Source organism: Megalobrama amblycephala, linkage group LG15 (assembly GCF_018812025.1).
Source record: "Megalobrama amblycephala isolate DHTTF-2021 linkage group LG15, ASM1881202v1, whole genome shotgun sequence".
Classification (NCBI taxonomy): Eukaryota; Metazoa; Chordata; class Actinopteri; order Cypriniformes; family Xenocyprididae; genus Megalobrama; species Megalobrama amblycephala.
In genome coordinates this window covers 4170262-4242350 of record NC_063058.1, presented here as the reverse complement: position 1 = coordinate 4242350, position 72089 = coordinate 4170262, and the positions used below count along the sequence as shown (strand labels likewise).

General features: G+C 36.6%; 1 protein-coding gene, 1 pseudogene and 4 gene segments (V, D, J or C); 4 read left to right on the top strand and 2 right to left on the bottom strand.

Moving 5' to 3' along the window:
- The first annotated feature begins 65 nt into the window (after window positions 1–65).
- On the top strand, window positions 66–2307 carry LOC125247992. The segment is given in 3 exon segments: window positions 66–181; window positions 1843–1913; window positions 1997–2307. Coding segments are annotated over 3 exon segments (498 nt in total).
- Window positions 2308–11981: 9674 nt separating this feature from the next.
- LOC125247991 lies at window positions 11982–30214 on the top strand. The segment is given in 4 exon segments: window positions 11982–12045; window positions 12129–12255; window positions 29938–30096; window positions 30175–30214. Coding segments are annotated over 4 exon segments (375 nt in total).
- On the top strand, window positions 22755–23292 carry LOC125246639. The segment is given in 2 exon segments: window positions 22755–22839; window positions 22928–23292. Coding segments are annotated over 2 exon segments (363 nt in total).
- A 983-nt stretch (window positions 30215–31197) lies between the features above and the next one.
- On the top strand, window positions 31198–31717 carry LOC125246621. The segment is given in 2 exon segments: window positions 31198–31299; window positions 31378–31717. Coding segments are annotated over 2 exon segments (375 nt in total).
- A 1124-nt stretch (window positions 31718–32841) lies between these two features.
- On the bottom strand, window positions 32842–40537 carry LOC125246649 (GTP-binding protein Rheb-like). Its single transcript, XM_048157627.1, has 4 exons — window positions 40243–40537; window positions 34520–34591; window positions 33309–33376; window positions 32842–32973 (listed from the first exon to the last, which is right to left on the bottom strand). Exons 1-4 carry the CDS (start codon window positions 40292–40294, stop codon window positions 32887–32889), a joined length of 279 nt encoding a protein of 92 aa, XP_048013584.1. The 5' UTR covers window positions 40295–40537; the 3' UTR covers window positions 32842–32886.
- Window positions 40538–48198: 7661 nt separating this feature from the next.
- Window positions 48199–50776, bottom strand: LOC125247990 (annotated as a pseudogene).
- Window positions 50777–72089: the final 21313 nt, after the last annotated feature.

The window sequence follows — 72089 nt, the reverse complement described above, 5'->3', positions numbered from 1 at the left end:
TTACCCACATGGAAACACTAAGAGTCAAAATTTATCACACACCAATCAGAACCTTCAATAGAGAGATGAAAGAGCCAGAGTCAGTTCATTCAGTTTTGGAACAATGGATCCAGAGAGACCTGATTGAAAGGGTTGAGGACACCAGAGAGGAGGAGGAGGAAGAAGAGGATGAGCAAGAGCAGTAAGGAGTGGAGGAAGAGGTGAAGGAAGAGGAAGAGGAGGAGGAGGAGGACGAGGATGAGGATGAGGTGCACTAGTTGACCTGTAACTTTTGAGTGCTGTACTTTGTTACAGCATGCATCAAATTGCCTTACATACAGATAGAGTTTCTGTCTGCTTCCATTTTGTAAAAAGGATGTGTTACAATTACAGTAATCTGTACTTCTATTTTTGTAGGACACAGAGACGATGGAATGGAAGAAGCCTGACTAGACATTTCAGTTGATGCGTGCCAGGCGTGGATTAGGCATCCCCCTGCTGCCTGGAAAGGGCCAGTGCAGCCTGTCATGAGATATTGATGAGATTCTCTGGTCTGTCCCAGACCAAAGATGTGATGCTGGGGCAGAATATTTTTTGTTGTTGTTTGGTGTAATGTACTGCACAGTACATTAAGGAATAAAAAATATGCAAATGTATACATGTGTTCATCATTGTGAAAAGTTCCGTGAGGGGGAGAACCACAAGCAACACAACTTATTACTGGTTTTTGTTTTTGTAGTATTGTTTTGAATTTATCTCACCGGTGTGTAAGACTATGTTGTAGTGTGTGTGTTTTTGAGGGCTTGTGTGTGATGTCTGAGGGCAAAGTTTGTTTTTTCAGCAAGAGTGAATGGTTTTTAGTGTAGAGCTTCATTTTTACCTGAAAATAGGATGTTTGGGGAATTGGGTGAGATGTTATGGATTTGTGTTTACTGTTTTGAGAATATGAGGCATAGCTTTGAGAAATGTGTTTAAGCAATCGAGAAAAACTGTAATATTCACCCTGTACGCATGCGGTGGAACTGTACCAATACTCAATGCAAATTCTCCAGTATTTATATACCCAGCCCATCCTTGGCTGTGTATATTTCTTGTGTTCCCATGAAGCAGAGAAGAAGAACCACTCATAAAATCATGTTTTATCCGTCTGTAAAAAAAATAATTTCAAAATTAACCTATTTTTGTGCTTAATTTGCAGATGTGCAGCACTGTAGAACACAACCAACTAAGCTCACTTTCAGTAAAACCTGGAGAATCTTTGACCATTTCCTGTAAAGTATCAGGTTGTGATCTCAGTGATAGTTCCAAGGCACCTTCCTGGATTAGACAAGTTCAGGGGAAGATCCTTGAGTTCATTGGCATGATCCATGCTGGTGGTAGAACAGACTACAAGGATTCACTGAAAAATAAGTTCACCATCTCCAGAGACACATCTACAACACAGTATATATTAAAAGAAAAAAATCTGCAATTTGAGGACACGGCTGTGTATTATTGTGTTCGGTATACGGGCACTGTGATAAATACAAGTTTAAAGCTTGTGCAAAATACATGTGCACAAACACTGAACATGCATGATTAAATAATTATTAAGTAAAATCATTTATTTATAATTATAAATTATATATTTAAAAAAATACACATCAGATACACATCAAACAACTAACTAACTAAATATCAGAGTTCAAAATACAAAGATTTGAATTCATTACTTTCTATGCCTTATGTGGATCCATACATACATCTGATTCAGTAATATGATGCCCATATTTAAATACAATACTACCCTAACTGAATATTTAAGTGGATTATGCAAATTCATCTTCCTCTTGAACCTTCATAATCAGTTCTCTATCTGTGCAGCTCAATAATTCAGTACAACAATATGGAGCGTAAAGTTTTGGGATTTACAGTACTGTTACTGGCTTCTCAATGTATGATTCCAGTCTTTACTGCTCAGAATATAATGGTTTGTTTTATCTGAATTTACACATATTTATCATGTTTTATTTTGCAGATTGTTGGTGTCAGACACTGACTGAGTCTGAAGCTGTAGTCATCAAACCTGGAGAATCCCATAAACTGACATGTACTGCCTCTGGTTTTGACTTTGATGACTACTGGATGGCTTGGATCAGACAGAAGTCTGGAAAAGAGCTGGAATGGCTGGCCTCGATATATGATAGCGAGAATATTTATTACTCCCAGTCTGTCCAAGGACGGTTCACCATCTCCCGAGACAACAGTAGGAAGCAGGTGTATCTGCAGATGAACAGCCTGAAGAATGAAGACACTGCTGTATATTATTGTGCCCGAGAGACACAGTGATTGAAATGACTGCAGTGCTGTGCACAAAAACTGCCATTTCAATAAAGCTTATGAACATTTCAATAAAGCTTGTTATTCTGTTGCTTGATGTTTTTAACATTAAAAAACGAGTAGGTCTCTAGAGTCTGTCTTAACAAAATAACATTGCAGAGGTTAAAGACACAGCTGTAGTAATAGGACTCTGTCATTACTAAAACACAGTCCTGTACCCACTCTCACCAGAACACATCACTGTTGATCTGTTTGAAGAAACTCAGAAGTGACACGCATCTGCCAAATGTAACAAAATAAAAACTGTTACATCAAGAGGTGGTACTATTGTCCCTGAAATGAATCTCAATGGCCTCCCCTTACGGAACAAAAATATATGGAAATATACTGCAAAATATAATGCGATGTATTACATAATACATTTCCATATATGGGAAACTAGTGCTTATATTTTTCAATATACTGCAATATATGCATTGACCATGTATGGCTATATATTGATATAAAATATGTATAAATGAAGACAAAAATAGCATTACATTCATCAAGTTTTATCCTTTATTGTGTATATATATTGCACACACATGTTCCCATATAAATGTGAATGTATTGTACACACATATATATCCACACATTCATGGAATGAGTAACAATCAGTGGTTACAACAGACTTCTAATTCCCAGCATGCTTTGCTTCTGACTGTTAAAGGAAAGTACATGTTAAAATTAAGTGCTATTTCATGTGTTTTGCTCAATATTGATATAGGAGGAGATCTGTTAGTGTTTAAAGTTGTATTATTTTGGAATTTAAAAGGTTTTCTGGTATGTGTGAGTTTTTGGGGTTAACATTGTGCTGAAGAGTAGAGTCTGTGATTAGGTTTATGATTGGCTGAACACCATTCAGACTGTAATAACTTTATTTAAAAAGTAATGGCTGTGCACGCTTTAGCATAGTGATAGTCTCTTTGGTAGAAACGTTAGTACATGCAGGTGTGCTTTTGTTAACTAACTTGAAAAAATATAAAACATTTAAAATGTAAATTATTAAAAAATATAATAAATGTGTTACATAATATATTTTAACATATGTGTTTATACTGCATGAGTAAATCTATCTGCAATATATTATGCATGCAGTACCATATCTGATCACATATAAATCTATATATTATGAAGTATGTTACTGAATATAAAATTACATACATTATGATATATTAGTAAATATATTATCACATATTTTTCAATATATGAAAAGCAATTCATTATGTATTATTCAATATATTGCAATATATGCATAGACCATATATGTATATATAATGATACATATAAAAATATATTGCAATCAAAACCAAAAAAGGCACTGTATTTTTACATATATTAGCAAAACATTTTCCCATATAAATCTAAACACATTATGGTGGATATTTATAAATATATTATTGCATATATTTTGGGATATATAAACACATATATTATATATTCATGTTCAATATATTGTAATGTATTGAGAGCGGCAATCATTTGTATATTTTGCAATATATTGCAATATATTACATGAATATATAATATAGTGTATAATATATGTATCATCAATATATTATTCAATGTATTCAAATATATAATATATTTGAAAATAGAAAGGGAAAATAATATGTTACAATATATCACAATATATTTTAAGAAATATACTGGTAAATATATTTTCCTTTTCGTAAGGGGATCAAGCTCCACAGACTCCACAGTTTTTGCTAATTCAGGGTTTCAATGCAAATGATCTGATGTCCGTTCCATATTTAAACAACTACACTGTTGAGTGGAGGACTCATCACCAGTTCAGCCTTGACATAAATCATGTTCACTTCATATCTCTTGCTGTTGCTGGCTGCAGTGTCTGGTAAATATATGTATAGGACAAACTATACACTTTTCTTAGTGTAAATAAATACATGATCCTGATTATTTGTACATTTTATGTTTATCCACAGGTATTGACTCTCAGGTTGTGCTCACACAGTCTGAACAGTCAGTGGTTGTGACTCCAGGTGGTTCCCACAAACTGACCTGTGCCTGCAGTGGGTTTTCTGTTAGTGGTACTAGCATGTATTGGATCCGTCAGGCACCTGGAAAAGGACTCGAATGGATTATTTATTATTATTCAGATTCTAATAAGAGCTCAGCTCAGTCAGTTCAGGGCAGGTTCACAGCATCTAAGGACAGCTCTAATTTCTATCTGCACATGAATCAGCTGAAGACTGAAGACACTGCGGTGTATTACTGTGCAAGTGAGATACTGTGGAAACATTAATACAGACAGCTGTTCAAAAACTCATCATGAGAAATGTGGAAATGTGGCATGGTTGAGTTACACAAACTGAAAATGGGGAAGAGCCTCTGAAATGACATAAGGACAGTCTACAGTGTTTTGAATGCACATACATTAAATACAAAAACCTGTTAATATTAAAATGATTCCTTTTTTCGAATCATACATGCTGTCTGTTCAATCTAAAACTTAACTTCTGAACTCGGATCAGTCTACAAACACGGTGAGTCATGTCATCCTCTCCCAGCATTGTTACCTGTTCCATTTGCCACATGTTCAGCATAGCTCTCTCTGTCAGCGACGAGGGATTTACATGTCATAAATCCAGGGAAATAGTCAGGCTGACAGAGAGAATCTCAGAATTACAGACACGCATCCAAACTTTAATCGTGGATAGTAGGAATGCAAGGGCTTCAGATACTGTTTTGTATGCGACTAGCTTAGTGAACTCTGTACATTGTTCGGCAGGGCACTTGAGTAACGGTGAGTCGGCCTAGCCGCGGAAAACACCACTCTTCCATTCCAATAAGAACATCACACAGGTTCTCCCCACTCAGTGACGCACCCACTGAGAATCCTGTTGAAAGTGCCCTAGATATTGGCGATTCTATTACATGGAACATGAAAATAGAGACTTTAAAAGTGCTGGCTAATGTTAATCGTAAATACTCTAAAATTATTATTCACGTTGGCACTAATGATGTTCGACTTTGCCAGTCGGAGATCACTAAAATTAACATTAAAGAGGTGTGAGAACTCGCAAGTACAATGTCAGGAGAAGTAATTTGCTCTGGTCCCCTTCCTGTTTGTCGGAGTGATGAGATAGTTAGCAGATTATCACTCAATGGCTGGCTGTCTAAGTAGTGTCCGCAAAATAACATAGGTTTCATAGACAATTGGAAAAGTTTTTGGGGCAGACCTGACCTGTTGAAAAGAGATGGTATTCATCCCTCTTGGGATGGTGCTGCTCTTCTCTCTAGTAATATGGCACATAGTCTTAGAGCTGAAACATGACAAACTGGGGCCCAGGTCAGGAAGCAGCAGACAGACTGGCTACACCGACCGTCTGCTAGCTGCTTCACGTTACAGAAGTCAGATAATTCCCAACACATAGAAACTCTTACACCTAGATATTATCACATAGAGACTGTGTCTGTACCCCGAATTAGTAAAAACAAAAAAACTTCCAAACCCATTTAATGGTAAAAATTTAATTGATGTTCAACAAATAAAAAATAGAGATAATAATGATAAACAAATTATAAAACTTGGGTTGTTAAATATTAGATCCCTTTCTTCAAAATCACTTATTGTAAATTATATTATCCCAGACAATAATCTAGATGTGCTGTGTTTGACAGAAACTTGGCTAAAACCGGACGATTACATTACTTTAAATGAGTCTAGTCCTCAAGGTTATGATTATCGACACAATCCTCGTCAGAAAGGCAAAGGGGGAGGTGTTGCTGTAATTAATAGTAATATTTACAGTATTAGTCAAAAGTCTTTCAAATATAATTCCTTCGAAGTGATGGTACTTTACATAACATTATGTAAGTTGACATTTGTGCTGGCTACTGTATACAGGCCACCAGGACACCATACAGACTTTATCAAATAATTAGCTGATTTTCTATCGGAGTTAGTACTAGCTGCAGATAAAGTCCTTGTTGTTGGTGATTTTAATATCCATGTAGATAATAAAAAAGAGTCATTGGGATTGACATTCTAAATTCTATTGGTGTTAGACAACACATGTCAGGACCCACTCATTGTTATAATCATACTTTAGATCTAATATTGTCACATGGAATCGATATTGATGCTGTTGAAATTCAGCAGAGTGACGACATCTCAGATCATTATCTAGTCTTGTGTATACTACATTTAGTCAAGGCGGCTAAACTGCCTCCCCTGCCATAAATATGGTAGAACCATCACTTCTACCACTAAACATCGCTTTATAAATAATCTTCCTGATCAGTTTCATTGCCTTAGCATACCAGACAGCTTAGAAGACCTTGATGTTGCATCAGAAACTATTGCCTCTGTCTTTTCCAGCACATTAGACTCAGTTGCTCCTTTGCGTTTAAAAAAGATTGAGGAAATTAATCCAACGCCATGGTACAATGAGCACACTCGGGCCCTAAAGGGAGCTGCCAGAAAATGAAGCGCAGCTGGAAGAAAACAAAACTAGAAGTATTTCGTATTTCGTGGAGAGAGAGAATGATTGAGTACAGAAAGGCCTTAAAATCTGCTAGATCTGCCTATTTTTCAAAACTTTTAGAAGAAAATAAACACAACCCTAGGTATTTATTTGATACAGTGGCTAAATTAACAAGAAATAAAGCTTCAACTTCTGATGTTTCCAAAGAGTACAGCAGTAATGACTTTATGAACTTCTTTACTTGCAAGATTGATAATATTAGAGAAAAAATTATAACCATGCATCTACTACAGTATCGCATCAGACAGTGCATTGTAGTGTCACTGAGGAAAAATTCAATTCATTTACTGCTTTAGGAGAGGAAGAATTGTCTAAACTTGTTAAATCATCAAAATCAACAACATGTTGTCATGATCACTAGTGTGAGTGCCCTATCAGCCACTAGAGGGCACTCCATCCTGGACTCTTGTTTTCACCCCTTGGACTTCATTACCCATAACGCACTGCCGGACTCATTATCTCATGATCACTTCATTACACACAGCTGTCTTGTATTATGTTATCAGTGTCTGTCTATTTATACCCTGTTGGTTTCTGTTCTAGTCATGGAGTTTTCAGTTCACATTTCCCGGTCCGTGTTGTTTCTTGTTCCCTGTTTTTGAGCCTGTTTTTGTATGGACTGCTATTCTGGATTTTGACCCTGGCCTGTTTATGGATTCACGATATTGGATTACCCATTAAACTTACCTGCATTTGGATCTGTCTCTTGTCTCCCTGTTTGCAAACGTGACACATGTATGTTAGACCCTATACCGACTAAGCTATTGAAAGAGATGCTTCCAGAGGTCATAGATCCTCTTCTTAATATCGTCAATTCATTTTTATCACCAGGATACGTACCAAAAACTTTTAAGCTGGCTATTATTAAACCTCTTATTAAAAAAAACACAACTTGATCCTAGAGAATTAGTCAATTACAGGCCGATCTCAAATCTTACTTTTCTGTCAAAAATACTAGAAAAGGCAGTTTCATCACAACTATGTTCTTTTTTAGAAAGAAATAGTATATGTGAGGATTTCCAGTCAGGAATTACACCGTACCATAGTACTGAGACCGCTCTCTTTAGAATTAATAATGATTTGCTCGTATCATCAGATCATAGTGCTGCATTTGACACTTTTGATCACAATATTCTTTTAAATGGTCCCACTTTATATTAAGTGGCCTTAACTACTATGTACTTGCATTTAAATTAATCATTTGATACAATGCACTTACTGTGTACATACATGTTTTTACATTGTACTTATATTTTAAAAATACCTGCATGTAATTACATCTGTAATTAATTTCTGTTATTACATTTATAATTACACTGTTGACCCAACCCTTACACCTTACCTCTACCCTTAAACCTTCCCATACCACCAAACCTGTCCCTAACCTTACCCATATCCACCTCAATAGCAGCAAAAGTGTTTTGCAATTCAATATGAATCCAGTAAGTACATTATACTTATTTTTTGATTTAAGTACATAGTTGTTAAGGCCACTTAATATAAAGTGGGACCTTTTAAATAGACTGGAAATTTATGTTGGCATTAGTGGAACTGCATTGTCATGGTTCAAATCATACTTATCTGACCGTTATCAGTTTGTAGTTGTACATGAAGAGATGTCATATCAATGTTATATCATTCAATATGGAGTACCGCAAGGCTCAGTACCAGGACCGTTGCTTTTCACTCTGTACATGCTACCCTTGGGAGATATCATTAGGAAGCATGGCGTTAGTTTTCATTGTTACGCTGATGATACTAAACTCTATATTTCTTCGCGCCCTGACGAAACTTACCAAATCACAAAATTAACGGAATGTATAGCTGATATAAAAAAACTGGATGACCAGTAATTTCCTACTACTAAATTCAGAAAAAACAGAGATTCTAATTTTTGGACCGAAAACTTCTTCACGTAATAACCTAGAATACTGTATAACACTTGATGGCTGCTCTGTTAAGTCTTCGTCGTCAGCTAGGAACCTGGGTGTGCTCTTTGATACCAATCTTTCATTTGAAGGCCATGTTAGTAGCATCTGTAAAAACGCATTCTTCCATCTTAAAAATATATCTAAACTACGACATATGCTCTCAATGAAAAATGTATATTATTAGCCCAGTTCTGTCAACACTGCATTGGCTTCCTGTTAAACATCGTATAGATTTTAAAATCTTGCTACTTACTTACAAAGTACTAAATGGTTTAGCTCTCCAGTACCTGAGCGAGCTCTTAAAGCATTATAGTCCTTCACGTCTATTGCGATCTCAGAATTCAGGCCAGCTGATAATACCTAGAATATCAAAATCAACCGCAGGTGGTAGATCCTTCTCCTATTTGGCACCTAAACTCTGGAACACTCTTCCTAGCATTGTTCGGGAAGCAGACACACTCTGTCAGTTTAAATCTAGACTAAAAACGCATCTCTTTAACCTGGCATACACATAACACATAACACATTATCAATTTATATTTTCAAATCCATTAAAGGATTATTAGGCAGCATAAATTAGGTCAGCCGGAACCGGGAACACTTCCTATAACACCAGATGTACTCGTTACATCAGAAGAAGAATGGCATCTACGCTAATATTAGTCTTTCTGTTTATCCCAAGTTTTACAGTAGTCAACCGGATCTGGGCCGTATCCAGGTGAGACCAAGGACCTACGCCTTGACACGACCACAACGTAGCCCTGAAGTATCAGCAGAGATTGAGTCAACTAGATCATCCACTGTGAAGGCCTCATCGACACGACAACCAGTGGCGCAGCTCCTCAACAACCATCCATACCGGCGTGATGAATACGATCCTCAACTGGATGGAACTGAAATAAATATTTTGAATGTTGCAATCCTATTGTACTTATGATAGCTACCTGAATCCTAACAAAGCACTGTTTGCCAGAGGAGAACTGCCCCCCCGACTAAGCCTAGTTTCTCCCAAGGTTTTTTTCTCCATTTTAACACCTATTTGCCACTTGTTTGCCATCTGATGTCACCTGTTGGAGTTTGGGTTCCTTGCCGCTGTCGCCTTTGTCTTGCTTAGTTGGGGACACTTGACATTTGACTTGACATTTGATATTCAACAGTGCTTTGATCTGCCTGCATTGACACTATTCTTTAAGAGCTGCTGTGCAGCCAAAATAATGTACCAGTTATCACTGTAAAGCTGCTTTGACACAATCTACATTGTAAAAAGCGCTATATAAATAAAGGTGACTTGACTTGACTTGATATTTTCTTATATTAATTGTGGACTGGATTATTTTTTCTAATAATCCTTCTGCCACAAAATTTCATTACCTCTACTAATGCATGGATATTGTCAAGATGAGGCTTATTTTAACAAAATAAACAAACAAACAAACAAACCAAAAACAGAAGAAATGACTAAAATAATTAAAATATTAAACTTAATATGTACCATGATGCAGCAAGTGCACCTGTAACTCCAGCAACCTTTATCCTGATAAGCTGTGAATCCTATAAGGCAGATACATGTGGAACCACAACCAGCTAAATATACTAAAAACAAATATTCACTCTAAACTGGAAATTAGTTTAGAAATCAGACATCTCAAAAAATGAACCATCAATGAGGTGCTGGTGAATTTCCAAAAACAACTGATCTTTCCACCGTAGATTGTTACCACCAACCACAAGCTAGACTCTGTGATCTGGATGCATCTCAGAATAAATTACAGAACAAAGGTGTACACTAATAAAGTAATATATCTTTTATCACTCTATCGTATCCTAAAACATGTTTTGAAGTCAGGCTAAAAACAGCAGTCTCTAAATTTCAGCAGTTGTCTGGAATTCGTCTGATGGAGCTCTCAAGAGATGAACACTAATAACCCCCATAAGTCACATTAAAATCAGATTGTTTCACATTAAAGAAATAATTCACCAAAAATATAACTGTCATGATCACCGTCTGTTCCTGTCAGTTCCCGGACTACATTTCCCACAATCCTCCCTGCCAGTCACATGTTCACTCCACACCAATCACCTGTTGCCACATACAGCTTAGCACACTACCTGGACTATAAATGACTCACACACACACCACCTGATTGCGAAGTCTTGTTTTCCCAGTGATACAATTCTGAGCGTTCTAATATCCTGTCTGCCAGTCTGTTACCGTTCCTGCCTGTTACCTGTTTATGATCCTGTGCTGCCTACCCCTGACCTGTGCTTTGTATACCGACCTGTGAGTGATATCTGCCTGTCCTGATCTTAGCCTGTATCCTGACTATGACTCTGCCTGTCCTTTGCTGTTCCTGTCTGTTCCTGTTTTGACCCTGCCGCTTACTTTTAATAAAGCTTGCAAATGGATCTTACCTTGAGTCCCGCTTCATTACAATAACCAAAAAGCAAAACATTGTATCATTAGTTTTAACCTAATGAAAAAAATAAATGCAGTCTCTTTCCAAACCTATTTCATTTTTTTTTTTTTTTTTTTTTTTTGTAATGACTACATTAATGATAAATTTAATGCTATTTATTTCATCATTTTGGAGACATTTTTATTTTCTTTGTATGGAAAAAGCAGCCACCTTTTCTGTTCCACAGAAGACAGTAAGTCATACAGGTCAACATGAGAGTGAGTAAATGATGACACAATGCTCATTTTTTGGTGAACTATTCCTTTAATATTCACCCTGTACACATTTGCTGGAACTTTTTTGCTTGTGCAAAAAAAAAAAAAAAAAAAAAAAAAAAATTAAAAGCACAAACACTGAACATGCATGACTAGTTTGGATGTTGAATGCCAGGATACGACCTTGATCATTAAACACTCTAATGAATCTCTATATTTACTGTTGAAAACAAACTGTGGAAAGAATTGTTTTAATTATTTAAGTAAAATCATTTATTTACAATTATAAATAATACACATCAGATACACATCAAACAACTAAATAATTAAATATTAGAGTTCAGTATACAAAGATTTGAGTTCATTATTTAAATGCCTTGTATGAATCCATAAAATGCATACATTTGATTCATTAATATGATGCCCGTATTTAAATACAATACTACCCTAACTGAATATTTAAGTGGATTATGCAAATTCATCTTCCTCTTGAACCTTCATAATCAGTTCTCTATCAGTGTGCAGCTCAATAATTCATACAACAATATGGAGCGTAAAGTTTTGGGATTTACAGTACTGTTTCTGGCTTCTCAATGTATGATTCCAGTTTTTACTGCTCAGAATATAATGGTTTGTTTTATCTGAATTTACACATATTTATCATGTTTTATTTTGCAGATTGTTGGTGTCAGACACTGACTGAGTCTGAAGCTGTAGTCATCAAACCTGGAGAATCCCATAAACTGACATGTACTGCCTCTGGTTTGGACTTTGATAACTACTGGATGGCTTGGATCAGACAGAAGTCTGGGTAACACTTCATAATAACTGCACACTATGAAGCATTAGTTAAGCATTAGTTAATAGTTATTTCATCACTTATAAAGCATTAATAGACATTAGTAAGTAGTTTATAAATACAGCTATAATTGCTTTATTCTTGATTTATAAGCATATCTATAATGTGTTTAATAATTGTATTTTCATACTTTATTAATAATCAATTTATCATTTCTAAATTAAGTATTACATTATTTACAAACCAGTTATTTAGGAGTTGTCAGTAGTTCATTTAGTAAGTGTAAGTAAATGATTAATAAACTATTTAAACATTCATTTATACATCTTATTATTTAGACACATAGTAATAGTTACTTAGTGTGTTAGTAAATGTTTTATTAACACATATTCCTACTGCAATTCATGATTAATTCAGGTAGTGTTGTGGCCAGTCTGCAGTGTCCTAAGATGATTCTGTTCTCTTCTCAAAAAAGCTCTCAGAGTCAGAAGTTCCAGGTCTCCAAAAGATATTCTTTATTGCCAGGCAACAAAGTGAGATGTCAGCTTCTCATCAGGCATCACATCTGATCTAAACAGCGTTAATCAGCTCGTTTTATATGTTTCTCTTATCGTTACAGATCCAATTAGTATTCTTCTAGTTATCCTTTTCTTTTAACTCCACCCTGGCGTTTTGCCACTGTTATCTATGAATACTCCTCAGCTTTGATTTTAATGGTGGCGGATCGCCAGCCACTATATTTTTTAAAAACATGTTTTAATGGTTTCTTTGGTGCCTTCCACGGCTTGCTACTATAATTGCTATATTTTTAAAAACATGCTTTAATGGCTTCTTTGGTGCCTTCCACAGCTTGCTACTGTAATTTGCTTTGAATACACTTATATCTCATTTACGCTTGATGCTCTTAGTGCAGAAAACCCGGTACTTTCCAGTGCTTTTCATGCAAGCTATTCTCTACTGGTAATACGTTAATAATCAATAAATTTTCCCAACACATCCCCCCTTTGGGGCTCTCTTTAGCCCCACTTCTATGCCTTTATCCCAGAGCATGTCCTCATAGGTCAGCCCGTTTCCTTCTTCTTTCTTTGTGACCAAGAATAGTCACCCATCTTTTTCTACCAAGTGACTTTCCCATGGGGACACACTCCAGAGGAGAATGAGACCAAACATCTCCCCCCTTTGTTTGTCTAGAGAGGAGTAAAAGATCCCATCTCCCTACCTAAAACCTTCTTTTAGGGGGATACTTCTTCACATTTTAATTGATTCACAAGCTTTGGTTATATCAGTAGATCAATGCACTTCAGTGATTACATCATACAGTAATAGAATAATGGCAGTAGTAAAATGCACATATATGTATATATAGTCCCACGATGCCAGAGGAACTCTCAGGCGCTTCCGGTGGCCTGGAGCGCTATCTGGGCTGCTCCACCGTTGCCAGAGGTACCTGGACCTGCCTAGGGTACTATCTGGAGTTGGGACTGACAGCGGGTTTTTAAACCACCAGTAGAGTCAGCCCTTGCTGCTAAGCACTGAGGTGCTCGTCGATCCTTCCTCCAGTCACCAATAGGATTCTCAATGGATAAGTGAGTGCACATTACATTCAAAAGTGAGCTTTCATTGGTTAAATAAGAATAGTAAAAATAGTAAAAAGGCCTTCATATTCTTTTCCCTGTAATCGGGTTGCATCATCCCTCGGTCAACCAAGCGCCACTTTTTTTTTTTTTTTTTTTTTTTTCTACGCTTGGCTTTGTGCCGGATGATGGCCTGCTTCTGACCCTCATTCGTCCCCTCTCATTCTTAAAGTGATATTTAATAGTGTGCAGGTATTCTATAATAATGGAAAAACAAAAATGAAAATAAAAAAATCGGAAGGGGGTTTATGCCAAAATAACAAACAAAACATCCACTTACTAACTGCCTACTCTACCCATTGCCCCAAAAGAAAATACATGTTCTTGACTACCTCCCTCTCTATCAAAAACAGCATTAAATTCAGGGTCAAAAATAAAAAAGTGGCACCCCTTCCATTTTTCCCAGTTAAGGGTTTCTTTACGGGAATTCGTCCAGCTCATCGAGACCTGGACCTATTGGATACACTCCAGTTGTCGTGGTGCATCCAATGTCAACCCCAGATTGTTTTACAGACACATTCACCATCTGCTTGGCTGCTGCACCCGCCATCATTGATCTGAGAAAAGGTAACACACAACAAAACAACAGCACAAAAATTCCAAGAGCAACTGCTATTATTACTCCCACCTTTACCAGCCATTCTTTCCATGAGCCAAAAAGAGAGTCAAACCACTCTCCAATTTTTCTGTCTCTTCCAGCATTTTCAGTGACTTCTGTCCTCAGATTCTTTAGCTTCTTCATGGCTTTGGTAAAGGATCCATCAGGTGCTGTATTGTTTGGGATAAAGGTACAACAGTCAATTCCAAACATCACGCAAACCCCGCCTTTTTCCGCGAGTAACCAATTTAGCGCTTGCCTGTTCTGCCAGGTCATTTTACTGGTGTATTTCAATTGTTCTCCCAGAGCCATCAGAGCATCATCTGTATAATTAATAAATCTTTGCTGATTATAGTAAATGTAGTTAATCCATTCAGCATTCTTATTTGGGGTTATCCAAACAAATATAGACTCAAATCCTGATTTCACTTCATCTCTTGCCTTGAATTCATGTGGTATGCCTCTAGGCTGGCCTATTGCGTCTATTATCACATTAGGATCTGGTTTGTATGCTCTTTTGGCTCTATGTCCGGGAGTTACATGCTGGCTTGGTGTTTCATCATCTGGGTCCCAATCAATCATTGTTACCTCTTGAGCTAGTCTTACTCTAGCACATATCCCTTTCCACCCCTTTGGTAAGGTGGCTCTTAGTCGTTTGCCTCCACATATCCAAAAATGATCAGCAATTGCTTCATCTATTGCTTCAAATTGATCTATTATTGGGAAAGCTAGTGTGGCATTCTCACAAGCTTCTTTAGTTGTAATAACTGTCATGTTAATATTTACAGTAGCTGTAGCATATATTCTACTAAATGCTTTATGTACATTTGGATTTTCATACATGTCCCCATCTAAGTGCCAAATTATTCCACACTGTCCTTGAAAGTTTCCATAATCTACATCCCCTTTTGACTTGTTGAAGCATTCATATATTAAGGTTCGATCAAAAACATAGTTACTGGGAGTTTCTCTTCGCCTTAGGTCAATTCTTACATCTAATTTTCTGCATTCATCTCCCCAATATTCTTGCTCATAGTACCTGTGATAGTATTTATTTCCCAGTAATGCCAGACACTCTGCAGGGCAATAAGGAGCAACTCGCCCTGATATATTTACACAGTGATTCGAGTAAAATCTGGCACAATGAGCAAAGCTATATTCGTCAGGCACCACTGTTAACTTTTTCAAAGGAGATGGCGAGCACAACAAACAAGTCTCTCTCTTTGATTGTTTGGCAGTATATTCTGCCCACTTGTACCATTCATTGTGATAAGCAATGTCCAACAGTTTTTCTTTATGCATTTCTAAAGCCATATCATACCCTAATCCTTCATAGTCAGTGTCATTCAGGTCAGCAGCTCTTTTCCTTATAGACCTATTTACAACAGTACCTTGAGTTGAATTAGTCATTTTGAGTTGGATCACTTCCGATGATTTCCTCAAGGTCTTGAAGATTGAGGGTGGGAAAGTCTCCTGTGATGTTGAGGCCTGGGAGGTCACTGGCTGGGGATCCGCTGTCTGCAGTGGGTAGGTCAATACCTTGGAGTTCGGTGAGGAATCCATTTGGCTGAGGTTGTTCACTGGTGGAGGGTCCTGCCTCAGGAGATTGGTCACCTGACGGCTCTGGATCAGTGGCAGCTGATTCAGCAGGTACATCAGCAGCAGGGTCAATGTCAAGACCCTCCTCCCCAGTTTCACCTGCTTGTGGGGCGTCATCCTGTCCCCGCATCTCATCTCGTGTCTCAGGTTGCTCAGCTTCCCTAGAAGAAGGTTCAGCAACAACATTACTAGGTCCCTCACCTGGATCCCCTGGCCCCTCCCCTTCTTGGGCATCTTGGTCTGCATCTTCTTCTGCATCCTCTGCCTCTTCTTCTCTCCGTCTCAGCCTTGGCACCCTAGTACAATGATTTAAATGATACCAAGTCGTTCGTCCTTCTACTTGGACTGCAGTTGGGGTTGCTCTTACTACAGTATAAGGTCCTTCTCGCCTTGGCTCATTCCATCTTCTCCTAAAAACTCTCAAATAGACCTGATCTCCAGGAAGCACTGGACAGGGTGCCTCTTCTTCTTTGCTGTTGTTCAGCTGGGTTCCTGTTGCTCTGCTGTTCAGGTAAATAGATCACAATTGGTGCATTTGGTTGTTGCACACCTCCTGCAGGTGCAGGCGTGTTCTGAGGGGCTGGTATTGGCACTGATGCTGGTGCTGCTGCCATTACTGGAGCCTGTGCTGGTGTCACAACTGAAGCTTGCATAGGTGGGCTTGACATGTTCACTGTGGCCATCACTGCAGTTTGGTCTTCACCACTCTTCAGGGTAGCTTGAACTTTTTTCTTTTTGCTGGTCAGGTCTTCTAGCTGTAGTTGAGTCAGTTTTCTTTGAAGTTCTCTGTCTTGGTTCTTCAGTTTTTGTTCATTCCTCCTATATTGTTCCACTGCATGGGCCACATGGTCACAGAATTCCTTTGTTGCCTTTGAGTTCAGGCCGACTACATCTTCCAATCTTGCTTTCACTGCTGAGGGCATGGCTTCCACTATGGCAGTTCTGAAAAGCGTTGTCATCACGATGTCTCCTTCTGGATCCTTTTCCAGTTCTTCTTTCCATCTTCTTAATTGTTTCTGGATATAGGAGGTAGGGTTCTCCATTTCTCCCAGCTGTTCTCCTTTCAGTAGCTTGGGATCCATTTGTGTCGGGTAGTGTTTCCTCAGTACTCTCCATATCATGGATCGGTACTGATCAAAGGTGGTGGCATCCTTCCTTGTTCCCCCTACTGCAGACTTCAAACCTGCATCCTCAAGGATCTCATTGGTCTTGGCTCCTCCCACACTCTTTGCCAGTAAGGCCTTGATGTCTCCAATGGCCAGTATCTTTCCCATTGTTTCTGCTTCCAATAGTCGAATCCATTTTCCAGCTCCTTCATGTATGTCTGGTAGACGAGCCACAAGTCCTTCTAAGTCTTGTCCCGCCCAGGGCACGTATTGCGCCTGTTCCCCCTTAATCAGGATGGGAAGTTGCTTTTTCTTCTTTTGTAGCATAGGTGCTTGGTGTACAGAGGCCAGCAGGTCACCTGTGACTTCTGGGTCCAACATTGAGTTGTGTCCTCCTGGAGAGTATCTCCCTTGTGTTTGAAAGGGGTTTAGATCACCCCACTCTTCTGCCAAGTTTCCTATTGGGTGTGGCGTTAGGATTGGCATGGACTCTGGGGGGGATATGAGTTGCCTCTCTCCCCTGTTTCTCCACATCGGATCTCCTGGAGGTATTTTCTCAAGTCGAAGAGTTCCTGAAACCCTTCTGTATTCCTCCTGTGAGCCATTTCTTCTGTGTCTTCCTAAAGGGCTGGCTGAACGTGCTCTTATTCCTTGGCAACGTTCATCTTCCTCCATGTTCCTTCTTAGGTTTTGAGCTTTTCTCATCAAGCATCTTCGCTGTTTTTCCAGGCTTAGTCTTTCCACAGTTTCTTGCAGCCTGTTCAACTCACGATCCAATGAGTCCACACTGGCTCTTTCTTCCTGTTCTTCTCCTGTGGACTCATCAGCGTCATCTCTTCCTGCCTTGTTCAGCTCCTGTATGGCTTCTCCCATATAGAAATAGGGGTTGTCCAATAATGGATTTCTTTTTCCTCTTCCCTTTCGTTCTTCTTTCTGCCTTTTTTGTTTCACATAAGAGCAGTCCATCAGTGGTTTCCTTTGTTCTTCTTCCCTTTGTTCTTGTTGTTGTTGTTGTGTCTTTGTGCTCGCTGTTAGCCTTCTCTTCATTGGTACAGGCTTATTAGTTTTTTCTGTCCATTGTTCTCTTGATAATCTCCTTGCTCATCATCTCCTTGGTAGGCGTACTCCTCTTCTCTTTTTCTCATTTGTTGTTCTTCATCATCCTCTTCATCAGTTTCAACAACACTTAAATTTCCATCCACCTCTAATGTACCTCTTACCATAGGCATTTGCTTTTTTATTTCCTGGTAGGGAGGTGCATAGGGAGGTGGGCGCTCCACCTTTTCTTCCATTTTCTTTTTCTGTTCCTCCATTTGCTTCTTCTTGTGATCTTTTATTGCTTGCTGTATGAAGAGATCTAAAACCTCCTGCTCTTTTTGTCTCTTTTGTTCTCTTTTCTTAGTTCTGTCATGGGGTTTATGGTTCTTTATTAATGCTTTCATTTCTCTACACATTGTTACATCAAATGTTCCCTCTGCTGGCCATTTTGTTTTTAACTTTTTGGTCCTTTTTTCCCACTTTTTTGATAATTTCTTAATAATATCTCTACATATGGGATATTGTGTTATTATTCGCTCTACTGGTATGTCTGTTTCCGGTGACTTCGAAGCCATTGTGTTTTGTGACCAATCTTTTACCTCTTTAACCCCAGTTAAATCATTTTCCAATTTTATTATAATTCTTCACCGGATTAGTCAGACGAGGACCACTAAAAGTATCCGACCCCTGACCTTCACCGGACTTGTACTGGGTTGAGGACTTTAAAACAATAGTTTGATGGTTTTTCTTTTTCTTATGTATTTTAAAATTGCTCTTATTTGTACCTCAGTCAATGGCTTCGGAGTCACGTCTTCCAGATCCAGCCAACTGTAATTGTTGCGTTTCCAAATAATGTCTTCCCCCAAGCAGATCAATTCAAAACTCCAGAGCTCGTTCTCCTCAACTCTCCGCCCAATTGTTGTTATTCCTCCTGCCCAATATGAATAAGTGAGACATGAGGTTAAATTTGCATTAAATCCTCCTACTACTGTTATTGAAATTTGTAATTGTGTTTTGGGAAAGGTAATAAAATCCAATGGCTCAAACACTTCAATCAAACTTTCTCTCTCTCTAGTATTCAAAATCCTCCTCCCCTTCTTCCCCCTCTTTCGCTTCTGCTTCTCTGGTTGAGGGTCTGTCATCCTCCACAGTCACTGGCTGCTCCTCCACTTCCCTCTTGCCCCTCCTTATCTCCACCCACAAGTGATGTATGTGTTCTGGGTTGTTCCTCAGCACCACTGACACTGCCAGTTTGCCCAGCGTCCAATTAGTGGTTGTGACACTTTTAATACCTTTTTTTCCTAATTTAAAAATCCTGTCACTTTCCCACTGTACTGGCCTTGTGCATGAATTTACAATGATGTAAATATTTTGCAATATAGTTGCTCCTCCTAAATCCTGAGGCCAACGATACCCAACATTTCTTTTCAGGTAGGGAATGAGAATTGGGTCTAATTCTATTTCTGCTGTTGTCAGCAATGCTTCTAGAAGTGTTGTTCTAGGATGGCAAAATTTTGATAAATATGGCCTTAGCTTTTCAAGTGTTATTTGTTTTTTAATTTCTTCACTCCAATCCACTATAGGCCATTCTTTTTTCAATCAATTTTGCATTGGTGACTTTTACTAAATCTTTCAGCAACTGTTCTTTTTTCTGTTCAGTAAGCTCCCTTCTCTGCCCGTCAATGTCTATATATTCAGTTTCAAGCCAAAAATGATTTTGTATCCCTTGGGACTCTTTTAATGCTTGTCTAAATTTGGTTTCTTCTCTATGCAGTCTCATACACTCCCTCATTCTATCTTTCTCATATTCTGAAACAAATAACTCAAACATGGATCCTGGCCAACTGTTGCTTCTTTAGAAAGGAATCTCTCTGTTTCTGCTCCACTACACACTCACACACACATGCACCTCTCTCCCCTCCTCAAGCTCACTGACACTTCAATGCGCACTCACACACCCGGGATTTCACTCACACTTCATATACAATATATTTACAATACATTAACTTTCTTCTGATTTTTGTGACATTGGGAAAACAATTCAGTCTTATTTATTTATTTTATTTATCAATGGCTGTGTTTCTTTATTTGGATCACAGCGTCTGCAATCTGGAAAATGTCCAAATAATCTGCAACACAAAGTCTTTGGAGTATTTTTTGTTCTCACATAAATTTTCTCACATTTTACATTGATGTTTTAATTCTGTGAACATTTTGTCTTAGTTCCAGATGCACATGGTCAATCACTGACCTCTTCTGGCTCTGAAGTAAAGAAACCAGGAGAATCAGTCACATTATCTTGTGTGGTTTCTGGACTCTCCCTTAGCTGGCTGCACTGGATCCGTCAGAAACCAGGGAGAGGACTGGAGTGGATCGGCCGAATTGACAGTGGCACTGGCACTATTTTTGTTCAGTCTCTACAAGGCCAGTTCTCCATCACAAAAGACACCAGCAAAAACATGGTGTACTTGGAAATAAAAAGCCTGAAGACTGAAGACACAGCTGTTTATTACTGTGCAAGAGAGTCACAGTTACACAAAAAACTGCAGAGCCAATCAAAAACAGAAGTGCAGACAGACATGACTAGAACATTTACATCCCTGGGAATTAAAGAGTTGCTCTCTTTGTAGATTATCTTCAGCTTCATTGGCCACTTTCCTATATTTTGTAAGTTTTCTTACAATAGGAAACATGTTCTTAAAAATATGCAAACTAGAAGAACATCCAAAATATAATGCATAATCTGATGAGTTAATGAAGGAGCATGTTGATGAAGTATATTTCAAGTAATGCAAGTATAAAAATGAAACAGGACTTTACAGTCCCAAAATATTATTAGAACATTCCAGTGATCTATGTGCAGTAGTACAGTGGGTTCGTCTTTCTCTTTATATTTGAGCCGGTGGCATGTAATCATTTTCTTATCACAGTCCACAAAAATACCTCCACTTCTCCCATTCTGCACAAATTTAAGACCTCAAGAGATAATAGCAAGAATCAGCTGTATCTTCAGATGTGCAGTCTGAAAATCGAAGACACTACAGTCAAAAAAAAAAAAAAAAAAAAAAGAGCTATAAAAATGAATAAAGTCACTAAAGAAAAATGCCATTAATCATGCTGGGAAATCATAAACACTAAAAAAAATCAACATTATTTAATATAATATTGTTTGCTAAAGACAACTCAGTTAAATTGTTAATATCTAATATAAAGATATTTCATATGTGTGATTTAAAAAAAAATACTCTTAGTTCAAGCTCAAGCATGAACACATAAGCACGCTGCAAAGTGGTTGTTATCTGTTGTCATCTGTATTTCAACTTTGTTTCTTGTAATATAACAACAAATTATGATTACATTTTTTATGTTGTATTTTTTATCACCCTCAGTGCTGTTATGCTGTATTTCGCTCTGTCCACGTATGGCTCTGACTACTCTAAACCCTCAAAAAAATCTCTTAATATGCAAACTATTCTGTAGGGCGGATCGACCTCACTCCCAGAGGATTGTTTTATAAACGGTCCAATGACTAACCATCTCAATCATCTCAAAAATATTGCAAGAATTAGATGCTTTGTCTCCAGTCAAGACTTAGAGAAACTTGTTCATGCTTTCATCACCAGCAGGGTGGATTATTGTAATAGACTCCTGACTGGCCTTCCCAAAAAGACCATAAGACAGCTGCAGCTCGTACAGAACGCTGCTTCCAGGATTCTGAGCAGAACCAGAAAATATGAACATATCACACCAGTCCTCAGGTCCTTGCACTGGCTTCCAGTTGCATTTAGAATTAAGAACTGAGTGTACAACACTGGATAAGGTCAGATCCAATGACACCGTGAACCTGACTCTGTCTCTTCCACATCAGATAGAGGAACCTTGAACTTAGTGATTCAGGCAGTTAGGGTTCATATATTTGTCTCCTGTTCATTCCATTTTTATGTATTTGTTTCCTTTTCATGTAAATCACTATGAATTACCATTGTGTATGAAATGTGCTATTTAAATTAACTTGCCTTGCCTCGCCTTGCCTTACAGTTGTAAATGTTAATGCTGTTCATTTTTCAGTCTGTTGCTGTCACTGACTGAGTCTGAGTCAGTAGGCTATACAAGTGTCTTGTTCATCATATTTATTTTCTTATAAAAGCAACAGAATTAGGAGTCTGAGCCACTATTTGTGCTACGAAATGTGAGAACAATGACCCAATGGTGGAAAAGGGCTGATCTGTGTTTGCCTGTATGCATTCAACTACAGCACACTGAAGCTCTGCAACTTTGCTACAACTTTCACATGAATGTAACACAACGTCACATCTGTTTTTAATGGAACTCAGATGAGGTTGTACTCATGCCTTCTTTGAAAAATAATCGCATTTATTCATGTCACAGAAGGACAATATTATATCCGTATTAAGATGTGGAACTATTGTCCATGAAATGAACCTCAATGACCTCAAGATCTAGTTTTGCTAATTCAGGATTTCAATGCAAATGATCTGATGTTCGTTCCATATTTAAACAACTACACTGTTGAGTGGAGGACTCATCACCAGTTCAGCCTTGACATAAATCATGTTCACTTCATATCTCTTGCTGTTGCTGGCCGCTGTGTCTTGTAAGTATATTAGGACAAAATAAACTATTTTCTTAGTGTAAATAAATACATTATCCTGATTATTTGTACATTTCATGTTTATCCACAGGTGTTGACTCTCAGGTTGTGCTCACACAGTCTGAACAGTCAGTAGTTGTGACTCTAGGTGGTTCCCACAAACTGACCTGTGCCTGCAGTGGATTCACTCTTAGTAGCACTGAAATGCATTGGATCCGTCAGGCACCTGGAAAAGGACTTGAATGGATTATTTATTATCATTCAGATTCTTATAAGAGCTCAGCTCAGTCAGTGCAGGGCAGGTTCACAGCATCTAAGGACAGCTCTAATTTCTATCTGCACATGAATCAGCTGAAGACTGAAGACACTGCGGTGTATTACTGTGCAAGAGAGACACTGTGGAAACACTAATACAGACAGCTGTTCAAAAACTCATCATGAGGTGGACATGGTTGAGCTGATAAAGGGGAAGATATGAAGTGGAATAAGTGATAAAATCTAAAATGTTTTGAATGTACATACATTTACATACAATAAAAAACCCATAAAAAACACGCTGCTATTAAAATGATTCTTTATTCCGAATCATACTGACTCGTCTGTTTCCCACAGTATGTCTCAGTATGAAGTAGATCTGTTCAGTCTAGGCTACATTCTCTTATATTAACAATGGACTGGATTATTTTTATTTTTTTTCTAATAATCCTTCTACCACAAAACTTTATTAACTGTACTAATACATGGGTATTGTCAAGGTGGAGCTTATTTTATTTTTTCTTAGTTTTTTATTTATTCATTTATTTAAAAAAAAAAAAGCTTGTTGAGATATGTTTTTTTTTTTTTTTAATAATTCAAATATTAAACTGATAACACTTTAGAATACTGATCTTTCATTAATGAATAACTACACAGGAACAAATGAGTAACGCATTATTAACACTCTAGTAACTAGTATTAACTAACAAAACTGATTAATGAATTAGTAAGTAATAGTGATCAGCTGAAGGAGGTAGTTCACTATCATCATTAACTATTGTTTTTTTCATAACTCCCAGAGAACTACCAAGAACTACTATATATGGGTAATTAAAATGAATAATGCATAATGTATAGTTAATTCTGAACTGAAGATCATGGTAACACACTAGTAACTACTGAAGTCATTGTAAACTTTTGAGGCTTTTGTACATTTTTGTACATTTTTGTACAGTTATTCCTTCTGATGTATTTGGTAAAACTTAATTACTAGTGGATTACCATGATCTTCACTTTAGAATACTGATCCAAATAAGTAGAAGTTCCTTTAGAAGGATGTAGTAACTCTTGAGTTATTACTATCCAATACTTTACCTCAAAAGTTTACAATGACTTCAGTAGTTACTAGAGAGGTATCATGTTTCTCACTTTAGAATGATCCAAAGCAATTCCTTCTGAAGGATTTGGTAATACTGCAGTCATTACTTGTGCGTTACCATGATCTTCACTTCAGAATTAATTATACATTATGCATCATTCACATTAATTATGAACCCATATATAGTAGTTCATAGTAGTTCTCTGAGAGGTTTAAAAAACAGTAGTTACTGATTAGCTAATAGTGAAATACCACATTCAACTGAGCACTATTACTTACTAATTCATTAATCAGAGTTAGTTAATAGTAGTTACTAGAGTGTTAATAATGCATTACTCGTTTGTTCCTGTGTAGTTATTCATTAATGAATGATCAGTATTCTAAGGTGTTATAATGTGGAACCACAACCAGTTCTTGAAACTAAAAGACACCAACTAACTCCTTGTGCCCAAAAACAAAAACAACTGATCTTTCCACTGTAGTTTGTTACCACTAAACCCATGCCAGACTTGGTGATCTGGTTGCATTTCAGAAACAATGACACAATACCAAATAATACACCATAAATAAATTACAAAACAAAGTCCTACTGTACTACTGCTGTAATAAAGTTCAGATTACTGCATTAAAGTGTCATGAAACCCCAGAACACATTTTTTGAGCTGTGAACAGATGTGAATAGGCTGCACATCACTGAAAACACAAAAGGTACTCATTCATTGAAATTAGTTATTTTTGCATTTTTCAGAGCAATTTATGTCTTCCGGTTTGAAAAGCAAAGTGGGAGCAACGTCACAAAATCTGACGTCATCGTGTACTACCGGCAAGATCCGGAGTGCTGATTGGCTCCAAGTATGGTCTGGTCGAACGTGCTGACATCAACAGTTTCTGCATTTATTCATGACTTAAAGATCATTCAATCCAATCACTGCGCTGTAGTATGTATAAGATTATAATTGCGGTCTTATGCATGAGGAAGTATCACTACTCCCGCCTCAGTCTCTTGTCATTCAGAGACATATCGTTGGTGCTCGTTTCCTCAGTGCTACAACACAATGTGTTTTCCTGCGACGCAACCAGAGCAGAAGTTTAGGTGCATGTAGATTGTTTTGCTGTAATCTACCAGCACAAATGGAAAATATGTTTTCATGAGATCGCATTACAGCAGAGCATTCAAAAAAGTGCTGAACGTTCACCTCTGCCGTATGTAGGCCTATGTTTCCCCCAGCACAGCAAGCACATGAGTGTTGTTGTATTTTGCCCTCGATGCGGTCAGAACTGGAGTTTGAATATGAGCACATCAAAAATACAATTGTTATGATATAGCCTACACACGGAGCACGCATATGATCGGTTTCAGATCGGAGCTTCGCATTGTGTTTAACAACATTAGCCACGTGGATCCTAGCTCATATACAGAATAAAGTATCCGTGTTTAAAGTTTTTATAGACATATTTCACATTCTCCTGCACCAGTCATGAACCAGCACGGTGTATGCACACATTTCATCAAGTCTTCTTCAAATGAATTATATGTGCACACTGGACACTGATACAGTGGTGTATGTTTACGTGATGACACAATTGTTCTGATAGACAAAAGACTGATTTAGATCGAAAATTCAAAGAAAAATGGACTGTGTCTTTATTCTTTCTGTATTAAACTAAGCGTTGTTTATCATAAGACTGCTCGTAAACGTAATCAAAGTAGCCTATTATTAGCCCTTTTAAATATTCTTTCGCATTTCTCCCTTGTGCTTGGGAGTTTGTTGTTATTTTCTCCGTGCTCATATATTAATATTCATTATTCTGTATAATGAATGTGCTCTATGTCTGTGCTTCATTGGTTGTTCTCTCCCCTCTTCCCCCTCTCTGCACTCCCACTTTTCCAGAGCATTACACGGCCATTTTAACAGAGTTTTTGAGCTTTGAGGTATGAACGACCAGGGTAAAACAGGGGGGTTTCATGACCTTTTAAACTACAGTGTAAGTCTACAAACCTCTAAATATGCAAATGATCTTGTGGGAAGAGTCAGCGTCTCCCAGACTCCTGAAAGATTGAGTTATAAGCTGAAATTTCAGTCAGTGCATGTGTCCAGTGACTAAAACAGCTGTAGTGTAACCTATAACTGTTTTACTGCCTTTTAGTTTGAGTTTTGTTGTTGTAATGGAGATGCTGCTGTATGGACTCTTGGGGCCATATTCACAAAACATTTTATCTTAGCACTAAGAGTTCTCCTAAATAGCAGTTCTTAGCTAAGAGTTTTGGACCCACTTTATATTAAGTGGCCTTAACTACTATGTACTTACATTTAAATTAATCATTTGTATACAATGCTTATTGTGTACATACATGTTTTTACATTGTACTTATATTTTAAAAATACCTGCATGTAATTACATCTGTAATTAATTTCTGTAATTACATTTATAATTACACTGTTGACCCATCCCTTACACCTTACCCCCACCCTTAAACCTAACCATACCACCAAAGCTTCCCCTAACCTTACCCGTATCCCACCTCAATAGCAGCAAAAGTGTTTTGCAATTCAATATGAACCCAATAAGTACATTGTACTTATTTTGTGATGTAAGTACATAGTAGTTAAAGGCCACTTAATATAAAGTGGGACCAGAGTTTTCTCTTAAAACTAAGAGTAAGGGCAGAGTTGACCTCGTTGCTATGGAGTATACACACAGTGATTGGCTGATGGGGGAGAAGTCAGCGATTTAATCATAGAAATATTGTAGAATGAGGTGTCCATATTAAAATAAAAGTTTTAAAATACAAACGTTGCCCTATTCATATAAATATTTTTTAATAAAAATGTTGTCATTGTAAGGAACCCCCCATCGGCCCAAAAACGGAATCCGACGGCCTGGGCGAATGTTAACGCGTGTATGTCTTTTCAGTGCCTCTGTGAAGTTCACTTAATTTCACTCGTTTAATCTGACTCCAATTTCAAATGATTATTAGTCTTAGGTTGTGTTTCCAATTAGAAATCATTAGTTATGCATTAATTTAGATTTTTGATGATTCTGGGTATCCCATATTTCAATTATTCCTTCATCAGGGACCCGATGCTGCACACAGAAACTCGCCCTGGGATTTTGCGGTAAACTCATGGACATAAACTCGCCAGTCTGATCTTCGTCAGAGGGTGTAATAAGTTGGCTAATACCTTTCATTTAGCCACTTCCATACAACTTGCTAAATCAGGGGTAAAACAGAAATCAAAAGGTCTTCAGATGAAGTGCCTATTATTGCTCCTTCATTCATGGGCCTTCAGTTTGTTCTACCTTGGACACAGATTTACGATAGCATTAGCCTCCCATAATTTACTGGTAATAATGATATCAGGAGAATCCAGAGTAAATCAAATATAACAATTTATTTGTCAGGTAAAAGTGTATCGTGCCAATTACACAACATTTAAAGCCATTTAAAGCCAATTCAGAAATAATAAATGTGAAATGTGAATAGATGTGAAGGCAAGGCGTTGTCCTATGCTATTCTCTCCAGATAAGTTTTATTGCTTTATTGCAGGATGCTTGATCTCAGTTTTTGTCTGAGCAGGAAAATCAAGTCTTACATTATGTTCAAATAAAGGTTTTAAAATGTAGTCTTTATACAGTTAATTGTGGATCACCTTTTGGAAGTCTGCCTCTCAAGAGAATGCAAAATGCAAGCAACAAATTATGTTTTATGAACAATGTTTGGGAGGAACACATTCAAATGGTCTTTCTAATCAGCTCGAGAGGAGGAATATATACATAGACGAGAGCCGACTAGCCTATTACTTCAACAGTTTTCTGCATCCCTCCGCCACCCCGCTCCTCACTCTCAGCTATTCCCTCAATGGTGTTCAGTGTCTTTGGGTGGATTAGGACTGTTTGTGATTTGGTCTTAGTGATTTGGGAGTCCTTTTGACTATTCCTAACGTTTCACAGATTTAGGAGCTAGTTTTAGGTGCTAAAATGCTTAGTGAAATACTCTCTGTGAAATACTGTAGGACTCCTAAAATTAGGACTGACACGTCCATTATTTTTTAAGAGTTTCTCCTAAATCGGCAAGTTAGGAGCTTTTAGCCTTAAGATGTTTCGTGAATGCAGCCCCTGATGATTAGTGCATGTGAGAAAATCTGATTTGTAGTGGATTATTATTATTATTTCATTTTTCTAATTCATCTAACATTAATTTTCTCTGTTTTTCAGCTGTTAGTGGTCAGTCTTTGACCTCCTCAGATTCTGTGGTGAAAAGACCAGGAGAATCAGTAACTCTGTCCTGCAGTGTGTCTGGATTCTCAATGAGCAGTTACTGGATGCACTGGATCCGTCAGAAACCAGGGAGAGGACTGGAGTGGATTGGGCGTATACATGGCTCAAGTGTATATATTGCTCAGTCTCTACAGGGACAGTTCTCCATCACAAAAGACACCAGCAAAAACATGCTGTATTTAGAGGTGAAAAGCCTGAAGACTGAAGACACAGCTGTTTATTACTGTGCAAGAGAGTCACAGTTACACAACAGACTGCAGGGCTGAACAAAAACTATTTGTGTGATCTCTGACGGCCCAAGAGCATTTTTCAGTACACTTCCCTGAAAGTCAACAAGCTACATTATAAATAGTGATTTAAATCTTTAAAGGTCCCGTTTTCCGTGTTTTTTTGAAGCTTTGATTGTGTTTATAGTGTGCAATATAATGTGTTCATGTTTCGCGTGTAAAAAAACACAGTATTTTTCACATAATTTACTTATCTGTATACCGCTGTTTCCACTGTCATAAAAACAGGCTGATGACTTCCTTGTTCTATGAAGTCCCTCCTTCAGAAATACATAACGAGTTCTGATTGTGCCAGCGGTTCCTGTGTTGTGATTCGACAGCTCTGAGCGCTCCTTGCCCGGAAAGGTCACGCCTCTTACCATAACGTGGAGATGCACGCGCTCAGTGTTATTGTAAACATGTCTTTAATTTTACCCTATCAATTTAAGCCGGAATCAGACCCGGTGATTGGACTGCGGGATGAAAATAACAGCGTTTCGACGACATGGCGACAAACACACTCTACAAACGCAACTCTTGTGTATTCCTGTGGGCGGAGGTTAGTCAAAAAACTGTTTTAGTGACGTCATTAAAGAAGGAAGTAGAGGGATGTAGTCCAAACTGGCCGTTCGATGTAGGCGACTTCTGTTAAATAAAATATCTCGCTTGGCATTGAACTTTGAGCTTTAAAATTTTACAGATTTTATTTATACTCTAACAACAACATTACACACTAACTAAAGTTTGAAACATGGGATCACGAAGAACGGGACCTTTAACACACTTCTTCATGGAGTTCTTTCTAAATGAACGTAAAGCATTATAGGCATACCACAATACTGATCTAATGCAGAAAAAAAGTGATCTTTACGTCTTGTTAACTTTACAATGTATGTTTGTATGTCTCTGTGTTTTAGATGACATATGGATGTAATCTTTTTTTATCAAAACAATGCAAGAATATATAATTTTATCATGTTTGCTCTCACAGAATGTAAGAAGAGCTTTTGAAAACCTGTTGACAATCAGACTTATTCATGTGTACTGTTGTAAATGTTAATGTTGAACTGTTCATTTTTCAGTCTGTTGGTGTCAGACACTGACTGAGTCTGAGTCAGCGGTCATTAAACCTGGAGGATCTCACAGACTTACCTGTACAGCCTCTGGATTTAGCAGTGACCAGAACTTGGCTTGGATCAGACAGGCAGCAGGAGGAGGTCTGGAGTGGCTGGCATACATCTCATCTGGCAGTAGTTATATATACTACTCTCAGTCTGTTCAGGGACGGTTCACCAACTCCAGAGACAACAGCAAGAAACAGATGTATCTGCAGATGAATAAAATGAAGAATGAACTACAGTACAGCACAAAATCTGAAAACAACCATATAAACAGCTCTCTATTAAACGTTATTATTCTATGTGTGGTTGCATCAAGGAGAGTTGAGGCAGGATCTAGATGCAGCAGTAAACTTTAATAATAAATCAAAACAACAAACACTCAGGATAACAGGAGAATATAAAATGCAGGAGAGAAACACACTAACCAAAGACACATTAATAGACATAAGAATGGACACAATAGGTTGCTAGAGTAAATACAGGCACACACTAGGAAACTAGGGCTGTGTCCGAAATAACCCCCTATACCCTTAAATAGGGGACTATTTAAGGGGACATCCATTTGTATGGTGTTCGAAACCATAGTAGAACTCAATCAATCCCATAATGCACCGCAATAATGAGTGTTCAACCAATGTACACTCAACGGCTAGAGAACACCCTAACTGCACTATGAGGGTCGTGCTAAATGAATTACTGCATCTCGCCAAAAGATGGCGCACCGCAGCGGAATCATTCATACATCCATTTTCCAAACCGCTTCTCCAATGTAGCTGCAGCGTATAATATGTCTGGTCTCATTGTTTATACGTAGGTATTAATATGTAACTTTCAAAGACACAAAACGCACATTTTTTGTGCGTTTAGAGAGGTGCTGAAACTGCATTTAATAAATGCAACTAAAACATGTATTGATGACAATTGAATACAACAGATTTAAAACATTAATGTCACGATTTTAATATTAATACATGGGAATTCACATTTACACTTGGATATGTAAATGATTTACATTTTATTGCTGTTAATACGCAAGTATTTTTACGTTTTACGTTTACGACTTTTGTAAATTTAATTTGATGTGGACACCAAAATGGTGTCGTCTTCGTCTTTGGCCCGTATGTCAGCAAGCTTCCTAAAAATGATTCAGATTCAAAGAAAATGAAATAATATTGTATCAAAATCAATCAGACTTCAGTCAAGATTATTTGAATCCATTTTCTCAGTTCAGTTTTACCACAGTTTTGCCTTTGTATGCAAATTACATGATTTAGGGAGGGTCAGTGTAACACAAACTCTAAAAGTACTTGCTATAAAACCAAATTCTCAGTCAGTGTTTGTGTCCTGCAGCTGCAGTGCAACTGAATATCATTAATATTTTACAGTTTTGGGGTGATAATGGAAATGCTACTGTATGGAGTTCTGCTGTTGATTATTTCATGTGAGAAACACTCAAATTCTTCTCAGTTAAAGGTGTACTGTTCTAACTAAACTAATGTTAATTTTCTTTATCTTTCAGCTGTTAGAGGTCAGTCTTTGACCTCCTCAGATTCTGTGGTGAAAAGACCAGGAGAATCAGTCACTCTGTCCTGCAGTGTGTCTGGAATCTCAATGAGCAGCTACTGGATGCACTGGATCCGTCAGAAACCAGGGAGAGGACTGGAGTGGATTGGGTTTATAGACACTGGCACAACTGCATATTATGCTCAGTCTCTTCAAGGCCAGTTCTCCATCACAAAAGACACCAGCAAAAACATGCTGTATTTAGAGGTGAAAAGCCTGAAGACTGAAGACACAGCTGTTTATTACTGTGCAAGAGACTCACAGTTATACAACAGACTGCAGGGCTGAACAAAAACTATTCATGCATGAGATCACTGAAGCAAATTTACTGCAAACATCTTCACGATTCAAAATATTAATTGTTTAATGGTAACATTTCCTGCAACATTTCCTCATAAACAGCTTCAAAAATCAATGTGTATAAAGGTGGCCATGAACGGGATAATTGTCTGTTAAATAAATGTACAAATAAATGAATTTATTGAATTAATCTGAAGAGTTTGCAGCTAGTCATGAAGAGAATTAGAATTTTCAAGATTTCCCTCAGGATTTTCCTATGGGTTTTTAGAATGTATTTAATGCGTTTTATTGACTTGAAGAGACAAACAAAAAAAAAAACAAAAAAAAAAAAAAAAAAAACTGTGACTAATATGTGTTTACATGCTCAACAAATCAGACAACCATTGTATGCTAGTTCATATACTGTAGCAACTTGTTAGCATAAAAGAACAACAGCAGCTTTTCAAAAACTCCGATTTGAAATTCAGTGTGACTGTATTTGGCTTTTAATTATTATTTAATTTAAATGGATTTGATTCAGACTCAATTATTTGATTCAGACTCAATATTTATTTATGATAAATTTCTACTTTACAGGAAAACTTTTATATTACATTTCCCATTAACAAAAGGTTTTATTTCTCTTCACTCAACGAACCATGCAACGCATATATTTAATTGAATTGTAAACTTTGCAAACTGATATTTTTTTTCTTCAGACTAATCATGCAGCACTACTAATAGTGTTAAATCTGGATGGTTGTATTTTATAACTGGTTAAAGGGTGTAACACAGGCTGACATTATAATTTAAGACATCATCAAACATCCGGAGATGAAGATAAAGATGAAAATATTGGCATTACAGTACAGAATGACTCTTTCGGCATTATCCTGAACATTATAAGAATTCATTTCATGTCAATGAACAGAAGAGAGGCTCTTGGGAGTGAGTGTAAAATATCACATCCTTTAGATTTTCCCAGCAAAAATCAGTCTCTACAGGCTTTCATAGACAACCTAGGAATTCGGGGAAGTTTTGATCAAAGCTGTTCACATATTGGCAATAAAAAGTGATTAATACATGAAAATGAAATTACGTATGGTCCCTTTAAGCAAAGACACATCCTTTAGGAATCAGTCCCAAAGATGTTCATCTCAGTGGAGATTAAGAACCATCTGCGCTCTTACCTTTTATTTGATGTGACTGAATACACCAGAATGTAACCGTTGATGTCTATGGAGTAGGTCTGAGGGAAAATTGAGTATTCGTCCTGAAAGATGGAAAATCAAAACACACTTCAGAGATGATGCATTAAAAAAAATAAATGATGATTCATGACATGATGTTGAAGTGTATATTTATATGCTATTATAGTATTTATTAATATTTTGAATAGGCTTTTATTTTTATATTTTCATTTTAATTTGTTTAAATAATATTAGTAATTTAGCATAGTTCTATTTAGCTTTATTGTAGTACTTCAAACGAAACATATTTTATTAATTGCCAAGGCAACATTTTTTAATTTTCGTTTATGTTTTTCTGGTATTGTTGTACTGAACTGGACTGGTTTAGTTAGTCGTGTGTGAGTAAAGCGGCTCTCACCTGTCCAGCTGTGTCGACTAGCTGCAGGTGATACTCCTGACCGTTCACTGTGATCATTTTCGTAAACGCTGCGGAAAGAAATAAAATATCAGATGTTTGCAGACATCAGCAGATACAATCAATACTCCAACATTAATCACACACAAACCTTCTAAACATACATAAACTACTGTTCAAACGTTGGTAAGATTTTTTTAATGTTTTGAAAAAAAGTGTTGCATTTATTTACTCAAAAATGCAGTAAAAATCTAAAATAATTTTACAATTTAAAATAACTGTTTTCTATGTGAATATCTAGTAAAATATAATTTATTTCTGTGATCAAAGCTGAATTTTCAGCATCATTACTCCAGTCTTCAGTGTCAGATGATGCTTCAGAAATCATTCTAATATGATGATTTGCTGCTCAACAAACATTTATGATTATTATCAATGTTGAAATAGTATACAAATATTAATATCTTTAAAAATTTAAGTGTAAAACACTTTTAAATGTGTTACAGACCCTTATAAACATAAGCAAATAATACTGTGGGGGTGGAGTCATCTCTGTGAAAGCCACACCCATACAAATCAAGCCCCGCCTCCGTGAGTACACTCAAACTACTGTTCCACACCTGCATTATGAACCACCCCTTTAAAAATATCTCATCATAATCTAATAAGACGACATCTGGTCTACTTAAAGCGGCTCTTCAAAGTCACGGTGACCGAGAGCAGAAGCAGCTCATGCTGGTCTGTGCTGACCACATCTCCACTGCGTCTGCGATCAGCAGCAAAAACGCTGATGCTGCTGGAGTCACATGCATCTGCATCTATACCGCACAACAAAACATGACACACATACACATGGCTTTCCTCCAGAGTTTACATCTTCCTGCCAACAGCTCTCTGTCATACAGCCAGATGAGGAGAATGAAGAAAAACAGTGTTTACTTACTTACTCACACACACGCGCAGGACAGGAGGTCAACATACGGTCAATACATTCAGTTTACTAACAAGCTCACAGACAAACACCATCTCCAAACTAGACCAGATGCAACAAGTCATAAACAGTAAATCATAGTTTTAGTCCAAATCAATCAACATGTGTGTTTTATATACAGAATACCATCATCTACGGTCATTCATCACTTCACAGATTGAATTTCAATTCCCAACCCTACATTATTATTACTATGCAGTCGTTTGTGATTTGATTGACTTACTGTTTTCAATAGTAGGGTCGTAGGAGTCGACAAACTGGCCTTCCACAAACTGTATTGTCAAGGAAGATTTCCCTGAAACACAGAAACACAAAGTCAGAGAGCGTGAAAGATGATCTGTACATTCGAACTTCACATTAATAACATGCATTAACACATAACATACATGTACAGCGTAGTTTTCTTCAGTTATGTAATGCATGACCAGCTCACAGGACACATGTATAGTAAAATGCATGTTAGATTCATGCTGAAGAGATTTACACAATCATGCAGAAATCATTATCATAATGCCAAATGAAACTATTCATATCTCACAAACACATATCTTAATACAGTAGATCAAGAAAATGTCAAACATCTCAACAAGCTTCTGTTTCTATATGCAAAATATTATTTATGATTTTGGGGTGAAATGTGACGCTATCATGTGATTGTCTCTGTGATTAAACACACTCCCATTCAAAAGAGCGTTTGTGATGAAACTGCCATAGTGGTAGTAACGCAGGACATTCACACACACACACACACAGAATGAGTGTGTGGGCAGATTTGCCCTGCAGCCTGTTGCTATAACAACGCAGAGTTCCTCTCTGCATCCAGCATTTGTTAATGCGAGCTCTCATTCACAGGGAAAAGCCCACAGGAACATCGGGACATTCCGGAATGGAAGTGCAGCTCTTTGAAGGACAGAAGCGTGTTTGATCATTCACACGGAACGCCCAAACATGTTCTGACTAGAGATGCAACAGGAGAATCTTCAATGAAAAGAAAGAAAAAATTATTTTATCCAATGGACTTTAAAAAGCGGGTGTTCCTAAAGTCTTTTTATACAAGTCGGCTAATGGGGAAATACCAAAGGCAAAGCCTCCAAAAATGTAACAAGTTTGTCAATGTTACAGTTAGATAAGATTCCAAATCAGAAATAAAAATGTAACAATTGTAGCAACTGTGTGTCTTCAGCTCACATGATACAAAATAACAGCCTCTAACATTCTAAAGTAACAAACTGACGATTAAGGTGGTTGGCTCTTTAAAAAGAAAGGCGGGGCTACAGCCACCATATTAGGAGTTATGACTTTTATCAATATATTTACGAATGAATTGTTGTATTTAAATTAGGGCTGTCAATGTTAACACATGTGAATAATTCAAAATATTTAATGTGTTAATAATAATTTAAAATAATTAAATTTACTTCACCCAAAAATGAAAATGCAATCTAACAAAATAAGTCCTTCAAGATTTATCCTTATGTCATCCTTAAGCGATGGATGACATCAACAGAAACATTTATTTTCATTATAATATCGTCACTTCTGAATCATTCACAATAAGACCAGGAATATGAATTAACTTTTAAACAAACAGTCTATAAAAGGCAACATCTATTCCATCTGTCACTTTTCAGTTGTTCATTTCAAGCATTTCTCCATGTTAAATCCATTAGAGAGCAGCAGCCCTGAATCCCTCCATTTTAATGGAAGCGCATCGGATTTCAAGCATCCTTCCTCATCAGTTCTATAAATAGACACTGAAACAGGAGCAAACGCATCAGGAACATATAGTTCCGATCGGCCGGCTCGTGACCCCGCAAACAAAGCCCAGATGTGGGCGGACGGCGTTTAGTCAGTGACCAGTGAAGTGGACACGCAGAGATCCTCCACAATCAGGCCTCCGACGCGAAGCGCTTATATCTGTAATGAGAGCAGGAATCCTGTACAATTCCTACATGAGACGGATTTAAAGGCTTTCTACTTGAAAAGAAATTCAATTGTTTTTGGAAATCACAAAAAAAGAGAGCTTATGGCTGGTTTAATCGAACTGCACAGACTTGAGAGCATCTTTAGAATTAAACTTGAAGGTTTTCATTATTATTGACTAGTGAAGGTTACGGCACTGCCATATAGAGAGCTGAAAACCAGAACTGACGAACACAGAACTGACGGCTGAATCGAATTAAAACTGGAGGTCAAAATATACGTCATGTAATCTAAAGTTCACATGCATCTGCCATACTGAGGCCAGAAATGAACCTGATGAGAGCTGACAGCTTCATTACATCATCAGACACGAAACATACATTTATTCGTCCTGCATTCTTTCATTAAACATTTCCAATACAGGACCAATTAAGAGCTACATAATAAGATGTTGTGAAGTTGTCAGAAGTTGTGGAGATGGATGGATGGATGGATAAATGGGTTGGTAAATGGATAATGGGTGGGTGGATGGATGGATGGATGAATGGATAAATGAACAATGGATGGATGGATAGATGGATAATAGATGTATGGATGAATGAATGGATGGGGGGATAATGGGAGGATGGATGAATTGATGGATGGATGAGTGGACGGATGTATGGATGAATTGATGGGTGGGTGGATGAGTGGATGTACGGATGGCTGGATAGATTGATAATGAATGGATGGATAGATGGGTGGATAATGGGTGGATTGATGTGGATGAATTGATGGATGGATGGATGGATGGATGAGTGGACAGATGAGTGGATGGTTGTATGGATGAATGGGTGGGTGGATAGATGGGTGGATAATGAGTGGATGGATGAATTGATGGATGGATGAGTGGATGGATGTATGGTGGATGAATTGATGGGTGGATGGATAAGTGGATGTATGGATGGCTGGATAGATTGATAATGAATGGATGGATAGATGGGTGGATAATGGGTGGATTGATGTGGATGAATTGATGGATGGATGAGTGGACGGATGTACAGGTCCTTCTCAAAAAATTAGCATATTGTGATAAAGTTCATTATTTTCCATAATGTAATGATAAAAATTAAACTTTCATATATTTTAGATTCATTGCACACCAACTGAAATATTTCAGGTCTTTTATTGTTTTAATACTGATGATTTTGGCATACAGCTCATGAAAACCCAAAATTCCTATCTCAAAAAATTAGCATATCATGAAAAGGTTCTCTAAACGAGCTATTAACCTAATCATCTGAATCAACTAATTAACTCTAAACACCTGCAAAAGATTCCTGAGGCTTTTAAAAACTCCCAGCCTGGTTCATTACTCAAAACCGCAATCATGGGTAAGACTGCTGACCTGACTGCTGTCCAGAAGGCCATCATTGACACCCTCAAGCGAGAGGGTAAGACACAGAAAGAAATTTCTGAACGAATAGGCTGTTCCCAGAGTGCTGTATCAAGGCACCTCAGTGGGAAGTCTGTGGGAAGGAAAAAGTGTGGCAAAAAACGCTGCACAACGAGAAGAGGTGACCGGACCCTGAGGAAGATTGTGGAGAAGGACCGATTCCAGACCTTGGGGGACCTGCGGAAGCAGTGGACTGAGTCTGGAGTAGAAACCTCCAGAGCCACCGTGCACAGGCGTGTGCAGGAAATGGGCTACAGGTGCCGCATTCCCCAGGTCAAGCCACTTTTGAACCAGAAACAGCGGCAGAAGCGCCTGACCTGGGCTACAGAGAAGCAGCACTGGACTGTTGCTCAGTGGTCCAAAGTACTTTTTTCGGATAAAAGCAAATTTTGCATGTCATTCGGAAATCAAGGTGCCAGAGTCTGGAGGAAGACTGGGGAGAAGGAAATGCCAAAATGCCTGAAGTCCAGTGTCAAGTACCCACAGTCAGTGATGGTCTGGGGTGCCATGTCAGCTGCTGGTGTTGGTCCACTGTGTTTTATCAAGGGCAGGGTCAATGCAGCTAGCTATCAGGAGATTTTGAAGCACTTCATGCTTCCATCTGCTGAAAAGCTTTGTGGAGATGAAGATTTCGTTTTTCAGCACGACCTGGCACCTGCTCACAGTGCCAAAACCACTGGTAAATGGTTTACTGACCATGGTATTACTGTGCTCAATTGGCCTGCCAACTCTCCTGACCTGAACCCCATAGAGAATCTGTGGGATATTGTGAAGAGAAAGCAAGACCCAACACTCTGGATGAGCTTAAGGCCGCTATCGAAGCATCCTGGGCCTCCATCACACCTCAGCAGTGCCACAGGCTGATTGCCTCCATGCAACGCCGCATTGAAGCAGTCATTTCTGCAAAAGGATTCCCGACCAAGTATTGAGTGCATAACTGAACATAATTATTTGAAGGTTGACTTTTTTTTTGTATTAAAAACACTTTTCTTTTATTGGTCGGATGAAATATGCTAATTTTTTGAGATAGGAATTTGGGGTTTTCATGAGCTGTATGCCAAAATCATCAGTATTAAAACAATAAAAGACCTGAAATATTTCAGTTGGTGTGCAATGAATCTAAAATATATGAAAGTTTAATTTTTATCATTACATTATGGAAAATAATGAACTTTATCACAATATGCTAATTTTTTGAGAAGGACCTGTATGGATGAATGGATGGGTGAATAGATCGGTGGATAGATGGTAGATGGATGAGTGGATGGAGGGATGGATGGAAAGATGGGAGGATGGATAGTGGATGAATTGATGGATGGATGAGTGGATGGATAAGTGGAGGGATGGATGGATAAGTGGACAGATGGATGGATGGATGGATGAATGGATAATGCACCAAAATTCTGGCAACCAAAAATTTTCAGCCAGGAAAAAAAAAAAAAAAAACACAGTTCAATTAGCACTTCTCCAAACAAAAATGATGTTAATTTGTTTCAGTTGAAATATCGGGAACTTTACAACAACTGTAAATTTAACCTGAGAAAATGACATCCTGAACAGCATTAAGAGTTCAATTACCCAAATTTTATTATCAAATTTTAATTTCAGCCTCATCTTTTTGTTTAATCACTAATTTATTAGTAAAAATGAGTGCAGTGAACACAAAGAATTCATGCTAAGATTTGATCATGATTTCATGAAACCAGCATGACTGTATGACAGGAACTGTTCCCAAAGGCTGGAGTCAACTCGAGTGTGTCCTGATGTGATGTTCGCATGTTCTCTCAACTGTGATCTGCAAGGAATCATCACACACATCAGCACACACGTGTTCGGTGTAAACGTTTTACTGCAGAGAGAATAAATCTGCTCTAAATGACCATTGACTCAAAATCGACCAGATCACGATCCAACTCAAGTGGGAAGAATCAGTTTGACATTTGGAGTCACTCACAGCACAGATCCATGAGCATCAGTACATCATCATCAATGTCAAGCTCTAAAATGGACAAAATAAGTCTTCTGAACTCATATAATTACTTACAATTCGATTCAACAATAGAGAGTTCACATTCAATTCAGATCGGATACTGCAAAACATCTCATTTTTAATCTTATCATCAATTCAAATGAGATCTGAGAGATATATTTGGTGTTATTTGGCATGAAGCTACTATAAATGAATACAGGCCTCTGTAATGTGCTGACATATGTATTCATGATATGAAGAATGAAAATGCATGAACTATAATAATGCAGTAGAATCACTTTGACACTGAACTGAGGCCTGCATGCATCTGCAGAACAGCATTCACACTGCGTTAATCATGAAGACAATGCGAATTAAGTTTGGGATTAGATGCACGAGTGTGTAGGGTGTGTAATATTCTGTTACATGTCACAAAGCATGCTTTCTTCAGCTCGTGCTTCAATGCATGCGGATGCAGCACGCGCATGGGGTGACATTCAGCTCACGAGAGCACGCACGAATCTCATGCATGCGGGGAAATATCAAAAGATGATGCAAACGATACACAAAACACAAAGCAGATGTTACGCAGTGCACGCGGGCCGCGCGAGACACTTACCGACGGATCTGTAGCCCAGGACGGCGATCTTGCGCGATTTCGGCTGCGGCATCTTTATTTATTCCCTACCACATCAATATCCACATGTAAGAGGGCTTGTCCTGTCTGGAACAAACGAAATCACATGGATTTGATCCGGCACTGCGTTACAGAGTTGAGAAGCTTGAATGGGAATAAAGTAATTACTCCGTTCCGGCGAATAAAGCGATATTTTTGATAAATTACGAGGAAAGTCTCAGACTCTGCGTCACTGCCCACTGCAAGCCTGCGTTAATTATGCAAGAATGAGCGCGCTGGATTGGTTGAGCCCGCCCTGAGAGGCGGGACGTGTCGGTGTTAATCGCACAATCATTGGCTCAGCGGGACTCAACGGTTCTATATGTGGGAATGTGATTGGATGGCTGCAGTTGTCAATGATGAGACGCCAGATTAAACAAAGACATCATGCGTTTTACAATTTTCAGAATAGAAAAGAAGTGCAGAACTACTTTTACATGACATTACATGAACTTTACGTGCCACTGGTTTTGGATTGTTTTAACTATACTTTATATTTCCATTATTATATATCTGAATGTAATAGGATACATGATCAAACTCAGTTTTTAAAGATGGAAATCATACATAAACCACAATGAACTGAACATAGGGCTGAATAATTTCTCACTTTGAGCTGATAAGTTTTAGCTGCACAAACTTCTAAAATAAAGTATGACTATTTAAATGCTTTTTCTTTCTTAAATAAAAATGTCATTTCAAATATCATTTTAACTGGTAATTAATGCACTTTATTCTTCAATCCATTTTCATCTTCTTTTTTTCGGGGAAACAACAGCACAAACATCAGTAAGGATCAGTGTTATCATTGGGTGGTTTTTTTTTTTTTTTTTTTTTTTTTACATTTTAGTGGTTCTTCAGATTGATGTCCTCATGTAACTGTACTTCACTGAGACTCACTCTCTTTATGAACACCCAGTTTATTAATTATGTGCATTACACGTGCATTAAATAATTAGGTCTAATGAAGTTAGAATGTCTGACCTTAACTATAGCAGATTTGTGTGAAGTCTAATAATGTAAAGACTTAAAACTACAATACAAACTTATTTAATTTTTTCCAAGTTACAGAGATTCAGGAATGAGCAAAAATATAATCTCCATGTTATTTCAAGGATTTTGATCAAATGAATAGAACCATCATTAACAGTAGTTTGACTCTGTGTGAAATACCAGCCTCTGCTGCCCTCTTCTGGTCAGTCAATGTTTTTAATTCGACAGTATTTCTTTTATCTGCATTGCCAATATAAATTTAAAAAGCAATTGTGTAAACATGCACAGTTGCTGCATGCCATATATCTGTATGTAATAGGATATATGATCAAACTCAGTTTTTAAAGATGGAAATCATACATAAACCACAATATCACAATGATATTAACATAGGGCTGAATAATTTCTCACTTTGAGTTGATGTTAATTTTTATTTGCAGAAACTTTAAATCTGCACTTTTTTCTCAAATCAGAATTTAAAACATGTTTTCCTGGGAATATTATTTTAACTGCTAATTAATTTACTTTGCATCTTTCAATCCCTTTAGAAAAATTAAGTTGTGCAATGACTTCATCCTGCAGGAAGTGACATCATTTTTAGCAGGAAAACAACAGCACAAACATCATTAAGGGTCAGTATTATCAATAGAATTTTGTTATTAGTGGTTCTTCAGGTTGATGTCCTCATATAAGAAAACTGTACTTCACTGATACACACTTTAACTCTTTATGAACATGCAGTTAATTTTGTGTCATTAAATATTTTAATTTTTGAAGTTGAAATATTTGATCTTGACCAGAGCAGATTTCTCTTAAGTCTGATATAGCCTACACCAGGGGTAGGCAAGTTCGGTCCTAGAGAGCCGCTGTTCTGCAGAGTTTATCTCCAACCTTAATCAAACACACCTGAACAAGCTAATCAAGCTCTTCAGGATTACTAAGCAGGAAGGTAAGGATTTTTTTAGGGTTGGAGCTAAACTCTACAGGACAGCAGCTCTCTAGGACCGAACTTGCCTACCTCTGGCCTACACTATAATGACTTCCTAAAATTACAACACTTAATTCATTTTTTCCAAGTAACAGAGCAGAAAGGATCCAGGAATCAGCCATTTTATATTATCAAACGTTCATCTCCATGTTATTTGAAAGATTTTGATTAAACAAGCATCATTCACAATAATAAATAAAAACACAAATAAGACTTTGTGTGAAAGTCAGTCTCTGCTGCCCTCTTCTGGTGAGTTAAATCTTTACACAAACTTTTCCATAAAATAAATAAATAAATATCAGATAACAGATTCTTAAAAATGAGAATCAGGATAAATGTTGCAATGAATGATCAACACTAAAAATGGAAATGCAGAAAGTTTATGTACCCGACAATACACAATCCCATTTTCCAAACAGGAATGGGCTTAAATAATGTTTCAAGGGTTATTTTGCATAGATGTTACGTTTCAATCAAATGCCAGTGCAACCCTTATATATGTCCAGAGTCATAGGAGCAATTTGGATGAGCATCAAATATTGTTTTCAAGCAACTTGTTTCTTTCTTGACTAAATCAATATTTTTTTTGGACTAATCAGTTTAATTAATGGTTCAATTGCTCACTCATAAAGACAGTCACTTGTCGCCACCTACTGGCTTAATGATGCAAGTTGCGCAAACACAGACAAGCGGAGTGATATAAACGGTGAAAAACCCAGTGCTGATACTGATTAAATACTCGAACACACTCAAGGACCTGATATTTATTTATTTATTTTATGGAAAAGTTTGTGTAAAGATTTAACTCACCAGAAGAGGGCAGCAGAGACTGACATTTCACACAAAGTCTTATTTGTGTTATTTATTATTGTGAATGATGCTTGTTTAATCAAAATCTTTCAAATAACATGGAGATGAACGTTTGATAATATAAAATGGCTGATTCCTGGATCCTTTCTGCTCTGTTACTTGGAAAAACTGAATTAAGTGTTGTAATTTTAGGAAGTCATTATAGTGTAGGCCAGAGGCAAGTTCGTTCCTAGAGAGCTGCTGTCCTGTAGAGTTTAGCTCCAACCCTAAAAAAATCCTTACCTTTCTATAAACTTAGTAATCCTGAAGAGCTTGATTCGTTTGTTCAGGTGTGTTTGATTAAGGTTGGAGATAAACTCTGCAGAACAGCAGCTCTCTAGGACCGAACTTGCCTACCCCTGGTGTAGGCTATATCAGACTTAAGAGAAATCTGCTCTGGTCAAGATCAAATATTTCAACTTCAAAAATTAAAATATTTAATGACACAAAATTAACTGCATGTTCATAAAGAGTTAAAGTGTGTATCAGTGAAGTACAGTTTTCTTATATGAGGACATCAACCTGAACAACCACTAAAAACAAAATTTTATTGATAATACTGACCCTTACTGATTCTAAATTTCATTCGTTGGACAAAATATAGAACCTTTTCTACACACTGTTGATAAATAAGGGCCCAGATTTACAAATACATAGATATATTTATACAATAATACTATTGTGGCAATATATTTAATACGTCTTTGTGTGGCTAAATTGAGCTTAGTTTCTACTTTAATTAGCAAATAACATATAGTGTTAAAAATATGAATACATTATAATAATGTTAATCTCATCCTGGGCACAGTATGTAATACCTGCTCTTCCTCTCTCATCTCCTTCACCTTCTCTCAGTCTCCTGATCTTGACCAGTTTATCTTCTTTTCACGCTTTGATTGATAGTCTTTGCTGTCTGTCTTCATTCCCCATTCTTCTATCATCATGTCATCATGGCTGCTCTGATATGTTAGCAATTTGCTTTGTAAAAGTCTAACAACAACAATCTGTTTCGCTACATATGCATGCAGGACCAAAATAATTTAACAATGAACAGAACTGAAACTATTCACTTTGCATGAGGGCAGTTCACTTTATCAACATACGTCTCACGCAAACATTTGTGGAGATGTTTGTGATATGGTGAAGGACTGACAATGAGACTCAGTGTTGTATAAAGATGTTGGGATATAACTGCACAACACAGTGATAATGTGCCAATGCAACAGCTGGGAAAAACCTAGAAAACAATCAGTGTTTATTAGTACATTGTTTTCAATTTGCAATAAACAATTACATTCGTTTTCCGATTTTTTTCTATTCTATTTTTGTCATATTATATATTTTTTTAAAGTTATGTTTTTGGCCTTTTTTGTGCCTGTATTGGATAAGACAGCAAAGAATTTGACAGGTATAGAGAGCAGGAGCAGCAAAGGACCTCGGGTCGATTTTTAAAATTGAAAATAAGTGCATTACAAAGGACATTACAAGAACTTAATGTCCCATTGGTGTTTGATCATTTTAAATACATTACTAACAACTATACATTTCCATCATTATATATCAGAATGTAAAGGAAACACAATCAAACTCAGTTTTTAAACATGGAAAACATAAACCACAATATCACAATTAACTGAACATAGGGCTGAATAATTTCTCACTTTAAGTTGATGTTAATTTGCACAAACTTCTAAAATAAATCATCTCAAACATCAGTATTATTAATGGATGTTGTTTTTGTTTTTAGTGGTTCTTCAGGTTGATATCCTCATATACACTGTTAGACCTTGCTGGGCAATTTACTGTTGATTGTACAGTTATTTACTCCAATCTACAGTTTGTTACTGTAAAGATATGCACTAAATTAAAACTTGTGACCTCACTTCATTTGCAGAAACCAACTGCCTCAAATTGTCTGACTGCCATTTAAATTTACAAACTTATTATATGCTAATAATGTGAGCATATTACTACACTCTAAAAAATGCTGGGTTGTTTCAACCCAAGTTTGGGTCAAAAATGGACAAACCCAACCATTGGGTTAAATTTTTAAATGCATTTTTTAACCCAACGGTTGGGTTTGTCCATATTTGACCCAAATTTGGGTTAAAACAACACATCATTTTTGAGATAATTAAGTTAATATTTAAGTGATGATTGAGCATTAATAATGAACACCTGCTGTTAACAAGCAGAACCACTGAAAAGAGGAACAAGAACGGAATAAATGCGAGCAGAAACTACAACTGTCTTCCAGCCAAATGCTGGGTTAAAAACAACCCAAGTTGGGTTGAAAATGGACAAACCCAGCGGTTGGGTTAAATGTTTGCCCGACCTGCTGGGTAGTTTTATTTAACTCAACTATTGTTTAAAATTACTGTACTGCTTAATTAAAATTAACCCAAAGTATGTTGGAAATGAACATTTATTAATGTTCAATGAATAATTATTAAACAATAAACATTTATTAAATTGCTTATTAATAAATTTATATTAATAAACTATTAAACTATTACATTTATATTAATAAAATATTAAAGCTTATTAATAAACATTCACCTTTTGTCTATTATTGTTGTCTCTAATTGCATCTGGTTTTTAATTTCCCCAGCTATTTTGGGTTCATTTTAAGCTAGCCATATAGCAATTTTTAAACAATAGTTGGTTTAAATAAAACTACCCAGCAGGTTGGGCAAACATTTAACCCAACCGCTGGGTTAAAACAACCCAATCGCTGGGTTTGTCCCATTTTCAACCCAACTTGGGTTGTTTTTAACCCAGCATTTTTTAGAGTGCACTGACCAGTTTAACTTTGTTTCTACAGAAGATCTTATTGAGAATTAACAGAAGTTTAGATGTTGATATTTTGTTGAAAATGTTTGGTTTGATGTCACCATTGAGGAGATCAGCATTTGCTTTAGTTGAGCTCTTGACCCATGACTTTTTATACATCACCTTTGTTTTTTTTCTCTGGCTGCTTAAACTATTTTCGCACATCACATTTATTAATGTAGAAAGAATTGTGGAGAAAAAAATTGTTGAGTGCTAGTTATGTGTTGGTGAAGACACAATCATCACAAAGTCTGTTGATACACTGAATTCATACTGTGTTTTATCCATTGTTACATTATTAACAGAATGATATTTTACATTATCACCAGTGTGAAACTACAGCAACAACAATCAGCTAAAAAGAGTTTATTTTTAAACACCATACACAAAAACACCTTCAGGTTTATTTAGACACACAGAGATATCTAAAATCAGCACATCAATCTCAACAATGGTGGAAATAAAAAGGACCATTTAGATGCATAATTTATTCATGCTGCAGTGCATGCTCTGTCAAGTGAACTATATTAGTGAGCTAATGTAGGGAATAGTGAATGAGGGTATAGGGTGTGATTTGGAACACAGCCTTTGAGTGTCGACTTTGAGCGACGTTAACTCACAGTATATTCCTGTGGGAATGTCTAAAATTACAAATATTACCCAGAATGCTTTGTTTTCTACAGTATATTTTAATGGAAAATGGTTACGGTGAGAATTTGGCCTTTTTTCTACAGCAAGGTTTAAGAGTGTATTTTATGTGTTTTTGCACAAGATGTTGATGAGTTTTGTGGGTCACCATTGTGTGGGAAATTAGAGCCTGTTTCAGTCAATGATGAGCTGAAAAACATTGATGTTCTGCTGCATGTTGCTTTATAAGGCAGTAACTGTGTAGTTGCTGATGCAGAGACTATCTCTTAGCTAATTTTATTTGCAAATGTGCTGTTGTTTGCTAGCAGTTATCTGCAAGAGGTTTAAGCTGACTTGATGTTTCAGTTTTAATGATTTTGTTTAATTTGGTTATTTTTACTTTAGTAATATTCTTTTTTAGCAGTCTCAAATGAAAAAAAGTTCAAGTGAACAATATGCTCATATAGTTATATATATTAGTTTATGAATTTAAATGGCAGTCGGCCAATTTAAAGCAGTCAATTTCTGCAAATAAAATTAGTTGACTCGAGTTTTAATTGAGTGCATGGTGTTTTTACAGCAACATACTGTAATGTAGATTATAGGAAATAACTGTAAAATTAACAGTAAATTATTGGCATCTTTTTTGTATTTTACTGTAAATTCACAGGACAATTTTTACCTGTAATGACAACAAGTCTTTAAACTGTCCATTACAAGATACTAATTAAAAATCAATAATTTTCTTTTTACAGTTTTCATGATCTACTGCATTCATTTTATGTCGACTGAAGATGTAAGGAAAATTGAATTTTCAGAAATGTGTTTATATTCCATTAACCATACTTTCTGTAATTGATGCTGTTTGCAGTAAGATTGTACAAAGTTCAATGGTCATTTGTTTTTGTGGATTTGAATGTGTGGTTATAGCTTTAAGAAATGCTTCAAAACCAATGAATTAAATGAATGTATTGATAAAAATTGTGAAAAGTGAAATCATTGCATATTCTCATTCATAAGACAAACTATAGCAATCTTTAAAAAAGAATCAATGAAGCAATAAACATGAGCCACAAAAATATCATAGATTAGTCCAGGTTTATAGTAAAATACATCATTACACAATTGTCTCTTATTTTATTTCCTGAAGGATACGATCCTCATCATTTTCTCATATGGCCTCTAGGTGGCAGTGCTTAGTAATACATTTACAAACTGTTTCTATAGAGCCACAAACATAATCAATATAGTACTTTACATTTGCTAATTTAGAGACACTCTTCATTCAAAACAACTTATAAATGAGAAATTACAGGGATTTACAAGGAAAAAAAAAAAAGAGGGCAGAATGCTGGTTTATCCTAGTTTTAATTTGGTTTTAGTGGAAGATCCAGCATGCTTTGCACAAGCAAAACTTATCATGTTACCACAGATTTAAAGTTCAAAAATACTTGAAATTTAATTATTTTTGGCCCGGTTTCACAGACAGGGCTTGGATTAGGCCTTAATTCAATTAGGATATTTAAGTAGCTTTTTATAAATGTTCCCAAGGAAAAAACAACAAACAAACAAAAAAAAAAAACATTAGAAAACATTACTGGTGTGCATTTTGAGACAAAACAATGGCACTGGCATATTTTAAAATCTGTCAGTGCAAGTTGCTTTCAGTTAAAACAGCTCAAACAGTCTGAGACTAGTTTAAGCCTTGTCTGTAAACCCGGGGGTTTATGTATCCCAGTGCTCCACATTCTCCTGCTCTCTTCTTGATGTTTTCCAGTCTTTCAACTCTTTCAGGTTCATTTATTTCCTTCAGCATCTTAATCAGAAAATCAATGTGCTGAAGTGTGAACACAGAATCACTCTTGAGTGCGATCATCTGCAGAGTTTCCACACAGTGAAAAGCTTCATTCACCAGCTTTATTTTCTGTGTCTCTAATTCCTGCAGTTCTTCTTTCAGCTTCTTGACCAAAGATTCATCTTTTCTAATCTTATCAATGTATGTCTTCTTTAATTCTTCATTTGTTCCCTTCTTCTTCCTTGTCTTTGTTACATATATTTTTGCTTCTTTGACATGTTTGCTGTAGTGGCATTTATTTGTGCACACTGTACAGTGATTATTTTTCATCATTTCACACCATGAGAGATCACTGACCCACCAGCATCCTGGATAATGACAGTTCTCCTTACAGACGGTGCAGCACATCGCCACACTGGCTAGAGAATAATCAATATCAACCTTCTCTTTATAGACAACTTCAACTTCATACTCAAAGTTCTTATTTTCTTCTACATCTTTCTTGTTCTTCTCCAGAGCTTCTTGAATTTGTTTCAGCTCATTTTTGCTTTAGTTCCATCTTTTGAACATGTGATTGTAGATTGGAGACATTTGCCTTCAACTGCTTCCGTTGTTGCAACACTTCTTGCGTCATCTGCAAGGATTTTGGTTTTATGTTATTAAGAAGTTTGAACAATCCTGCCATTCCTCTAAAACTGCGATTCCATGATTGATTCAGCCTCTGTTCATGGTATTCCTCATCTTCATCATCATCATCAGCAGCAGCTTTTGACTGACAGTTGTCAAACAGGAAATACACTGGCTTCTTCTTGTCATTCTCTACACACTTGATTTTAGCCTCTTTAACAGCCGTCAGGGCACCTTTAGGTCGAGCTCCAGATGAGTATGTGAAGAGCAGGACAATGTTTTCAGCAATATCTCTTCCAAATAAAGACTGAACAGCATCAAATATGTACATTTGTCTGACAGAGGGTCGATTCTGTGTTGCATTAATCACCAGACACACTGCATCTACTTCATGAATCCCTTCTGCAGATTTACTTAAACTAAGAAAACTCTCAGCGATCTGTTTATCAAGATCGATTCCCCGAGTGTCTCCATACCCTGGAGTGTCGATGATTGTTAAATGGATTGGACTCTCTTGTAGATAAAACCCATAAACAGTGATGATGGAGGTCTGACTGTGAGCTGATGTTCGGTCACTCTGATCATCTGTGATCTCAAACCAAACCTTGTCTTCTCTCTGAACACCCAACATGTAGTTGATCATCGCATTGATCAGGGTTGTTTTTCCTGTTCCTGTTTCTCCAACCATCAGAATTATTTTATGGGGTTTGTTTTTGTCTCTCTCTCCATAGGTCATTTTTCTATATTCAGATTGATCCAAATTTCCTGTCTTTGTTTGCAGACAGTATTTAGCAGGATTTCCATTTTCAATTAAGATGCTTTTCTTGATGAGATCATTATTATTCTGTATATAAAGCAGTACACAATAACAAAAAAAAAAAAAAGTGACAATGTTTATATTTATCATAATCAAATTATAAATCGTGCACCAACATTCCTGGTAACAATAAAGGCTCTTTAATATAACTCAACCCATAACTTTCCCCCTTAAAATATTACACGTCAGTTTTGAATTATAATGATTATTGTTTTAAGTTTTTAACACCACTCTGTGTGTGTGTCACCAATAAAGAAACAATAATTATTTCAACCAAATCAGGTTAGCTGTTCTAATTAAATTTGCGAAATTTCTGTTAAAGTTTTTTGCACTTTATTTAAATTAGAATATTTTACTTTTCATTGACCGTTTCTTCACGATTTATTTTTTATAGGTCAAAATAATCAATCCTCACCCTGCTGTGTTGAATGGTTTCCTCAAAATCTTTAATGTTTTCTTTGTGTTTAGGTTTCTCTTGTAAGGACTTCAGTGGAGTATGGAGCTTCTGGAACTGAAAGTGAAATACACCATTTCTATAAGTTCATATTTGTAATCAGTATCAGCAAAATGGTACTGAGATATTCCTGTTTATGTTTATAAGATTTAGTCCTCAGAAATAAATCTGTTTTACCTTATATGATTTTTTGTCCTCCTGTTTGAGTTTCTCACTATATAAACTGCAGATCTCCTCAGACTCTGATGAACGCCTCACATCTCTCTCCTTCAGGAACGACTCACACAAGTTTTTTAATGCAAGATTATATGGAGGATGATCTTTTGAAGATCTTCTCCTGCAAACAGGACACTCCTGAATTTTCATGGCTCTCCAGAACTTTTGGAGACACTCTTTACAGAAACTGTGACTACATGACAGAAGAACAGGAGACTTGAAGATTTCAAAGCACACGGGACAAGAAAGTTCTTCTGTAGATACATGAAGTGACGCCATTTTCACTGTTTGAACTCCAGTGATCTAAACTTTACTTTTACTTTCTGAACAATGGTATAAAAAATGAAAAACCATAAGAATCAAAAAGAACTGCTATATAGTTTCAGAAACAAACTTCTCATAAATCGTAGTTAAATGTTTTTTTCTTTATCGTTCTTTTATCGCTGATTCCTTTTTGCTTTTGTTGACACAGAAGAGAGTCGGTATGACAGAAAGGAGAAATAATAAGTCAGTCTCTTCCTGGTTGTAAGAGGGTGGAGTTTCTGATCACCTTTGGGTGTGTTAAAAGAGGCCAAACAAGAAGAATATGCAGAGCCCTGACATGCAAGAAAAAAAAACAGGATTTTTTCAGGTTAAATTTAACACATATACAACATTTCTCTGTGCAACCTTTCCATTCATTTTCTGTTTTTAAGCAGACAGGTTGATCTTTTTTCATTTATCAGAAAGCCATTTTTAAGCCATGATTAATTATTCTGGATTAAGGCTTACTCCTGGCTTAATTTAAACCCTGTCTGGGAAACCGCCCCTACATGTCTTTTATCTTCCGTCAATTTCCTCTAAGACTGGCTGAAGTCAGCTGTAGTTCTTGTGTTCAGTGATTCTGCTTGTTAACAGCACATGTTCATTATTAATAATTAATCATCCCTTAATTAATCACTTAATTATATCATTAATTTTCAGGGTTTCAGCTAAACTCTGCAGGAAAGTGGATCTTGAGGTCCGGAGTTAAGGACCCCTGATCTAGCGTACAGAGTATTGTAATGCAAAAAAACGTTTGAAACTGTCATTATGTCTGTGGTCTCCCACAGATTTAAAATCAGATAAAATTTGGAAATCGTCCAGTGTAGGGCTGTCCAAACTCTATACTGGAGGGCCACTGTCCTGTAGAGTTTCATTCCAAATTGCCTCAACACCTCACACCTGCCTGGACGTTTCTATGCCTAATTAGACCTTGATTAGCTGAATCTGGTATGTTTAATTGAAGCTAAACTTTGCAGGAAAGTGGCCCTCCAGGACCAAGTTTGGAGACCCCTGCACTAGATGATCCAGTCAGACCACGGGAACACACATCAGTTGATTGCAGGAAGGATTTCACAGTGACACAAGATCTTACAGAGACTTGTGAAATCAAATGTGACAGCAGGTTCTCCTGTCGCACGTTCTGCTTTACAGTGAAAAACAAAATAGAAAAAAAAAGAATATGGTTGATCTTCTTTCTCAATACTCCATTTTCATGGCATGTTTGTGGCTGCCAAGTTTCAGCTAAAGAAGCATCGGGAGCGTCTAGAGAAAAGACTAAAGCCCAACTAAAACAAACACTGATCTCCATAACGGTGATTGGAAGCAGTTAAATAATTGTAATGACACCACATAATAGAGGATGTTTCGGACAAAAAACATTTTGTGACAAGCCTTGAATCTGGCCACAACCCTCCTCCCGATCGTTCAGGGGTGTAAATCAGGCTTAAAATTGCACTGTAAAAAAATAATAATAATAATAATAAACGTAAAAGACAGGAAAATGCATGGCAGCACAGGGTGCCAAACGTTTACTATAAATGAAAATAATGGTTAAAGATCATTTAAAAAAGAATGAATGGCAAATCATCTGCTAAACAAAAACTGTAAAATTAAGGTAACAACCAAATTCACATTCTAATTTTCTTCAAATGTTTTACAAAAAAATATCTACTTTAAAGGTATCAGAATTATTATTGTGCAACATTCTTTATAAAATGTCAGTCTCTAAACAGAACATTAAACACTAACAGATCTCTCTAGATATCTGCATCTTCACTAATTACAAACCACTTTGGCCTGGTTTCACATACAGGGCTTAGCCTAAACCAGGTAACATATTTAAAATTACTGGTGTGCATCTTGAGACAAAACAATTGCAGTGACATATTTTATGGATCTGTCAGTACAAGTTGCTTTCAGTTAAAACATCTCAAACATGCATTTTAGTCTAGGACTAGATTAAGCCTTGTCTGTGAAACCAGGGGTAATACTTTCTTTCAAAGCTTTTTATTAAGAATGAACTGAGGTTTACATGTTAATGTTTTATTGAAAATAATAACATTTGAAGTCACTGTTATGGAGGTAAACATTTGCTTTTGCTTTTCGTTTTGACTTTATCACTTTAGTTTTTCTATAGCTGTTATAACTGTGTGACATTATTTAGGTTTAATATTTTCAAACAATTGAAGCCCAAAAACACTACTGCATAACATCCTGTCCTGCTTTAATATTGTGAGAGTTTTTAAGGCCTTAAGTATAAATTATTTGGACAGGATCATGTAGACACACAGAATTATTAATTCTCAATAAAACATAAACACTAAAGCTCATTAAGAAGTTTTGTATGAAAGAAATAAAGTCAAACTGGATTGTATCAAGCATGCCACACAAGTCCTTAAAAAAGTGAAGCCAAAGCATCTTGAGTGTTCAGTATATCCATAGGTTTGCGAGCCAATTGAGAGGCTGAAATGTCCTAAACAACCATACTGTAATTAATCAAATAATGTACATTAACATGCAGATTAAAAAAGAATACTAGTACATTTTAAACAGTTATACAGTTTATTTTTACTGCTGACAGTGGTGTTTTTGCAAAATGTAGCATGATCTGTGGAAATCTGTGTTTTGCCAAACATTTGTTTTATAACTGCAAACTGAGTGAAAAGCAGATAATGTGCTTGGCTTGCTCTTTTACAGACTTAGTCTGAAGTTTCGGTATATGGTTTCATGGTTTTGCTGATTGTCCCTCAAGTACCACATTTAGTGTGTAGCTATAAAAAATGTAAAAAAAAATCCAATGAACAGGGTTTTTTTTTTTTTTTAAATGTGTCCTCCCCGCTCCAGTGGTAAATAATAGATAACTGAAGAGATAATAGAAACAGCAATATATGTGTACAAAGAGTTTGTGATAGCAGCTGATGGTGTCAGGCCACTGAACATTTAATTATTTCTCTATTACTTTGTTTGTCTGTTACCTTTGTACCTCACAATACACATACAACACCCTGCTTTCACTCACTGATCAAAACCTGCATGTCTCATCAATGATCCAGCAAATGTTCAGACTCTTTTTACACAACTGTGTAAATTATGCTTGTCTCCACCATTGTTCTCCATTAAGACCCACTTTCCAAAACCACCACCCTCTCTGTTCCTCTTTGGTGGAATGAGCTGCCATCCTTCACCTGATCTGCTGAGATCACAAAAAGTTCTTTCTTTCTCTTTCTTTATGCATTTCACTTCTGCAGAACTTCAGTATGAACAGAACTAAAACTATTCACTTTGTATGCGGGCTGTTCGCTTTATCAGCATGTTTGACTCACGCTAGCTAACCTCCTTTTATATGGTCCATTACTATGGACGCCTGTTTCCACCATACAAAATAATAAAGGTAATTGTGAGAGGAGTACAAATAGAGAACTCAGAAAAGCTATGCTGTGGACCACTTCTCTCTAGCCTTAGGGTATGTTAACACAACAACTATTAAAAAAAAAAAATATTTTTTTTTTTTTTATGTATAGATGACAACTCTGTCAAAATGATCTCCATTCACATGGATCCACAAAAATGACTAAAAACACTGCATGCATACCAGATCAGTCAGCAATGTCACTTTGTAAAGAAAGACTATGTGCCTGCACACATAGTTGTTGCTGTATGTCTTTATTCCCCATTCTGTGTGGGATATAGAGAAAGAAGAAAGGGATTGGAAAAGGACCTTGGGTCGATTTTTAGAATTGAAAAGAAGTGCAGAACTACTTCAAAGGACATTACAAGAACTTAATGTCCCACTGGTGTTTGATCGTTTTAAATACATTACTAATAACTATTCCATCATTATATATCTGAATGTATAGTATACATGATCAAACTCAGTTTTTTAACATGGAAATCACATAAACCACAATATTATAATAACTGAACATAGGGCTGAATAATTTCTCACTTAATAATAATAATTGCATGAATATTTAAATCTGTTGCATTTCACAGGTAGTTTAAGACGATTTAATAATAATATTTTTTTTGTTTTAAAAGCTAATGGAAATATGAAATATGTTTTTGGTGAGTTTCTAAATGTAATAATGTTCTCATAATGTAACATTTTTTATTATGTTTTATTAACATTTTTATTATGAGCTCAAGTGTTTCTTATGTTTTGTAAATTATTGACATTTTATTACAATAAAAATGTAATACTTATTACATTATGTGCAGTTATTACATTATGAGTTGCACAGTTGTTCTTCTTCACAAACATATAGCATCTAAATTAAAATTTGCTGAACAAGAAATCTGTTGTTGTCATGATGAATTTATTGGCTGAATGAAGCATTTTGCAGTTAGTGAACAAACTACAATTCAAATTGACATAACATTAGTTTTACTTAGTACAATTATTAAAACAATAGTTGAGAGAACTTAACATTTTGACTGCATAAAGTTGCCTTAAATTTTTTACGTTTACCCAATTTTTTTTTTTTTTCCAGTACATGTTATTTGAAAGATTTTGATCAAATGAATATCATGTACAATAGTTTGACTCTGTGTGAAATGTGAGTCTCTGCTGCCCTCTTCTGGTCAGTAAAATCCTAAAAATTGAATTTTTAGTTCAAACAAGTCCCAATAATTTTAGAGAAACATGCACTTGAGTGCAGACAGATGATGATCCTTAGGCTCCATGCAATCCTCACATGGAGACACAAACAGGCAGATATGCATATGTCATGATGATATGCTGTGTGTTTGTGTGTGATGTGATGACAGTAGTGTCATTTGTGAGATTTGTGATGTGTGTGCTTCTATAATAAAACAGATAAAGCTCAATTAGTTTCTGATATAATCCTTATAGCTAAAAAGTGCAGAGTCATTATCACTTCACGTGGCTAAAAACTTGAGACACCACAAGCACATAATATATTGAATATTGTTTCTATAAGGGACTGGTGAACAATACAAGATGCAGTAAAATCAATTAACATTATTGTTCTTATTGTGACAGCATCCCAACAGAGACTAAATATTAACATGTAAACTGACACGTTAAACAACACAATAGTTTGGGTAAATTGCAATATTTATACCACGACTTTAGTCAAATTCACAAATGATGTATGAACACATTATTGCTTCAGTGAATACAATGATTATATGAGTATATCACAGGAGGACACATTCAGAGTGTACTTTTCTATTTTTCTGATTTAACACATCTTTTCATGTATCCCAGAGCTCTGTGTTTTTCTGCTCCTGCTTTCTTCTTGATGTTTTCCAGAGTTTCAGCCTTTTCAGGTTCATTTATTTCCTTCATCTTCTCAATCAGGAAATCAATGTGTAGAAGTATGATCAGTGAATCAGTGTTGAGTGCGATCATCTCCAGAGTTTCCACACAGTGAAAAGCTTCATTCACCAGCTTTATTTTCTTTATTTCTAATTCTTGCGGTTCTTCTTTCAGCTTCTTGACCAGAGACACACCGTCTCTAATCTTATCAGTGCATTTCTTCTTTAAATCTTCAAATCTCCTCTTCTCCTTCTTTTTCTTTGTTTCATATATTTTTGCTTCTTTGACATGTTTGCTGTAGTGGCATTTATTTGTACACACTGTACAGTGATTTTCATCACTTCACACCATGAGAGATTACTGATCCACCAGCATCCTGGATAATGACAGTTCTCCTCACAGACGCTGCAGCATGTGGCCTTATGCTACAGCAGGATCAATATCAACCTTCTCTTTGTAGGACACTTCAACTTCATACTCAAAGTTCTTATTTTCTTCTACATCTTTCTTGTGTTGCTCCAGATCTTCTTGAGTTTGTTTCAGCTCATTTCTCTTGAAAATGTGATTGTATTTTGGAAATGTTGTTCTCCAAATGCCTCCGTTGTTTCAACACATCTCGAGTCATCTTTGTGGTTTTTGGTTTTATGTTGTCAAGAAACTTGCAAAAATTCATTAATTTCTTTACAACTAAGATCCCATGATTGTTTCAGCATTTCATCATCTTCATCATCAGCGTCTGACTGACAGTTGTCAAACAGGAAATACACTGGCTGATTCTCATCATTCTCTGCACACTTGATTTTATCCTCTTCAACAGCCGTCAGGGCATTTTTAGGAGGAGCTCCAGTTGAGTGTGTGAAGAGCAAGACAATGTTTTCAGCAATATCTCTTCCAAATAAAGACTCCAAATAAAGATCAAATATGAATATTTTTCTGTCAGTGGGTCGATTCTGTGATGCTTTAATCACCAGACACACTGTGTGTATTGTTACGACCGTCTAGGGGTCGGCCGAAGAAGAAATTAGTCTCACTACCAGAGAGATTCCAAAAAGAAAAGATTTCTTATAGAGGGTTTAGCGTCAGGGGCAGACAAGGCCAAAATAATAAACAAAAGAATCCTTTTTTTAAACCTCTACAATTCCTAATTGAAAATAAAGAAAACAAAATACAGTTTAAACTTACCTATCTCCCTAACCAAAAACAATATGAAAATGTGTACAAAAATAAAATGGCGTCAAACCCCCTACATCCCTCGATTGGGCAAAGATATATACAAAAGTATTTACAGGTAATATCTACAGAAGTCCGTAGCGAACAAAGCAGAATCAGAATCCAGTAATCGATAGTCAAACAGGCGTGGGTCAAATAAACAAGAAATAACAACAAACAAAATACTACAGTCAGTCACACTTCACAAATACAAACTCCAAATAATCAATCACAATCAATCTCTCTGGCACGACACTCTAGACTAACAAACGATACGAAGTAATGATGAGATAGGCTACGATCAATGACACGATGGCACAATGATGGCCCCTTCAGTGTGTTTTGGGCGGTCTTTATATCCAGATCAGGTGAGGAGGAGAACCAATTGCGGCCTCCAACAGGTTATCACAAGCCACGCCCATCTGTAATACAAACATGCAGGCACATACACAGCGAGAGAAAATACACAAGACAAACACAGGACAACAGGATGGGATAAATGAATAAATAACTCTGTTCATAACAGTATTTTATCAATTTCTTCAGATTTACTTAAACTAAACAAACTCTTTAAAACTCTTTATCATTCTCAGTTCCATGAGTGTCTCCATATCCTGGAGTGTCGATGATTGTTAAATGGATTGGACTCTCTTGTAGATAAAACCCATAAACAGTGATTCTGGAGGTCTGACTGTGAACTGATGTTCGGTCACTCTGATCATCTGTGAACTCAAACCAAACCTTGTCTTCTCTCTGAACACCCAACATGTAGTTGATCATATATATATATATATGTGTGTGTGTGTGTGTGTGTGTGTCAAGTCAAGTCAAATTTATTTATATAGCGCTTTTACAATTGGTAATTGTTTCAAAGCAGCTTTACATATTAGAAGCACAGAAAAAAGGGAAGTGGTTAAAAATAAGCTGTACAAACAAGCGTGGTAATATGTAACATATACAAGATTGTGCTACATTAAGCCAATGGCGGCTGACTCCCAGGGGTGGAAAAAACCCCCTAGGAGAAAAACCCAGCGTGCTAACACTGGGAAAAAAGTCCTAGGAGGGAAAAAACCCCTTGGAAGATATATATAATATATGTAAATGGATATGGAGATCAAAATCTGAATTATACATTTTTATCATAGAGATTAAAAATAGATTATATATAAATATATGTAAGTGGATACGGGGGTTAAAAATCTGAATTATAGATGCAGCCAGAACTGGATCTATAGGCCCATTGTCTCCTGGGCTACGTTGTAGTCAGGTCCAGACACAGGTTCTCCATCTGATCTGGATACGGCCTGGATCCAGCACCCGGAAAACCTCAGGATAAGCAGAGAGACTGATATTAGCGTAGATGCCATTCTTATTCTGATGTACAGGTATATCTAGTGTTATAGGAAATGTTCTCGGTTCCGGCCGACCTAATTATTGCAGCGTAACAATCCTTTAACGGATTTGAAAAATGTTAATGTATTGATAATGTGTTATGTGTATGCAAGAGCAAAGAGATGTGTTTTTAGTCTAGATTTAAACTGACAGAGTGTGTCTGCTTCCCGAACAATGCTAGGAAGATTGTTCCAGAGTTTAGGTGCTAAATAGGAAAAGGATCTGCTGCCTTCAGTTGATTTTGATATTCTGGGTATTATCAACTGGCCTGAATTCTGAGATCGCAATAAACGTGAAGGACTATAATGCATTAAGAGCTCACTTAGATATTGGGGAGCTAAACCATTTAGAGCTTTATAAGTAAGTAGCAAGATTTTAAAATCTATACGATGTTTAATAGGGAGCCAATGTAATGTTGACAGAACTGGGCTAATATGGTCATACTTTCTGGTTCTAGTAAGAACTCTAGCTGCCGCATTTTGGACCAACTGTAGTCTGTTTAAAAGCCGAGCAGAACAACCACCCAGTAGAGCGTTACAATAATCTAGTCTTGAGGTCATGAATGCATGAACCAACTGTTCCGCATTTGTCATTGAGAGCATATGTCGTAATTTAGATATATTTTTTAGATGGAAGAAGGCGGTTTTACAGATACTAGAAACATGACTTTCAAATGAAAGATTGGTATCAAAGAGCACACCCAGGTTCCTAACTGAGGATGAAGGTTTAATGGAGCACCCGTCAAGTGTTAGAGAGTATTCAAGGTTTTTTCGTGAGGAAGTTTTTGGTCCAAAGATTAGGATATCAGTTTTTTCTGAATTTAATAATAAGAAATTTCTTGTCATCCAGTTTTTAATGTCAGCTATGCATTCTGTTAGTTTTGTGAATTTGTAGGTTTCGTCAGGGCGCGAGGAAATATAGAGCTGAGTATCGTCAGCGTAGCAGTGAAAACTAACACCATGCTTCCTAATTATCTCTCCTAAGGGCAGCATGTACAGAGTGAAAAGCAACGGTCCTAGTACTGAGCCTTGTGGTACTCCATATTGAACTTGTGATCGATACGACATCTCTTCATTAACTACTACAGACTGATAACGGTCAGATAAGTGTGTGTGTGTCTGTGTTGGAACTTCCAGTCTATCCATTTCTTTGTTCCCATTTCTGTATTGATAAGCACTATTAGCAAATATCTACAATCATATACAATAACATATACAGCAAGTCAATCTGAGATAATAGTACAATTTATTACAAAATTACTACATCACAGAGTCTACAGAAGAGCAATACAGATTGACTTACAGTAATCTTCAAGTGCTTCTTTGTCCAAATCACTTCAGGCACTTGCAGACAGGAAGAAACAGTTGTATTTATACATTGGCCAACACCCATTTTTTTTGAAGTGTTCACATGATTTGAAAGAAAGCATCAAATCAGAATGTTGAGAAAAAATTAGATTTAAGTTTTGACATTTATTCCTGTAGAGTCTGTTGTGAATGTAAGTATACATTATTTTTGTGCTGTTTTCCAATAATATGAAGCTACGGGTGAGTATAATATAAAAAATGAAGAAAAAAAAAATAATCAGTGAACTTTCTTTAAGCAAAATACATGCTTTTGTTTGATACCATGCATAAATAAGTGATAGAAATCAAAATGATATATATATATAAAACAATAACGAATTGTTGAATAAAGTCATTTTTAAAAAAATTTTTGCACACAAAAAGGAAATAAAAAAACTCTCAGATTTCATCAAAAACATCTTAATTTGTGTTCTGAAGATGAACAAAGGTCTTACAGGTGTGGAACGACATGAGGGTGAGTAATAAATGACAAATTTCATTTTTGGGTGAACTAACCCTTTAAGAAGTAGAACATGGTGCTTGCAAACCAGAGTATGGTTTTGTTTTCTAGCAAATGCATGAATTTGATAAAATGTATATACTACATAATGGAATGCCATCATATCTTCTCTTATACTACATAAAATTGTGGGGATATATTCCCTATACCAGGAGTGATTTGATGCTTTCTTTCAAATCATGTGAACACTTAAAAAATGGGTGTTGGCCAGTGTATAAATACAACTGTTTCTTCCTGTCTGCAAGTGCCTGAAGTGAGTGACAAAGAAGCACTTGAACAATATTGTAAGTCAATCTGTACTGCTCTTCTGTAGACTCTGTATCTCAGGCTATCTAATTGCTGGATGAACCATCAGTTTCAATACTATAAAGCACCTTTGTTAACAGGGGTTCACAATCTTACTACTAAATTGCCATTTAGTGTTCAAACGATACTTGCAAATGCCTTAGCTGTGCAGGCTTCTGAGAAAATCCTTGATGGTTTGGTCTGCTGGTGTGGAAGTTATAATCAACATCTTCGACGTTGATGAAGAAAATGAAGACAAACTTTGCGCTGTTACTTTGACTCTTTTGTGGTCACTACAGTTGTGCATGGCTTGAAGTGAAATGGAGGCCAACCAGCCCGGCTCGGGCCGGGTCTAGAAGCACTAACTAATAACTTTTAACTGGTAATTAATGTACTTTATTCTTCAATCCCTTTTCATCATTTTTGGCAGGGAAACAACAGCACAAACATCAGTAAGGATCAGTGTTATCATTGGATGATTTTTTTTTTTTTTTTTTTTTTACATTTTAGTGGTTCTTCAGGTTGATGTTCTCATAAGGTAACTGAACTTAACTGAGACTCACTATTTCTCTTTATGAACACACAGTTTATTAATTATGTGCATTACACGTGCATTAAATAATTAGGTCTAATGAAGTTAGAATGTCTGACCTTAACTATAGCAGATTTGTCTGAAGTCTAATAATGCAAAGACTAAAAACTACAACACAAAATTATTTTATTTTGTTTCCAAGTTACAGAGTTGAAAAGATTCAGGAATAAGCAAAACTTCATCAAATTCATCTCCATGTTATTTCAAGGATTTTGATTAAATGAATAGGCCTATCATTAACAGTATAGTTTGGCTTTGTGTGAAATGCCAGCCTCTGCTGCCCTCTTCTGGTCAGTCAATGTTTTTAATTCGACAGTATTTCTTTTATCTGCATTGCCAATATAAATTTAAAAAGCAATTGTGTAAACATGCACAGTTGCTGCATGCCATATATCTGAATGTAATAGGATATACGATCAAACTCATTTTTTAAAGATGGAAATCATACATAAACCACAATATCACAATGATATTAACATAAGGCTGAATAATTTCTCACTTTGAGTTGATGTTAATTTTTATTTGCAGAAACTTTAAATCTGCACTTTTTTTTGTCAAATCAGAATTTAAAACATGTTTTCCTGGGAATATTATTTTAACTGCTAATTAATTTACTTTGCATCTTTCAATCCCTTTAGAAAAATCCAGTTTCGCAATGACTTCATCCTGCAGGAAGTGACATCATTTTTAGCGGGAAAGCAACAGCACAAACATCAGTAAGGGTCAGTATTATCAATAGAATTTTGTTATTAGTGGTTCTTCAGGTTGATGTCCTCATATAAGAAAACTGTACTTCACTGAGACTCACTATAACTCTTTATGAACATGCAGTTAATTTTGTGTCATTAAATATTTTAATTTTTGAAGTTGAAATGTTTGATCTTGACCAGAGCAGATTCATCTTAAGTCTGATATAGCCTACACCAGGGGTAGGCAAGTTCGGTCCTAGAGAGCTGCTGTTCTGCAGAGTTTAGGCTTGTTCGACTTGATGCAGCGCCGCAAAGACCGATCGGCGGCTGACTTGAAGCAGTGCATGCCGGTAAGAAATGTTGTCCGACTTGAGACAGCGCTGACGTCAGGTGACTGTGACGTATGGCTTTAAAGTACCGCGAGAGCAATTCGAGATCAGCCGCCTGAGTTAGCCAGCGCAGTTTCTCAAGAGGAGCTGCACGAGCGCTGATGACGACACAGCTGTTTCATGATTGGCCGGATTCACCGCATGCCAACAATCACGTGTGTTTCGTGTTTATTGTCACGCCTTCAGCTCCACTAATGCTCAAAAATCTGTTTTTATAACAGTTAAAGCTCTTTTCATGTAGTCGCGATGTTGTATTGTGTCATGTTTATCAAAATAAAACGGATAAAAAACAAAGACCCCACTACATTGTTATTTAAATAACATATGATTATGTTGAACTTTATTCTTGTAAAAACAGACGCTGTAAGCAGTACATAAAGTTTTGAATGAAAAGGTCTCTGAAACATCAGTGTATTAGTCAAATATTGCATTTATTTCACTTCAGCTGTGATAAAGTATGTAAACCGATGCAAACGCAGCGCGAGCGTCACTACGGGAAGCAGAAAGTGTCCGACTTCACGGCTGCGTCCGAAAACTGAAAAATGCTGCCTTCCGAGGACACATTTCAAGGTAGTAAGGCATCAAGGCACGTCCGAATCCAATGTTAGCTTCACTTCCTCTCTCATGAGATACCTTCCTCAGATCGATTTTTGAAGGAAGCATAGATGTATCCTTAGCTGCCTTTGATATCCCACAATCCTGTGCTTTCCATTCTGTGACAGTTGAGCTAGAAAAATAAAGATGGCGTCCGAAGGTTGCGTTTGCTGCTCAGTTTGTGTATAAATGTACGATTTTGATCAACATATTTCAATTTTGATATCATTTCTATCGAGAAATTACTACTGTAGTAATTAAATATTTGTTTAGTTCTCACCAAAGCTCGCGCTATATTGCTGTAGATCATTAAACTGTTACGCTGCCTCAGAAGTCTGTCCGAAATCAATTTCGTGAGGTACCTTCATGCACAAATGCTGCCATACAAGTCATTCTCTTATAAGATAGCGAGGCAGCAAGACAGCTACCTAGGTTTTCGGACGCAGCCTAAGTCTCCGTTTTCAGCTCCTCCCCGCCTGCACGCGGCTAATCTCGCCGATCGGTTACATCCAGCCGCAGCCGATGTCGAACACACCTTTTATCTCCAACCTTAATCAAACACACCTGAACAAACGAATCAAGCTCTTCAGGATTACTAAGTTTATAGAAAGGTAAGGATTTTTTTAGGGTTGGAGCTAAACTCTACAGGACAGCAGCTCTCTAGGAACGAACTTGCCTCTGGCCTACACTATAATGACTTCCTAAAATTACAACACTTAATTCAGTTTTTCCAAGTAACAGAGCAGAAAGGATTCAGGAATCAGCCATTTTATATTATCAAACGTTCATCTCCATGTTATTTGAAAGATTTTGATTAAACAAGCATCATTCACAATAATAAATAAAAACACAAATAAGACTTTGTGTGAAAGTCAGTCTCTGCTGCCCTCTTCTGGTGAGTTAAATCTTTACACAAACTTTTCCATAAAATAAATAAATAAATAAATAAATAAATATCAGATAACAGATTCTTAAAAATGAGAATCAGGATAAATGTTGCAATGAATGATCAACACTAAAAATGGAAATGCAGAATGTTTATGTACCCGACAATACACAATCCCATTTTCCAAACAGGAATGGGCTTAAATAATGTTTCAAGGGTTATTTTGCATAGATGTTACGTTTCAATCAAATGCCAGTGCAACCCTTATATATGTCCAGAGTCATAGGAGCAATTTGGATGAGCATCAAATATTGTTTTCAAGCAACTTGTTTCTTTCTTGACTAAATCAATATTTTTTTTGGACTAATCAGTTTAATTAATGGTTCAATTGCTCACTCATAAAGACAGTCACTTGTCGCCACCTACTGGCTTAATGATGCAAGTTGCGCAAACACAGACAAGCGGAGTGATATAAACGGTGAAAAACCCAGTGCTGATACTGATTAAATACTCGAACACACTCAAAGACCTGGGCCCTCATTTATCAATGGTGCGTATGGACAGATTTGTGCATAGTGAGTGTGTAAGAACAGTTTCATGCAAAGTGTGGGATTCACCAACTTGTACTTATACGTAGAAATGTGTGTAAATATAAGCACACCTCTGAGCATGCTTACGCAGATAATCTAGTGGTAGAATAGCGACACTACACACAAAAATCATTTAAGAGTGTCACAGTTAAAGGTGCTAAAGAGGATGTTTTGTTTTATACATTTTTGCAATATTACTTGAAACTGTCTTTACTAACTGATAAAAGACTATTTATTAGGTGCACTGAAAGGAATAATATTAATATACATCATCTGTGCATGAGGTAGGGCCTTAAAAACATCAGCCAATCGTTTACGCGATCATCGCGTAAACGATTGGCCCTCTGGCTTGTCAATCACTGCCGTGACGTTCCTTGTGAGAGACGTGCGCGGATTGGCCCTCTGGCTTGTCAATCAAGTTTTTGGAGGCATTCCCTCGAAAGGAGGGGGGTTGTTCTTAAGCATGCGCTCATTTCAAAAACTCAGTAACAGTCTTTGGTTTCTCAGTTGACAAAAAGATCCTCTTTATCACCTTTAAGCAATCCACATGTCCTGTGTTTCCTTTAATTATAAAACACTCAATTTATCAATTGTCTAGTTTTACACACAATGCGTAATTGGTGTCAAACCCTACACTGAAAAAAAAAAAAAAAATTATGGTGAAGTAAATACTACAGAAAAACAAAAACAAATGTAAGTTATTTAGTAGTACTCAATTTAAGCTTGTAGAAATTAAAGCATAAATATCAACATTATAAAATTAAGTAAAACTACTCAACTCACTGAGCAAATTACGTCCAGAAGACGTCTTTTTGAGGTCTTGTCTCAGGTTGAAAAGACGTCCACTGAGGGGCCAGAATGAAAGTTTTTATGACGTCTTTTTTTGACGTCTTCTGGACATCCGATATAGACGAACACGCAGAATCACCAAAGGAGAAAAATCACAATTTTTAAGCCACCATCGTGGAGATGAGTGTTTGCTTTAGTCGGGCTCTTGACCCTTGCCTTATTAATATTAGAGTTTGTTTGGGCTGTTAACTGAGTCATAACAGCCAGACAAGTAAAGAGAAATGATCAGGTGTTGGTTATGTTTTCACATAATCTTTATTTGATCTGAATCACTGAACTCATTTAGAGCCCAATCTCTGAGTTAGATTTACATTATTGATTACAGCAGCACTGTGATTCTACAGCACAAGATCAGCTTTATCAATATAATCTGAAAGATTTCACATGATAAAAAAAAAATTCTCTTAGGCACACACAGACATCAAGAATCAGCCTGTGAATCTCAATGACGGTGACAAGCAACATATTCTGATAAACAGATCAACTCTGAACATTAGAAAACAAGCTACTAAAAAGTCACATAAACAGAACAAAATAAAATATGAGAATAAAGGAAATTACTAAGACAATTAAGCTCATAATTTATTCATGCAGCAATGCATGATGGGAGCCATGGATGAATTTTGATTGGTGGCTCCCAGAATGCACTGCAACATGCTTTTTGATGGTCACCACTGTTGAGATTCACAGGCTGATTCTTGATGTCTGTGTGTGCCTAAAATGAATTTTTTTTTTTTTTTTGTTCAACACACCTTTTCTGAAATCATTTGAATCATGTTGTAAAAGCTGATCTTCTGCTGTAGAATCACAGTGCTGCTGTAATCAATAATGTAAATCTAACTCACAGATTGGGTTCTTCATGAGTTCAGTGATTCAGGTCAATTAATGGTTATGTGAAAACATAACCAACACCTGATCATTTCTCTTTACTTGTCTGGCTGTTTTGACTCAGTTAACTGCCCAAATAAACTCTAATATTAAGAAGGCAAGGGTCAAGAGCCCAACTAAAGCAAACACTCATCTCCACGATGGTGGCTTAAAAATGGTGATTTTTCTCCTTTGGTGATTCTGCGTGTTCGTCTATATCGGATGTCCAGAAGACGTCAAAAAAAGACGTCATAAAAACTTTCATTCTGGCCCCTCAGTGGACGTCTTTTCAACCTGAGACAAGACCTCAAAAAGACGTCTTCTGGACGTAATTTGCTCAGTGGGTGGTGTTCCCATCATGCACTGGGTCTTGAATAATTAATGAGGTCAATTAATGAGTTCATTTTCTACTCAAAATGCCACAATCACACTCAAAAATGTTCCATCGAATGTTACCGTCATTGTGTGTTGTGTACCAAGTATTGAGGTCTCTGTGTTCAAGTGTAGCATTACTTCTAATATGTAGATATGGTGTTTTCACTATATCTATAGTATTACTTGCTTTGATGTTTCTAAGTAGAGTATACACATTAATAGCATGGTTTCATTCAGTGTTATATTGTTTGTGTAATGTATTGCAAAAGAATATTCAACTAGAAATTACTCAACTTTTTACTGGTCAAGTTAAAGTTACTTATAATTTTACTATCTTAGCTAAGGAGAGTAACTTAAATCCATATTTGAAATTTACTTAAATGGTCTATGTGTGCAAAAACTTGCAAAAGGAAAATTAAGCAAACTTTATTTTATTTTATCTTGCATTATTGGAAGACTTTGCAAACAATGCACTCCACAGAGAGCGTGTTTTCCAAGATCAAGCTGATCTGCTTAACAAGAGCTGTCTTTGCCATTATTGCGGTGAGGAAAAAAACACAATCACATGATTTTTAAAGGGAAGTGTTGTCACCATATATGGTTCACTGGAGGCGTTTCCGAATGCTAATGACCGTGAACGTGAACGAGCATGGTACTTACGCACATGTGGGTTTATCAACAATGATTGCTTACTCGTGCGTAAGAACTGTGTGCGCACGTTTGATAAATGCGGATTTTCTTGTACTTAGGCACATTCTAAATTTCATTCGTTGGATAAAATATAGAACCTTTTCTACGCACTGTTGATAAATGAGGGCCCAGATTTACAAATACATAGATATATTTATACAATAATACTATTGTGGCAATATATTTAATACGTCTTTGTGTGGCTAAATTGAGCTTAGTTTCTACTTTAATTAGCAAATAACATATAGTGTTAAAAATATGAATACATTATAATAATGTTAATCTCATCCTGGGCACAGTATGTAATACCTGCTCTTCCTCTCTCATCTCCTTCACCTTCTCTCAGTCTCCTGATCTTGACCAGTTTATCTTCTTTTCACGCTTTGATTGATAGTCTTTGCTGTCTGTCTTCATTCCCCATTCTTCTATCATCATGTCATCATGGCTGCTCTGATATGTTAGCAATTTGCTTTGTAAAAGGGTCACATCAACAATCTGTTTCGCTACATATGCATGCAGGACCAAAATAATTTAACAATGAACAGAACTGAAACTATTCACTTTGCATGAGGGCAGTTCACTTTATCAACATACGTCTCACGCAAACATTTGTGGAGATGTTTGTGATATGGTGAAGGACTGACAATGAGACTCAGTGTTGTATAAAGATGTTGGGATATAACTGCACAACACAGTGATAATGTGCCAATGCAACAGCTGGGAAAAACCTAGAAAACAATCAGTGTTTATTAGTACATTGTTTTCAATTTGCAATAAACAATTACATTCGTTTTCCGATTTTTTTCTATTCTATTTTTGTCATATTATATTTTTTTTTTAAGTTATGTTTTTGGCCTTTTTTGTGCCTGTATTGGATAAGACAGCAAATAATTTGACAGGTATAGAGAAAGGGGAACGGAAATAAAAGGGAAAACACATAAACCACAGTATCACAATTAACTGAACATAGGGCTGAATAATTTCTCACTTTAAGTTGATGTTAATTTGCACAAACTTCTAAAATAAATCATCTCAAACATCAGTATTATTAATGGATGTTGTTTTTGTTTTTAGTGGTTCTTCAGGTTGATATCCTCATATACACTGTTAGACCTTGCTGAGCAATTTACTGTTGATTGTACAGTTATTTACTCCAATCTACAGTTTGTTACTGTAAAGATATGCACTAAATTAAAACTTGTGTTACCTCACTTCATTTGCAGAAACCAACTGCCTCAAATTGTCTGACTGCCACTTAAATTTACAAACTTATTATATGCTAATAATGTGAGCATATTACTATGAAATTATTTCTTTAGAGTTCACTAAAAGCATTTTAAATAAAGAGATTGCACATGTGCACGAGCGCCAAGAGAACACTGTTGCGCCTCTGATAGCAGCGACAACGAGCACTCAACATGATTTCAAAAACAACACATCCCAGCGCCAGATTGTCTATTGCCTATTATTAACACAAATTGATAATCAACTAGAGGTGTTTCTTTTGTATTAGATATCTGCGAGATGCCGCGAGATGTTTCAAAAAGTGGTGGGGACAATATCGACCCTTTCAAAAAGTGGTGGGGACATGTCCCACCCGTCCCACCCACAAATTACGCCTATGAAATTATTGGCAACTTTTTTGTCAGTATTTTACTGTAAATTCACAGGACAATTTTTACCTGTAATGACAACAAGTCTTTAAACTGTCCATTGCAAGATACTAATTCAAAATCAATAATTTTCTTTTTACAGTTTTCATGATCTACTGCATTCATTTTATGTCGACTGAAGATGTAAGGAAAATTGAACCTTCAGAAATTGTTTAAAATGTGTTTATATTCCATTAACCATACTTTCTGTAATTTATACTGTTTGAGGAAAGATTGTACAAAGTTCAATGGTCATTTGTTTTTGTGGATTTGAATGTGTGGTTATAGTTTTAAGAAATGCTTCAAAACCAGTGAATTAAATGAATTTATTGATAAAAATGAGATACAAGTGAAATCATTGCATATTCTCATTCATAAGACAAACTATAGCAAATTTTTAAAAAAAGAATCAATGAAGCAATAAACATGAGCCACAAAAATATCATAGATTAGCCCAGGTTTATAGTAAAATACATCATTACACAATTGTCTCTTATTTTATTTCCTGAAGGATACGATCCTCATCATTTTCTCATATGGCCTCTAGGTGGCAGTGCTTAGTAATACATTTACAAACAGTTTCTATAGAGCCACAAACATAATCAATATAGTACTTTACATTTGCTAATTTAGAGACACTCTTCATTCAAAACAACTTATAAATGAGAAATTACAAGGATTTTAGGGAGAAAAAAAAGGGCAGCATGCTGGTCTTAGCTGGTTTATCCTAGTTTTAACTTGGTTTTAGTGAAAGATCCAGCATAGACATGCTTTTCACAAGCAAAACTTATCTGATTTCAAGTTCAAAAATACTTTAAATTTAATGACTTTCTGGCCCAGTTTCACTGGTTTCCACCTTCTCCTGCTCTCTTCTTGATGTTTTCCAGTCTTTCAACTCTTTCAGTCTCATTTATTTCCTTCAGCCTCTCAATCAGGAAATCAATGTGCTGAAGTGTGAACACAGAATCAGTGTTGAGTGCGATCATCTCCAGAGTTTCCACACAGTGAAAAGCTTCATTCACCAGCATTATCTTCTCTCTCTCTAATTCCTGCAGTTCTTCTTTCAGCTTTCTGAACACAGATAAACAGTTTCTAGTCTTATCAATGTATGTCTTCTTTAATTCTACATTTGTCCTCTTCTCCTTCTTTGTCTTTGTTTTATATATTTTTGCTTCTTTTACATGTCTGCTGTAGTGGCATTTATTTGTGCACACTGTACAGTAACTATTACTCATCATTTTACACCATGAGAGACCGGTGACCCACCAGCATCCTGGATAATGACAGTTCTCCTTACAGACGGTGCAGCACATCGCCACACTGGCTAGAGAATAATCAATATCAACCTTCTCTTTATAGACAACTTCAACTACATACTCAAAGTTCTTATTGTTCTTGAGATATTCCTTGTGCTGCTCCAGAGCTTCTCGAGTCTGTTTCCGCTCATTTTGCTTTGATTCCATCTTTTGAACATGTGATTGTAGATTGGAGACATTTGCCTTCAACTGCTTCCGTTGTCGTAACACATCTTGAGTCATCTGCAAGGACTTTGGTTTTATGTTGTCAAGAAGCTTGAACAATCCTGCCATTCCTCTAAAACTGCGATTCCATGATTGATCCAGCCTCTGTTCATGATCTTCCTCATCTTCATCATCATCTTCAGCAGCAGCTTCTGACTGACAGTTGTCAAACAGGAAATACACTGGCTGATTCTCATCATTCACTGTATTGATTTTAGCCTTTTTAACAGCCGTCAGGACATTTTTAGGTCGAGCTCCAGATGAGTGTGTGAAGAGCAGGACAATGTTTTCAGCAATATCTCTTCCAAATAAAGACTGAACAGCATCAAATATGTATCGTTGTCTGACAGTGGGTCGACTGTGATGTGCATTAATCACCAGACACACTGCATCTACTTCATGAACTCCTTCTGCAGATTTGATTAAACTAAGCAAACTCTCAGCAATCTGTTTATCAAGATTGATTCCACAAGGGTTTCCATATCCTGGAGTGTCGATGATTGTTAAATGGATTGGACTCTCTTGTAGATAAAACCCATAAACAGTGATTCTGGAGGTCTGACTGTGAGCTGATGTTCGGTCACTCTGATCATCTGTGACCTCAAACCAAACCTTGTCTTCTCTCTGAACACCCAACATGTAGTTGATCATCACATTGATCAGGGTTGTTTTTCCTGTTCCTGTTTCTCCCACCATCAGAATGATTTTATGGGGTTTGTTTTTCTCTCTCTCTCCAAAGGTCATTTTTCTATATGGTTCAGATTGATCCAAATTTCCTGTCTTTGTTTTCAGACGGTATCGAGCAGGATTTCCATCTTCAATTAAAATGCTTTTCTTGATGAGATAATTTTTATTCTGTATAAAGCAGTGTACAATAACAGAACAAAAATAAATGAATGTTTAAATGACAATGGTTATATTTATCATAAATCATAATCAAATTATAAATTGTGCACTAATGTCCCCCTTAAATACATGTCAGTTTTAAAGGTGCCATAGAATTGAAAATTGAATTTATCTTGGCATAGTTGAATAACAAGAGACTCCATTGTTTCCTCCTCCTTATGTAAATCTCATTTGTTTAAAAGACCTCCGAAGAAGAGGTGAATCTCAACATAACACCGATTGTAACGTAACAGTCGGGATCTTTAATATGTATGACCCCAATATTTGCATATGCCAGCCCATGATCGAGGCATTAGACAATTAACGTCTGGATCTGCACAGCTGAATCATCAGACTAGGTAAGCAAGCAAGAACAATAGCGAAAAATGGCAGATGGAGCGATAATAACTGACATGATCCATGATTACATAATATTTTTAGTGATATTTGTAAATTGTCTTTCTAAATGTTTTGTTAGCATGTTGCTAATGTACTGTTAAATGTGGTTAAAGTTACCATCGTTTCTTACTGTATCCACGGAGACAAGAGCCGGTGCTATTTTCATTATTAACCCTCTGGAGTCTGAGGCTGATTTGGGGCTTGGAGAAGTTTTGACATGCCCTGACATTTGTGCTTTTTTCAGTTGTTCATAAACATATAAATGACAAAAGTGTCATT

Excerpts from the sequence above, each read along its gene's own strand:
- LOC125246649 (XM_048157627.1), bottom strand. The coding sequence starts at position 40,294 with ATGCCGCAGCCGAAATCGCGCAAGATCGCCGTCCTGGGCTACAGATCC. Across the intron at positions 33,377-34,519 it reads CGACCCTACTATTGAAAACA|CGTTTACGAAAATGATCACA; the intron begins GTAAGTCAATCA and ends TTCTTTCCGCAG. Across the intron at positions 32,974-33,308 it reads TAGTCGACACAGCTGGACAG|GACGAATACTCAATTTTCCC; the intron begins GTGAGAGCCGCT and ends TCCATCTTTCAG.